The 72089-nt window shown below is 35.3% G+C and overlaps 1 protein-coding gene across 1 annotated transcript; it reads right to left on the bottom strand.

Annotated features, from left to right (window-relative positions):
• Positions 1–15036: 15036 nt before the first annotated feature.
• Positions 15037–52278, bottom strand: LOC149531267 (small RNA-binding protein 11, chloroplastic-like). The gene is made up of 4 exons (XM_089810852.1): positions 51771–52278; positions 15889–15957; positions 15665–15771; positions 15037–15578 (listed from the first exon to the last, which is right to left on the bottom strand). Exons 1-4 carry the CDS (start codon positions 51904–51906, stop codon positions 15432–15434), a joined length of 459 nt encoding a protein of 152 aa, XP_089666978.1. The 5' UTR covers positions 51907–52278; the 3' UTR covers positions 15037–15431.
• Between the last annotated feature and the right edge of the window lie 19811 nt (positions 52279–72089).

Raw genomic sequence — 72089 nt, 5'->3', positions numbered from 1 at the left:
GGAGGTTTTTTTGGTGATTACTTGAATGCATTAAATATGCTAATTGCTCAATTGAACTTTGTTGGTGATAAGATTGATGATCAGGATAAATACATGCTTATGTTATGTTCTCTACCAGACTCATGGGATCACCTTGTTATGGCTATTGGAAGCACAACAACCAATTTCAAATTGGAGGTTGTGGTTGGTTCATTGTTATCTAAACAGATACGAAGAAAATCTTCTGAAATGGCTAAGGAGGCCTTAATTGCTTGGGGTAGAAAAATGGAGAAAAGTAAGAAAAAGGACAAGAAGGGAAAATCCACATCTCCTAGAAGATCTAAATTTCTTGGTAAAAAGTCCAAGGCAAAACGTTGGACATGTGATAAACCTAGTCATCTTCGTAAAGAGTGCAATGATTTATCTTATTCTGACACAAAAAAATACTTCTCAAGATGATGTAGATTAATTTTTTGTAGCCTTGGTAACACATGCATTAGAAGATGTGGGGTGGATAGATTCAAGTGCTTCTTTCCACATGACATCCCACAAAGATTGGTTTTCAAAGTATGAAGAGTTTGATGGTGGAAAGGTGAATCTGGGTGATAAGTCTCACCTAAATATTGTTTGTCATGGTAGAGTCAAGATCAGATTCCTTGATGGTAGAGTGAAGGGGATTGATGGTGTACTACATATCCATGGTTTGGCAATAAACCTACCTTCAGTCAACAAGCTTGGTGATGTGGTTGTGCAGGTTGTCTCCTCAAATGATGGATGCAAGATGACAAGAGGCTCTATGGTGCTTGCTAAGAGTGTTAGGATGGGCACCTTGTATAGGCCAAATGCATGCATGATATAATGCAATAGCACTTACATGAAGTCCAAGAAAACGGCTTCAGATTCGTCATCCTCACCAATACATCAAGAAAAGAAGAAGACCATTGTTTCTACATATGATGGTCGTGCTTTATGGGTACCTAAGAGTGCTAATACTTTAGAGATGAAGCTCCATGGTGAGAAGAAAATGTTGTGGCACCAAAGACTTGGTCACATTGGTAAGAAGGGTCTTAAAGCCCTGAAAATAAGAGCCTTGTTGAAGGCCTTAATTACTGTGATATTGAGTTTGAATTTTGTGAACATTGTATTTATCATAAACAACACCATGTTTCCTTTTATTCTAAGACTCGGGTTATGGTATTCAACTGACTGGAGAGCTCTAATCTACACTTTTATTTCCAAGGACAAGAGATTGAGATCGCCTCTTCTTACACATATCTTGTTGTCAAGTTTTCGGGGCATCACTTCAGTATGAATCCAGTCATCTAGCCCAAAGTTAATAAGGGGATGTGCTCCCTTGCTATGCTAGAGAGACAATGCTTCAAACACCACTTCCAAGACATAGTGTCCAAGTTGTCCCTTATGGACTCCTTGGTTAGATTGACAGTGCTTTATGGTCCAGTGGTTTGGGGACCGTCTCTTCTCGAATTAGATTGTGCCTCTATTGAGTGTGTTCAGACTCTACTTCTTAGATGCATTATCAAATGCCATAGATTCACCCCCCATGACATTATTTTGGAAAAAGTTGAAGCTCATCCTTTTAGACTGGGTGCCATTTTTTATCTAGTTTTTTTTCTTCACTATTTCCATGGCTTCGCGGACTCAGTGGATGTTGTTACCGATATTATTACTTGGCCTATTGCTCTTGTTAGAAATAGATAATACTAAAGGGGGGGGGGGGGGGGTGGTGGTCAATATTCTACAACTTTTGCCCACAACTGAATATTGTTAATTACTTTATAACTTGTATATGAAAGTAAACCAACAGTGTTGAATAGTAAATATAATCATACACATAGAGAACTCATAACACCATTATTTGTTAACTAGGGAAACTCTAGACAAGGGAAAACCCCGGTGGGGATGGTGTCCACTAGACGATTCACTAAACAATAGGATTATGTTAAGGATATTGACCCTATTAGGAGTCTATGAAGTACATATAGTGTCTCAAGTCCTTGTTAGAGGACTAGGCCTTGTTAGAAGCCTCAAACCTGTTAAGAGTTTCTTCAACCCTGTTAGGAGTTGATGGATCAAATATAATGTATTCAAGAAGAGCCCACTTCCCTAACATGCAATTATACAATTTAGTTCTTCACAAGAATAGATATGCATACAATACTTTCTGTGTGTTGTATTTCGCACTTGCTCTGATCATACATGAAATGTAGTTCGCATATCATCGACATCACATCAATCAAAAATATTGCATAGATCATACATATGTCGCATAGCTCATCATATATCGTATCGCACACACTTATCTTCATAAGATAAGAGCTTTACTTATACCTCTCATATTCATAATTCACTGCTTAGTCAGCATTCATGCTTTCCCATGCTTGGCATAATATGAAATAACTTATGGAATAATATCCACATAGTCAGCTCATTATGACTTAGTAATTATTTTGTTACCAAAATGATTCCTCAAGTCATACAATCAAATTCTCTACTATGCTTTGTTCTACTCTGTTAAATACTTGTACTGGTATTTCAATCATATCTCGTGATGTATTGTTCATACACACCTGTACACTAGTATACATCATCATGACAATGTCATAGAGTTTTCCTCAACTGTGCATAGAATTTCTCACTGAATCATTCATACACATCACATCTTTTCTCTATGTTGTTGCAAATTGTCTAACACTTAGAAAATTTTCTATCTCTAAATGCATAAATGAAATGATGAATATATGTTGTCATAAATGACAACATTCAATACATCTATTTGATCATATTACCAACCATCTCCCCCTTTGGCATTGATGGTAACATTTGGAAAAATTGGCTAAGTTCCAAAATGGTTTCATACATGATCAAAAATAAATAAAAGTAACTATACAAAATAGCCTTCAAAACACAACAATTTTATTCATATTTTGATGGATCAATGCATTCCTTATATCTCCTTTACATTGATACATAAGTACATAAGTGTACTACCCCTTACATATGCAATACATACAATTTTCCTTCTACATATTACTCCCCTTTGACATCAATGGCAAAGGTGTCGAAAAATGTATCCAAAACTAGGTGATTAGTTGTTGATCATCTTGTCAATCTGGAAAAACAATTTGCATAAACAAGTTTTAGCTTGTCTACTTCCTTCTTCCAGTTTTCCTTTACTGAATTAGAAATACTAATTAGTGCACATAGTGCATAGGATGCCACTTCAACTGCGCTCAAGTCAATATATGCAAACTTGTCATAGGAAGTCTTTGTTGCAAGACATTACTCGAGTTGCCTTTGCAAAGTACTCAACTTAGTTGACAAAATTTCTCTAAGACTAAAGAATCTCTTTTCTTCTTTCTTGTTAGATTCCAAGCCTCTGATCACATTGTGGGTCATCTCTACTTCTATTCCATAGTCTTCAATTTTGGTCTCTGAGAGTAGTAACTTCGTAGTGAGTAATTCAAGTTCACTCAGCTTACCCTTAATTTGACTCTCAAAGTGAGTCAGGTATTTGTATGACAACATGCACTGTCTATACAATTTCTTCCCTTCATCAATGTGTTTTCTCAGTTCCTTGATGCTTCCATCAAGTGATTTCAAGTCATTTCTCACATTGGTGCATACTATATCAAACAATGATGCATCATGCTTCGCATGTGCTTGCGCTGAAGCAACTTCTGTTAGAGTTGTGAAATCTTCATCAAAGATCTTCACTAACTCCTTGGCCTTCACCCACAAGTCTAGATTAGCTACTATTGTACTAACTATCTTTTGCATCCTATCCAAGACTTCAGCCATTTTCTTCTCCAAAGACTTTACAAATTTGTTCATTTCAAACAACTTGCTCATGAGCTCATTAAACCTTTATGATCCTCATCATCATCTGATGGCACTGATACTACTACTGTTATGATTGGAGTTATTGTAGAAATAGGCGAAACTAATTTTAGTTTTGCCTTCTTCTTCTCTTCCTCAACATTCTTCTTCTCTTCCTCCAATCTTTCTGCTTCTTTCCTAGCATCTTCTTTAGCTTTCTTCATTAGCTTTCTTCATTAGCTTTCTTCCAATCTTCTTTAGCTTTCTTTAGCCTTCACCTACAAGTCTAGATTGGCTACTATTGTAGTAACTATCTTTTGCATCCTATCCAAGACTTCAGCCATTGTCTCCTCCAAAGACTTTACAGATTTGTTCATTTCAAACTACTTGCTCATGAGCTCATTAAACCTTTATGATCCTCATCATCATCTTATGGCACTAATACTACTACTGTTATGATTGGAGTTATTGTAGAAATAGGTGTAACTACTTTCAGTTTTGCCTTCTTCTTCTCTTCCTCAACATTCTTCTTCTCTTCCTCCAATCTTTCTGCTTCTTTCCTAGCATCTTCTTTAGCTTTCTTCCTTTCCTCTTCTTCTTTCTTCTTCTCCTCTTCTTCTTTCTTCTTCTGCTTGCTTTTTCTTATCCTCCTCTTTCTTTTTCTTATCCTTTTCTTATAGCCTCTTCATCTCTGCTAACCTCCCCATCTCTTTCTTCTTCTCTTTGTCATCTTCATCAAAGCTAGAGTAAGTTGTCATAATGCTAATATTGCCAACAATATTTGTTTCATATCTTGCAAAAGGATTCTCCTTTGTATCTATAGTTATGTGCATACTATTCACTTGCATGGATTTAGTACCCATAACAATATATAGTGGTGACAGTGTCTAATGTTGCTCTTCTGCTTCTCCCTCATCACTGGATGGTGTGTGTGCTTTCACATACAATGAGCTATCAGGCTTTGACTGTGTACTCATCTTAGGCACTATAGTCATGAATTTGACAATTTCCTCTTTTGTCTCCTTCCTAACATTCTCATACTTTCCTCCCATTAGAAGAATTGCTCTTCTTTTGTTCCTCGGCAAGGGCTCAATACCCTTCAAATTTTTATTTGAGTCCTCCTTAGAGTCAACTTCACAAAGTTTATTTATCATAGTGATCCTCAAATTCAAATCTTCTTCTAATACTCTCTTCTTCCTATTAATTAGCCTATTATATAGATCTTCAGATACCTTATTCTAAATGTTCTCAAACTTCATATTCCTCAAAATCATATTCCTTACAATGGCATTTTCTAACTGCCTTCTGTCTATATTACTATACAAATTATAATACTTATTTAACTATACAAAATTGCCATCATTAATTATTTGCATGTTTAGGTTCTCTACCTTTAGTTTCCATGTCTTCTTTCTAGTTGTTGTTTTGCCTTCTTTTGCATCTTGTAGTACTATTCTATCTCCAGCTTCATCCTCAAAACTGTCAGATTCATTGAATTACATTGATTTCCTTCTCTTGTCTGGTCCACTAGTGGTTTGTTTGACCCTTTTTTTTTAATGAAGGTGCAAGTTCTTGGTTCACCTTGACCAATCTCTCAAATTTCCTCTGCATTGTAGGTGCTTCCACCTCTTGTTGCCTCCTTGGTTGATCACTTCCTGTTCTCACAAGTTGCACTTGCGCAATTGTTGCATATGTTGTAATGGGGGCCTACATACATGGTTGTGCAATTCTCACACCTTTTGAAGGTCTTGCTATAGCAATAGGAGTTGTTGCTAACACTTTAGACTGTTTTCTTGCTCTCATTTACATCACAATACCTTTGACTTTATTGAATTCCTCTTTGGTCATGTCGGATTCCTTAAGGATGGAATCTATCACCTTTTCCACTTTTTTCTTGCTTTCCTTGTTGTGTAGTTCAAAATGAGATATTCTCATTTCTCCTCATAGGTTCCCCATCTAGGGCACTTTGTGTCCTTCTCAAATTGGAGTATCATCTATGCATACCCTTTTGTGAGCTCAATGCTCATCTCATATCCCATGGGTTCAATGAATTTAACCCTTGGTACCAGAGCTTCCATATAGGTGTTGTCTGTCTCCACCATGAAGCATATCTTATCCTTATATTTATCTACCATAGAGGGGGGTATTCTATACCTCTATTTCATCTCTTACTGGAAACTATTCATCATTTTGTCAATTTCATCATCTCTAACATTTTCCAACTTCGATTTGTAGCATTGAATTACCATATTCATTGTGCACTCATTGTTATCCCAATTCGTTACTCCGGGAAACTTCCTTATAGCATAGAAAAACAAATGAATCAGTAGGGACTCAAATCTAAAAAATACGCTCTTTATTTTCTTCACTTTGGCAATGTTGTCCAACAATTGCAATCTGATAATCTCACATAGATTAACTCTTCTCCCTTAAACTTCCATCACATAAGCCACATGTAAAAATCTAGCTGGTACTAAGTCAACCCTTGATCCATGGTTGAACTTGTACCCTAATATCTTTCTTAATAGCTTTACTCCTTTGTCTTGAATGAAGTCTACCTTCATGTTTCTTCCATCAAACCTAGTATTTAGATTCATCTCAACCATTTTTTTACATTCTTCTCATTAATAGGGTTACATCTATCATTACTCAATCTTGTGACCTTATGAATTAGGTCATTGTCAATAACTATCTACGCATCACCTATCCATAACAAATCATCATGTACCCTACCCAGAATAATTCGAGTCCAGTCATGAGTATCGAACTCCGTATAAAACCTATACTTCACTAAATTCAACTCACTTAGGTGTGCATACTCAAATTTCAAGGATACGTCACTGTTACACATGGTTTCCAAGTCTTTGTGAATATCTTCATCTCCTATGCTCTCAATCTTACAGTGGATATAACTTCAGATATCCTCAACAAGAAGCACATCTCTAGAACTTGCGAAAATGCGCCCAACGGGTCATCCAAAACTGATACAAATGGATACTTCTTGAATACATATTGTGGTCTATCACTCACATCATAGACGGTTTGACTGGCAATTGCAATTCTACTGTATTCACTAAAAAAACTTATCTTTAGCTCTGCAAAATACCTTAAAATCAGGTTCAGGGCTTCTGCAACTTTGTGCTTCACAAACTTCTCTTTGCACTTCAATTCGCTATCAAATCGCTCTTCAATTCGCTCAAGAGACATCGCATGAACAAATGGTACACGCAATCTTGCTTGTGATCCTTAAATCATTTCAAATCGCACTGCACATTAAATGTGTATCTACCACAAATTCAAATACTGTCTCTATTGACTAGTAAGCTTGTTTTCTGAATTCTTGCTCACTGAGATCATATATTGACTTGTGCACTTGACCATAGCTTTCTCTCTGTGTCCTTTACCTTCTGTTAACTGTGCAACTTCCAACTCTCTCTCAACATGAGTTCTGGTCAACTAATGCACTACCTCTTCTAATACTTCTTAATTCAGGTAGGATGAATCACAAACAATCTGTGACTTCAAAGTCTTATCAAGTGCATCGAGATACTATTCCTCCAAAACTATATAAGAGCTTTCTAGATCCTTAGTTGTCACAAATGCTTCTTTAAATTCATCAACATGTTCCTTAATTGTTTCCTTTTGACTATTTTCACTGCCATTATCGTTCCTTTTATCATTTCTATTGTTGTTCCTTCTATTATTAGGATTCATGTTAAAGTTCCTTCTATCCATTCTACAATATCTCATTGTGTGTCTAAAGTTATTACATAATTGACATACAGGTGCATTTCTTTTCTGATTAGTTCCATTCTAATTCTCAGGTGCTCTAAAATTCCTTGCAATGTGTCTAGGATTGTTATACTGGTAACACACAAACTGGTTCTTCTCTCCATTAGATTTTTGTCCATCATTGGATCTGTTCTGTGATCTTCCTCTTTCATTACCTGCAGGGTTAGTATTCCTAAACATTCTACTATTTGCATTATTACCATCAAACTTAGGTTTCTTACATTCTACTACTTTATGTCCATAACCATGACAATTATAAGAATAGAAATTAGCAATGGGTTTAAAAGACTTACCTGTGCAATCACTTTTCATATGTCCAACTTCATTAGATATGAAGCATCAATCTCTAAAATCATGTCTTATTTCCTTGGGTGGTTCATTTTTCTTAGGTTTATTAACTTGCTCTATTTTCTTAGGTTCATCAAGTTTCGTTAATAAATCAATTAATTATACTTCCTTTGATACTTCAGTAGATGTGCTTGATTCAACCTTACTCAAATCATATTCCTTAGGGGATTCAATAACTAGATCTGGTTCTCTTCTGATTTCAACTTTCTTAGTCGATTTCTCTCCAATTAGATATCCAAGTCATGTCTTATCATAAGAAGGTCTCTGGTGAAATATCTATCAATCTATCTTCTCACTACCGAAATAAAGTTTCTCTAACTATTGCTTAGCTTGTGTCAATTCTCATTTCATAACGATGATGTAATTTTCTCATTATGCATGCTCAATCTTGATAGTATCTAGTTTAGATGGAACTTGACTTAATTGGAATCGAAAGTCCACATTCTCAGTTTTCAGTTCAGGTTCATTCTTGCCACCATTTTTCTTAAGACTCGACTTAAGTTCATCAATTTTTAGTTCATGTTTCAAATCTCATTTTCTTTCTAGAGATTTCCTACTTCATTATTATCACTAGTCTGTGCAATTGATTCCTTGCTAGATTTCAAATCATCGATCTTGTCTTTTAGTTTACGAATGAAAACTTTTGCATCTTCATATATATCTTTTAGGTTATCTCTTTCTTCAGTAAGGTCAATCTGCTCAAGAGCTTCTTCAAGGTTTTTCTTCAATTGTTCCATATCTATAGGGATCTTACTCAAGATGTTAAACTTCTTCTCAATATTGTTAATCGGTATCCTACAAAGTTTTGCCCACAACTAAATATTATTAATTACTTTATAACTTGTATATGAAAGTAAACCAATAGTGTTGAATAGTACATATAACCATACATAGAGAACTCATAACACCATTATTTGTTAACTAGGGAAACCCTAGCCAAGGAAAAACCCTAGTAGGGATGATACCCACTGGATGATTTACTAAACAATACAATCTTGTTAAGGATATTGACCCTGTTAGGAGTCTATGAAGTACATATAGTGTCTCGAGTCCTTGTTAGAGGACTAGGCCTTGTTAGAAGCCTCAACCCTGATAGGAGTTGTTTCAACCCTGTTAGGAGTTGGTGGATCAAATACAATGTATGCAAGAAGAGCCCACTGCCCTAACATGCAATTATATAATTTAGTTCTTCACAAGAATAGATATACATACAATACTTTTTGTCTATTGTATTTCGCACTTGCTCTGATCATACATCAGATGTAGTTCACATATCATTGACTACACATCAATCACAAATATCTTATAGATCATACATATGTCGCATAGTTCATCATATATTGCACACACTTATCTTCGCAGGATAAGATCTTTACTTATACCTCTCATATTCATTTTTTATTGCTTAGTCGGCCTTCATGCTTTCACATGCTTGGCATAATATGAAATAACTTATGGAATAATATCCACATAGTCGACTCATCATGACTTAGTAATTATTTTGTTACCAAAATAATTCCTCAAGTCATACAATCCAATTCTCTGTTATGCTCTATTAAATACCCATACTGGTATTTCAATCATATCTCACACCGTACTATTTGTACACACCTGCGCACTAGTATACGTCATCATGACAATGTCATAGACCTTTCCTCAATTGTGCATAGGCTAATTCGCAATGGGTCGTATGTACACATCACAACTTCTCTCTGTGTTGTTGCAAACTATCTAACACTTAAGAGAATTTTCTATCTCTAAATGCATAAATGAAATGTTGAATATATGTTGCCATATATGACAACACTCAATACATCTATCTAACCATATTCTTCATTGTCGTTGTTGCCTCAGATCCCTCCCCTAGAGGTCGACATTGGTACGCTTAGGTGATCTCTTTGTTGAGCTCAATAGGGATTGATATTGACCACCTCCCTCCCTTCCAATTTTCATTGGATGCTCCTTCTCATCTTCTCCCGTCATCATAGGAGTTGAATGGGCATGTCAGGACAGATATTTATGGATAGTATATCACCATGACCTAGAGTAACCTAGTCGAGGGGTTACATCCTATGATGGCATTTTACACTGAGCACTTCTTGGTCATCACTAATGGGACTATTACACGACCTAACTACTTATCAAGACGTTGGTGTTTTCATGCCTTATGCATCTCCATTAGATCTTTTAGAGTTGGCTCCCACCGATTACAGATCTAGACTGATCATATGAGCAAAGAGGACTAGATTTGTCACTTATGCTCCTTGTCAGAGGCCGAGACAGAGACCCATTTCGCCTTTCATTGCACATCCTACTATGAGATTAGAGGGAGATTCTATTGTCTATTCAAAGAGTGTAGTTCCCTCATAGCTTTCTTCATGTATATAGATCAGAGATGCCTAGCACTCTATCTCAGGGAGGCGATACAATTCTGGGACTCCACTTTATAGTGCTTGGCCCCCCAAAAGGTCACGAATCAGCCCCTCATCACCACCTTCTTCTTCTCCCCCTTGTCTCTAACGAGGGGGGTGAAGCAGACCTCCAATGCCAGCAGTACCCCCATGGATGACCACTCTAGATCAGTGACACCCCGCACTAGGTTTAATACTACTATTCTTACTCTTCAGCAGTACCACTCCCACAACTCACAATGATAGACCAGATGTCCTTCATACCCAAATTCATCTCGTTCAGTGTTCGAGTTCTTTTAGTAGAGGAAGGATCCCTAGTTCTTGCATCCTTGTTGGCTCCTTTGTTGCTTTGTTTATTTTGTTATCACTTGCTCTTTCTCAGACACCGTTTAGTGTCTTGTAGTATGTTGCTTCTTTGTTTGTATGCTCTCAGTCCCTTAGATCCTTGGTGGTCTTTTGTTGGACATTAATATATTTATCTTATCTAGTTCTCATAATCTTCTGAGGTTTTGGATTATATTCATTCATGTGTTTGGTCCAGTTAATGTTCCTTCGATATCTAGATCTTTGGATTTTGTCTAATTCATAGATGACTATAATAGGAGGACATTTGTGTATTTCCTCATAAGTAAATATGAAGTTTTTAATCAGTTTAATGGATTTAAATTCTTGGTTAAAAATTAAAGTGGTAGAAAAATTAAGTGTTTGAGGACATCCCAGAGTCTTTGGCTATGAGGCATATGCTCATGTGCCAAGTGAGAAAAGATCAAAGTTGGAGAGCAAGGTACTTAAGTGTATCTTCATTGGCTACGGTGTTGGTGCCAAAGTTTACAAGCTTTGGGATCTAGTTGCAAAGAAGGTGCTCTATAGTAGAAGTGTGATATTTTGTGAGTTGAAACCTTCCATAGTTGCTTTGCAACCAGAGAAGAAAGAGGAGCAAAAAAAGGAAGTAGTTCATATTCATACTACCTCTAAGGAAGAATTATGAGCTCCTGATGGACTTGATAATGAGGAGAGCCTAAGGAGCTTTCAAACTTCTAAAGAAGTGCAAGAATCTAAATCTCAAACTTTGAGAAGGTCTACTCGTGATAGGCAGCGACCTAGTAGATATGATTATTCACCTGAGAGGTTTGGATATTCTTTGTTGGATTCTAATTGTATATTTGCTTTGATTGCTAACACTGATGAGCTTAGGACTATTAGAGAGGCTATGGGTATGAATGATGCAAATCCCTAGATGGAAGCCATGAATGGAGAGATGGCAGCATTGAAGAAGAATGTAACATGGGATTTGGTACCTTTGCCTAAAGGACTAAAACCTGTTAAATGTAAATGATGTTCAAGAAGGAATTGGGTCCGTATGGTAGTGTTGAGAAGTATAAGGCATGATTGGTCACGAAGGGGTGTTCACAAGTGGAGGGAATGGATTATGGAAAAATATTATCTCTTGTAGCGAAGTTGACATCCATTTGATTCTTGTTATCACTTACAACTGCTTATGATTTTGAAGTTCAGCTAATGGATGTGAAGACAATGTTCCTTCATAGTGATTTGAAGGAGGAAATTTATATATCACAACCACAGCATTTCATTGAGAAAGGTAAAGAAAATCTTGTTTGGAGTTAAAGAAATCGTTGTATGGTGTGAAGCAATCTCCTAAAATATAGTATCACAAGTTTGACACCTATGTGTTGTCCTTGGGATTTCTAAGATCTAAATCTGACCATTTTGTATATTATGTGTCTGAAAATGATCGATTTCTTATCATAGTCTTGTATGTGGATGACATGTTTATTGGGAATGGTAAAAGAATGATTTCAGAGTTGAAGTCTCAGTTAGCAGCACAGTTTGAAATGAGAGATCTAGGTCTAGCTAGATATATTATTGGGATTGAGATCTTAGAAATAGAGCTAGCAAAAAGCTTTAGATGAGCCAGAGGAAGTATGTTTAACTCTATGTTGGAGAAATTCAGCATGACAACCTAGAGGCAGTAGTTGTTCCAATATTACATGGAACAAAGCTTTCCAAGGAGGATTGTCCAAAATCTCCTAATGAGATGGAAAACATGACTTGAGTACCTTATGCAAGTGTTGTTAGTAGTTTGATCTATGTTATGGTTTGTACAAGGCCAAACTTTGCCCATGCAGTGGATGTCCTTGGTATATGGCTAATCCTGGAAGGGTGCATAGGGATGCAGTTAAGAGGGTGATCAAATATATGAGGGGCACATCTAAGCATTGCTTATGTCTTCATGGTAATCCTATTGTATCTCAAGATTTTGTTTGCATTCGTGGATATGTGGAATCAGATTGTGCACGTGACATTGACAGCAAAAGATCCACCAATGAATGCATTTTCATGATGTTTGGTGGTGCAATTAGTTGGATGAGCAAGTGGCAGGCTGTAGTTGCTTTGTCCACTATGGAAGTCGAGTACATGGCAACTACTCATGCTTCTAAAGAGGCCATTTGGCTTAAGAGATTGTGTTTTGATATTGGTTTTGATGCAGGTCATATTACTTTATGTCGTGACAACCATAATACTATTTGTTTAGCAAAGAATGCTACTATCCATGCCAGAACAAAGTACATTGATGTACAATATCATTTTATTTGTGATATGGTGGAAGATAGAAAGGTGAAGTTTGAAAAGGTTGCTTCTTTGGAGAATGTTGCGAATACATTTATAAAATTTGTAAGCACCAAGAACTTTAGATTGTGTGTTGGTTTTGTGAGCCTTGGGGCCTATGTTGTGATACAATATCTCCTATAAGGTCTTCGACAATTGGGAGATTGTTGGGATAAGGTGAATCAGTCTTATCATCATTTATTGTTTTATTTATTCCTTTGTAGAAAGTTGTTAAATGAAGATGAAATCTGCCACAAAGATGCACTCGGAGAAGAGGACAAAAAGTTTCCCTTTTTCTTTGTTTTATTCTATTTGCTTTGTTTTTAAGGCAAGAGTTATGCATAAAGGAAGTTTCTAAAATAATCTGTAGATGTGTTGAATGTTGACACTTCAGAAACTGCTTCCTTTTGTACAAAAACTCTAAGTACAAGGCATTATGGTAGAAAATTATGAGATAGAGAGAATTGTTTGAAAAGCGTTGTTATGTTGTCAGAATTATTTTGGATTTAGATATCCTAACTGATTACTCTTGGAGAGGTGTGACTCTGGAGATTGTATTGTAACTTTGTTGCCGCTAATACAATTGGGTCTGTCTTTGGAGTGGTGGGTTTTTTTCCTGAAAGGGTTTCCCACATATAACTGGTCTTACGTGTTTAATATGTGTTTAATCTATTTTCCGTATGTGTTTATTTAGCTTGCAATAGTCTAAGGTTTATAAAGAAATTTCAGCATCATCTCTCTTGTTAGATTTAGCATTTGGAAGCATTTCCGAACTTTGGCTACCTTTCAAAAAGGGGAAAACCACCTTGGCACAAAACAACTGATAGGAGTAAAGCACAAGGATTATTCACATGCCTTTGCTATCTTCATCTATTTCAAATGAATGATCGTGACCATTGTATTTGAATTCGCTCATTTCCCTCCTGAAAAAAATCTATAAAACCAATCCAAATCAAGTCATTTGCATAAGGTCATGCTAGTTTGAGATTGGAATTGCATTAGGAGACCATCACATATTTTGTTCATCATTTGTATACAATTTTATCATAGAATTCAATCATGTAGTTGCAGAGTTGCAGCATTTAGATTGAATTTTGTATCCCAATCCTTCTAGCTTTTCATCGATTAGGATCAACCTCATATCAAATTCCTCATTCATCCTATCAATTGTATCAAGTTTGCATAATTAGGTGCATGGATAATTGAATCTTCCATTTCACAATTGTCATTCAATTAGATTTATATGCAATTTGTGAATAATCAAACAATTTAATGGATCTTCATGACTAGGAAGCTATAGGATGCTTTTGAGTTGTTTTACTTGTGTATTTGATTTGATTGTGATATACTTCTTCATGACTAGGAAGCAGTAGGCCAGTTTTGAGGAGTTTTACTTGTGTATTTGATTTGATTTTGATAAACTAACTCCTTGATCTAATGTTCTATTGATTGTTGTGTTTAGACATGCATAAAATTCAGCACAACACACTTATTATCAATAAAAAAAAGGTTTAGGTGCAGGTGCAATGTTCTTTCTTTTTAGCAAAATTAGCTTTAGTGGCTGTTGAACATCAAAAGTAAAGGATCAAGGAATAACCATATAAACCCTTTGAATTTGTTATAATTCCAACAGAACTTGAGTAAAAGAAGCCAAGGGAAAAAACAATGAACAAGTAGATGTCAGAGTACACTGAGCTGATGGGATTTATTGGCGCATACAGCAAGTCAATGGCACAATTAGGGATACATGGCTCAGAAATTGAGTCAGAAGTAATTAATCAGGAAACTCCTGACATGATTAGGAATATTGTATGATAAATAATTATTTGTAACAATAAATGTAAGATGAACTTTTCAGAGTTTAGAAATGACATGTAACCAGATTCGGACACTGCAAATTCTGAAAAAATGTTGAATAGCCATGTATTGGCTACTATTATCGATGCCATGTATCAGAAAAGACGTAACCAAATTCTGAAACTGCATTCTGAAAAAATGTGAAATAGCCATGCAGTAGTTTGCATTATTGATGCCATCATGGTAGTTCAGATATAGTTTTTATTGAAAAATTGGACCATATATTACAACAAAATTTGAATAAGTATAAAAACGCCTGAACAGATAGTTCACTAACTTCCAGGTAAATTTTGACCTAATAACCTTAAGTTGTTTCACTTGGGTGTTTGTTCACAAATGGTGAAAATTTTATAGCTGCTTGTGTACAATAATAGTACCAGTCTGAATGTTTTCTACCAGAGGAAATGCAATGAAGACTTGAGCCCTTCTGGTTTTATAAGGAGTCTACCTTTCTTCCACATCTCCTATTCTTTTATATAACAAAACTGTTTTAATTTCATTGAACTGCAAAACCACGCAACATCTTCCTGGTAACTTTGGGAAATTCGTGGGAACATGTGAAATATTTGAATCCAAGAACTAATATTTTCCGAAGTCCTCCCCACCGAGGGATGTTTCATCTCTGTCAAAAAGGGGAGCTGTAATGCCCGGGAGATCTCTGCCAAGCTGAGATTTGGCCCATTTGGGTTTAGAAGCATCCACATAGATTATTCTCCCATGCAGAACCTGGACAAATTAACAGAATCTTTTAACATACAGATCAATATATGCTATCTACAGAACATTGCAAAAAAATAATGAGAGAAATGTACCTTGCCACACATTTCACTCTTTGCCTTCTCAGCATCTGCTTCAGAAGCATACCAAACAAATCCAAATCCTTTTGATCTTTGTGAACCTCTATCCATTATGATTTTCACTATAATGGCCAAGGATTTAAGAGAATGTACTAAGATATTAGTATATAGGTGAACATGCATCTCCATTACACACATTAACCTTTCATGGAAAAAAAAGGTGTGTACATACTACATACCATCAACTACTTCACCAAACTCCGAAAACTTCTTTCTCAAAGCATCCTCTGTTGTATAGAAGGAAAGTCCTGGGATAGAGTATATTTACAGTCAGGGTTTCAGTTTCACATTCTCTTTAGTTTAGAATATTTATACCTTAAAACATATTTGAATGGGAACAACTTGGGTTCTTAGCTGTCTGACTGAGATGTCCAAGAAATAAACAACCATACTTCTAATTAATAATAATCTTAGTTGCCGATTCATGACACGAATCCAATTCGGGCACGTGAATCAGATCCATGGATTCGGGATTTTTTTTTTTTTTTTTTCCCAATTATGATTCGTGGAGGATTCGTGCACACACACACACACACACACACACACACACACACACACACACACATATATATATATACTAAAAAATAAGAGAAATATACATAATTCTAAAACTAAATCATTTCATAGTATGCATCTATGAATCTAGTATACTTGATCAATGACATTGATAATTAATCTGTTTTCATGATTATAAAGAAAATCAACACATTCACATTGAATTACTGAAAGTGAAAGTTTGTAACATTCAAAATATAGATCATTAAACTTAAAGTTTGTAACATGATTTACTCATAAAAGAGTCAAGAGTCAAGACTAAAGTTTTTGATTTAATCATCAAATGGATTTTCAAGAAAATCCGCATCAGAGGGGTACTGATGAGCTGCAAGTGCTGCATCTGTATCAATAGAGGAACCCAAACCACCAGTAGTACTAGTAGAGGGGATTGTTAACTCATAATCCTCCTCCTCATCATCCACACCAATCAAAGTGGATCTAGCAAGATCCCGGATGGTCATATCTAAATCAAGAGTCTCGGGTGCTACATCCCAAAGCTTTTCGGGCCCCTTCTTGTGCTTAGGATCCTTTCGTGACAACAAGCACAAATTGTTGTGAATGAACGCAAGGCTTTCTGATTTTTTTGGAGCCAACTAGTTGCGTTTGACTGAGTGGATAAAGAAGTAAGTACTCCAATTCTGCTCAGCTGCAAAAGAGCTGGCAACCTAAAGAGAAATTAAAAATTATCAATACAACAATCAAGATAAATAAATGAAATAATAAATTCAAGGAATTGAGAGTGTTTATATTAAGCTTAATTTTACAAACTTACTTGGGATAGGACCTTTATGGCAAGAGGTTGGAGGTACGTGAAGGCTTGCCCATGAAGGTACCACCATTTGATGGCACCCATCTTGCTTCGGTCTGCTATGGCAATAGGGTGGAAATCCTCATCTGAGTTGAAGGCAGCAAAATCACTCCTCACAACTGCCCCAATCTCTGGATCTTGGAATATCTTAGCTAGTGCTCTCTTATACCCATCTGCAACATCTGCATCTCTAAATGGTGGCACTCTACCTGGAAGGCGAAGTACCTCTACACTATAGTAGCTAGGGATAACAAAAGACAATTGAACACTATCAAATATCCACAGGCAAGATTACGGATCCAGCCTGGATCCTCGAGGATCCACAACAGGGCCCAAATAAAGAAGCAAAAAAGTGGGCCCAACTTCATTTTTTAATGTTTTTTTTTTCCTAAACCCTAAAAATGACCCTCTAAATCACAATGCAAGTTCATTTACTCTCTATTTTGCTCTCTCATACTTGCTAGTTTGAAGTAAAGTGCTTGGATTCGAAGGAGATCGGTTGTGGAGCTCCAAATACCTTGCAAGAAGTGTTTAAGGTATGCATTTCAACCATATTCTTGAGTTCTTTCATAGATTATTGATTTTTTTTTATTTTTCCAAATCCTTACACCATCACCATCACCAACTTATTGTTGGGGTTTTTCGTTTCAGTCTTATGTTCAGATAGAGCATAGGGTTTCCAATGATTTGATGGCTGCTAGTGTTGTGTGGTCCCACGGATCTCCTTTGGATGTGCATGCAAGCCCAGTAGATTCCTTTTATGTGGGGGCAACCTCCAAACCAAATATAAAATTGGTTGTCTTGTGAGAAATCGTGATCATCCATTCCTAGTCATTCCTCTTGAATTTTTTATGGAGGACGTAGCTAATTGGAGCAACCATGCACTGACCTGTATTCTTGGGATTCACATTTCTTCATCAGCACTGGAAGCCTGAATTCATCGTTCATGACAGTTCGGGAGGATATGGTGATCACGCTAGCTGTGGCTTTTCATGGTTGTTTTCCTGCAAGTCTAACCAAACATGTGTTTTTGAGGGAGGACCATACCATCATGTGGGTTTGTTTATTAAACCCTAGCATTTGAAATTAAATTTAGCCAAGGAATTGCCCTTGAGGGTTCTTGTTTGGGTTCGTCTGTCACAGCATCCTTCAGAGTTTTGGTGGAAACATATTTTGCAACAGATTGCTGCTCTGCTTGGGAAGCTGGCTGCAATAGCAAGCAAACCCTTGATAAAAAGGTAATTACTTTTGCTCGCATTTGTGTTAAGATTGATTTATTGCCCAATTCTTTTGAAATCTGTTTAGGCTCTTCCATGTGGGTTCAACAATTAGATTATGAGTCTCTTCCTTTTCAGTGTCGGATATGTCATAACTTTTTAAGTATGGCCATCTTCAGTGTCAATGTCAGTATCCGCGGGTTAACAAGGGGGCTGCTGGCTTTGATGGTGGCTCTAATGGTTCTCCTCCCTCAGCTCCAGAGATGGATTAAGGTGGCAAAGGAAAAGCCTCCGTGAAAGCAGATGGACCTGATAAGGATGGTTTTATGCCTACTAAGCTCAAGCTAAGAGGAGGGGGCATAAGAGGTCCTAAAGAGATAGAACAAATGATGAAGGCTTTAACCAGTTTTAGGTGTTGGATAGTCTAGGCTTAGAGGGAAGGATTCCGGTGGATGTCTGTTCTGGGACAACTAGTATGGATACGGAGGTTAAGCAGCAGCAAGAGACTACTGTTATGAGTCAGGTTATTGTGCAACAGCAGGTATTGTCTCCTACTGGTTCTCAGTCAAGGGATTCAAGAGTCCTTGGAGATTTGCAGGATGATATTGTTTTGGCTGAACTAGCTAAAGAGGTGTAGGCATCTGGTAAAGGAAAAATGTCTTCTCCTGCTTTGGGTTTACAGCAGAGACCCCTCAAGCATGTTTCTTTTTGATACTCCCTCAAAAGGTTGTAGCAAAAAGGATCGGGAGAAGATTGAATTAGTTAGGGAATTATTGGTGGAATCTAGGTTTGTCAAGCTCATTAAGGCTCACTTCTCCCACTCTCTTCAATGATTATTCTCGCTTGGAATGTTAGGGGATTGAATAGCATCCCTTGACAAAAGGCTTTTCCTGAGTTGGTTGCAGTTCATTCTCCAACTATCTATTGTGTTCAGGAGACTACACTTTCAGTTAATTCCATGCTCCAGCATGCTTCTTGCATCAGTTCTCTGGGTTGTTCTAGAGGATTGGCTCTCTTTTGATGTCCAGGAGAGATTGTTCCCCTTTGGGATCTCTAGCCAATTAGCTCTTTCTATGGTTGCCTCCAGTTTGGAGTTTGGATAGATTATTTTGGTTACTAATGTGTATGCTCCGGTTGATTTTCATGGCAACTAAGGTATGTTAAAGCATGTGCTCTTTTCATTCCTTGGGTTTTAGTTGGTGATTTTAATTGTGTTAGGTTTGGAGGAGAAAAGGGAAGGGTTGGCTCAGTTAAGTCCTTCATCAGATCTCTTTCGTGAGAACATGGACCTCCTAAATTTAATTGATAACAAACCGGTTAATGAGATCTCCACTTGGATAATAGGTGTGGAGAAGATGTTATCTCTAAACAATTGGATAAATTTCTTGTTTCCTCTTTTTGCGTTGGGGGTTAACTTAAGTTCTACTTCTGAAATTCTTGATTGGAGGGACTCTGATCATTAGCCTATTAAGTTTTCAGCTACCTTTTGTTGTAGTTCCTAAAAATCCTCCTTTTTAAGTTACAACTGATGTAGCTTCAGGAACCACCCCTCCATGACTTAATACCCCAATGGCAGAGAGATGATGGTCTTGCCTATGACACTGCTATACATCTTTTTTCTAAGAAATTGCAATTTGTTAAATGGTAGCTTAAGAAATGGAATAGGTAATGCTTTGGTAAGCTTTATGCCATGAAGCAGAAGGTTCAAGCTCACCTTGATACTATCACTCATCAAATTTGGGATAGGCAATTCTTAGAGGATTTGGCAAGGCAGAATCCCAGGTTGTCAGAGAATTGGATAAGTGAGAACTTAGGGAGGAGAGTTTTAGGAAAGAGAAGACTCGGATTGACTGGCTTCAAGAAAGAGATAGGAATACTGCTTTTTTCAACAAATCAGTGCAAGCTTGTTGAAATAGGAGTTATATCTCTTCTTCATTTAATAACTATTTTGCAAGCTATATCTTGTGAGGCTACCCATAACTATTTTGCTCTCTTTTCTTGAGACTCACCTCCTACTGAGAACGAGGAGAATATGATCCTTTTTTGTATTCCCTCTCTAGTCAGCAATGTGATGAATGAGTCCCTTATACATCTGATATCTATGTCTCAATAGGAGGTTATTTTTCGGATGCATAAGGTAAAGCTCTAGGCATAAATGGATTTCCAATAGGATTTTTCAGGAGTTCTGGGATATTGTTAATTTGAATTTGCTAGAAGTGGTTCATGAATCTTATGGCACCAAACAACTGCTTAGGGTTTTGAATTCTACTTTCATTGTTCTTAGACCTAAAAAGGAGGGTGCTAATAGGTTGGATTGTTTTAAACCCATTGCTCTGTATAATGTGGTTTACAAGATTATTACTAGTTGATTGTTAAAAGGCTCAAACCCTAGCTTCCCATTTTGATTTCAGAAGAGAAAGGAGGTTTTGTGGCAAAAAGACAGATTCTTAATAGGATGCTAGTTGCCTCTAAGCCATTCCCTCTATTGCGGTTTTTAGAAAACTAGGTTCATCAAGCTGGATATGGTTAAAGCTTATGATAGAGTTAAGTGGCACTTTTTGCAGAACATTCTCATAGCTTTTGGTCTTAGTCTAGAATTCATTAGCTGGACTATGAGTAGTGTTACTTCTTCAGCTTTCTCTATCGATCTAAATAGGGAGCTTTTTGAGTTATCTGGAGCCTCCTTGGATCTTCGCCAAGGGGATCCTCTTTCCCCATAATTGTTTATTATTAAGGCACAAGGCCTTGGCAATTTTTCAAGTCTCAAATTTCTCAGACTTTGGTTCATGATTGGAGTTGGGTTAATGAGTTGCCTAAGCTTTCTCGTCTCTAGTTTGTGGATAATGTTGTTCTTATGGGGATTGGTCACCTTCATGAAGTTGAATCCTTTAGGCAGATCTTGGATACCTTCATGAAGTTGAATCCTTTAGGCAGATCTTGGATATTTATTTATCTACTTCAGGTCAAAAAGTAAATGAGCACAAATCCTTGATCCATTTTTTCAACACTCCTGAGCCTATTCAAAGGAGGACTGCTAACATCTTGAGGTTTCAAATTGGGTCTCTCCCCTTGCTTTGTCTGGGTTTTCCTCTCGTTGTTCGTAGGCAGCCTAGGTTATTCTGGAAAGACTTGCTTGATAAGTTGTGTCAAAAGGTAAACAACTAGACTCATTGGACTAGACTCGTCAGTGGCTTTCCATTGTTGCTAGGGTGATCATACTTCAATTGGTGATTCAGGCTCTTCCCATTTATAGAAATTATGTTCAAGCGAGTTGTGTGTATTTTCTTAAGGAATTCAATGTCCTCTTGTGCCAATTCATTTGGAATGGTATTTGCATATTTCAAAGTGGAGCCTAATTAAGTGGGTGTCTATGTGTTGGCCCAGGGGGTTTTGGTCTTCATTATGCTATCTAGAATGGGTAGGTTCTTGTAGCCAAATTATATTGGCATTGGTGTACCAATCAAAATCATCTTTGGGCTCGTATTCTCATGCATAAGCATTTCAAAGGAGTTTATATTTTGGATTGTTCCTAGTTATCATTTGGAGAGAAGAAGCTCTGTGATTTGGCATCTTCTAAAAATTGGGGCTCAACTGGTTAAGGGCGGTGTAATTTGGATCTACAATAAGGGCTCTAAAGCTCTGTTTTGGTTGGACTCTTGGAATGGTCATCCTCCTCTCTTATCCATCTATCCACACCTCCAAACCCCTTTGTGATAGTTTTTTAGTAGCACATTGGTAAAAGGTTGAGCAATATAAGATCACTTAGGATTTAGGTCTAGTTGCTAGATACAGATGGAAGGATTCCTCTAAATTGTCATTAGGTGGATTGGAGGTGGATTGGGGGCAAGACGCTCTTGCTTGGGGTAGGGACTCACTTGGTAAGTTCTCAATTTCAACAGGATACCTTGAGCTTGATAAATAGTTGTTTGGAGGTGAAGAGGTTCCCTCGTGAAAACAAGTGTGAAACAAAATTTCTTGGTCCAAATGCATTTTTTTCATGTAGCTACTAGTTCAAAATCTATTTCTTACTTAGGATAGTTGTGTAAATGGGGCTTCCAAGCTCCCTTGGTGTGTGTCATGTGCCATAATAGTAAGGAGTGTGTTTCTCATTATTTCTTTCAATGCTCCTTCTCCAAGGAGAGCTCGCATTTTTGGTGGGGTGTTTGGAATCAAGCTTGCAAACATGTCTCCATTTTGATTGAGATTTGGGCCTGCTGAGGTAGGACCCCTGTTAGGACTTCTTTTCTTTCAGTTGGTTGGGCTCCTAGACCCCCTTATATCACGCATAATTGGTTACAAAGGAATTGTCTGATTTTTCATGATGCTAGGATGGTTTCTCAACACTTGTGCAAAATTATTCATTCTCTCTGTGAGACTATCTTGGCAAAGTGTGACTTGGCTGAAGGTGTAGCTACTAAAGATGTTAGTATCTACAATTGTCTCACCTCTCCTCTTTGGGGAGGAGTTCCAATGTATGTTCAACAACTCATGAGAAATAAATGTTGACATCCTTTGTGTAAGATCAATCGAGAAGGTTGTTGGAGTCATCCTCAAGGCATTTTGGAAACTAACACTAGTGGTTATTCATGAGGGGAATCCTAGCCGTGTTGGCGTTGGTAGAGTTGGGCAAGATAGCTCCAGTGATGTTCATTTTTTCTATTTATAAAGGTCTACATAAAAATAATTTCATGGAGGCTCTTGCCATATTGTACGCTATGGAGTGTAGTTGTGTTCTTGGGTGGAAAAAGATTATTTGTGAATTTGTTTCTCAAATGGTGGTAATTTTGTTGAATAGGTAGTGGCTAGACGGTTTTAGTTGGCACTTATCTTTAGTTGTGTCATAACCCCAATTAACATATGATTAATATAAATATGCTCAAAATATATATTATTCAATTCATTTACCCTTATTTGTCAATGTTTTGAATGGGCGATATTACCCAAGAACAATATTGAATGTATTACTAACAATATCATCAAAATAACAATATCCGTTATTAATAAATGAATATCAACATAAATAAATCTAGACATCAATATAAATTAATAATATGAAGTTGATCACTACTTAAAAAATATTTAACACCACTTACTCTTAATTAATATTATTAAAGGTGGTGGTAACTACAAAAGGTTGCACCCCCTTGTGAATATGCCATGACCACATATAAAAGCGGAGACATTTTATAAGGGGATTAGAGAGGGAGGAAAAAAATTGGAGAGAACTGAAAAAGAAAGGAGAATTAAATCTCCATACGAAACCACTAAGGGGAGGATATCGAATAAGACGAAAAGGAGCTCATCCTGGTCAGAAAAAGACACTATGGACATGAATTTAGAAAGGATATCGAATCATTTGAAAATAAAACAATGGCATACATAAAAAGTGAAGACATTACTCATTCTAAGGGAAAAATAGGTAAGACACCAATGCAACATCTTTGAAGATATTAAGGTGCCACATGAGTGGGTTGACAAGGTAAGACAAGGTAATATTTGTCTCAAGCTAACCCTAATAGTGGGAAAATTATAGATTGTTAGACAAATTCTTCAATTGTGTAGTTCTTTGGAATTTGTTACAATTAGACAAATTCCTAGAGAGTGCAATGTTGTGGCAATTTGCTTGGCCAAATAGACCTCACATCAAAAGGAGAATTGGACTATTATGGATAGAAAACAAATACCTCTTTATTTATCTCATGTGTTGGATAACTTACAGGAAAATGACAAGGTTGTGCAATGCCTATTCTATTTTGGGTGGCCTACTTTGTATTTAATTTTGTGTTTGAATAAGTATTTACCTCTCTTTTAGTTTAAATTGTATTATCAACCCCCAACTTGCCAGCCATGAAATATTGTCATTAAGGGCTTCAGATTATAATAGATGCTTATTTAAGACTTGATTTGATACAACATTATTTACAATTGCTTGAGCTCATTGGCAACTGCGTTGAAAAAAAACGAGAGAGCCATGAGCTTTACTCACTTATCTTTTATTCTAAGGTTATAAAATATTTATGTATCTAATAACCTATTGTTCATAAGTTAGTGTGGAAGGGGATGGAACTTAAGGGGTGGTAAACAATGCCAAGGTATGATGAGAGATTGTTGAGTGGTCCACGTTTTTCTTTGGTGTGTCATCACCCTAGTTCAAAGAGGTGTCATTATCCAATCTATTTCTATTTGAATATAATCAATTTATAGATATTTGTTCTCCTATAATTTATGACACTTGACGTCAGAGTTGTAGCAAAGAATTACAATTTTTTTCTATTTGTTTTGGTTTCAAAAGACAATCTGGGTTATAACACCTATACTGTGAGAGTACCCTTTGGGAAAATGGAGCCTATTGAAATGCAAAATACTTGTTGCTTGACAAATCTAAGATAGAGGATATGTGCCATGAATCTACTGGAATAGTCATCTCAGTGGAATAGCCATTTCATCAATGTAACATAGGGATGTGTCCTCCCCTTGCCCCTCACAAACCCCCTCGACCCAAGTGGGGGACATCCCCGAGACAAGGGCTTGGCATCCCTATGCCCGTCCATCACTGCTTTCTCACTTCAAGTCATTGTCAAGATGTTGTTGGGATGCGGGCGGATGCACAGAAATCCCTAGGATTAAGGAGGACATGGGGAGATGCACAAAAGTCCAAAAATTCTAGTAATGAAGAGTTTGCCTAGAGGGATGATTACAGGCCACTCTTTCTTTTGTACATTTTGACATTTTGAAAATTGTTAAAATGTCAAAATGTGATCGGCTCCTAGTTGTAAGGTTTTGGCAATAAAGTTCACAGTTCAAAGTTTAAAAGGGTTGAGGAGTGGTTAAGCAATCAATTGGTCAAGTTGTGATCTAAACTGAAAATATTAAAATTAAAGTCCTTTGGGGTTGACTTGTAGTGGGTTGAGCCAAATATTAATATTTTGGCTGGTCAAACAGTCCAAAATATATTATAGAGGCCTATTTTATGCATTGCGGCCTTAAACTCCTTATTAGAATTGATTTTACATTTTTAGAACGTGGAAAATCCTAAGAAAAAATATTTTTCTTTAATAGATGCATCAAATCTAGACAAGGCATGAATTTCCCCATGTAAAATGCATAATTCCAAACAAGGCCTGAATTTGTCCACTTAAAATGATGAAAATCTAGACAAGGCATGAATTTCCTCGCTTGAAATGCATAAAATCTGGACCAAGCATGAATTTACTCAATTGAATGATAAAAATCCAGACCACTTAAAATGTCAAAAATCCAAACAAAGCATAAATTTCCCCACTTAAAATGATGAAAACCCGCACAAGGCACGAATTTTCCCACTTAAAATGATGAAAATATGGACAAGGCATAAGTTTTCCCACTCATAATGGTTAAAATTTGAACGCGGCATGAATTTCCCCATTTTGATGAGACATCTTCAATAAAATTTCTCTGTGTTGGGCTATTAATCCAAACATGGATCAATATTCCCCTCCTGGAAACCAAGAGCATGGAATAGAAGTTAAGAGTCCATATGTAGAATGATTCTCCCCTTGGATCTACACTTTGACGAATTTGTAGTCCCAAAGTCAGGAATATACAAACAAAGCATGAATTAATCCAAACATGGATTGATTTTTCCCTTGAGGATACGTAAGCATGAGTTAATCCAAACATGGATTGATTTTCCCTTGAGGATACGTAAGCACGACCAAAAAAATTCAAAAAAATTCGAAGTGTGGGATTAAACTTATCCCTATATGGGTCGATTTTCCTCACGTGGGTGAGTGAAGATAAATTTGTTCCTCACGTGGGTGAGTGAAGATAAATTTGGTTAAGTATAAATATTGTAATTTATGCCTACATGGTGTAAATTTCTCATTGGCCCAAATGTTGGTGCCTTGTTTTTATTGTTTATTTGGGGATGCCCTAATTGGGATTTGTCATGGATTAATTTAAACCACTAGTTTCAAATCGATCCTTATTTGGGGCTCCTAAATAAATGCCAATCCTATTATTTCTAAGGGAAGAATTATCGAAATCGTTTCTATGAAACTGCCAAATTGTTCTCAATTCATTGTTGGGCTTCAGAATGAATAGTTTGTATAATTTTGGAGTATTGCATGGTTTCTTCACTTCTTTACTTAGATTAGGATTCTTTTTCTTGTTGATTAGAAGTAGTGTTTAGTTGAGGGGGAGATATTTGGATGCATCATTGGTCAATTTGCTTAACCAACACTAGCTGCTTGTTGATTGTAAATTTTCTTTGCATGGTCAACTACCACAATCATAAGCTTAACTTCAATTATTGTTTGCACAATGGTATGCATCAATGATTAGTGTCAATGGAATGGTATTAGTTTGAACATCTCGCATTTACCTTAAGACATCGCACTAGCTTGGTTGATGTAGATGGCTAAACTAAGTTTAGTAGAGTCACAAAGACATTCACAATTTCTTGCATTCTGGGATTAGATAGACTCTCTAAACACTTATCCTCTACACTTTGATGGTTGGAAGAAGTTATAGTCAAGTATGGATATCCCTTCAATGAATAACGTAAGTTCGCTCATGCTACCAGCGAATCACATTATTATCATTGAGTATCCACAATAAGAAGGATACTTGGAGTCACCTTATTATCTTTTATTGCAATCTTTGAATAAATGGTGCATGTTCAAACAGGTGATTCGATATTTGGTGTCTCATTCCAAGAGAGAGTGTTCTATTTTGTATGTTGTAGTGTTATAAAACTCGCATCAGCAGGATGTGACTCTTCAATAGGGTTATAATTATGAAGGGCTCCTACTCGTCAAAAGGGTTGTAATTATGAAGGGTTCTGACTCTTTCAAAGAGAAGCAATCATGAAGGGTTTTGAATCTTTCCAAAAGGCGGGCATGATGAAGAGGTGTAACCTTTACCTCACATTGGAAGATATAAAGGGGAAGAAGGATCATATGGAATTGAGGAAAGGGAGTATACGAGATCTAGAGAAGATTGAGAGCAGAAGTATAAAGAGGGATCTAAAATAAGAATTGAGAAGTAAAAAAGAAAATAAACTATGTAGATCTAGAAGAAGACATACAGATGTTAAATGAGATACGTGCAGATTTAAAAAGAAACAGAGACTAGATTCAAAAAGTGAGAGATAGGTGAAGATTAGATAAGAAGTGAAAGGGGCAGCAGTTGTTGTCAAACAGATGTATCTCATCATAAACAAAAGGTGTCCCTTTCATAAGGGCATTAACAGATAAAGGGGTGTGACTCCCTACATTCAAACAAGGTATAAAAGAGAACATCCAATTAAAAAAAGAACACAATATCCTTCAGCAGATCAAATTCTCATGCGAGGGAAAGAACTATAATCAGATATGAACATAGGGAGTTAATATTATTCTATTTTAGGTTATATAGCAGTAATGAAAATTTAGTTTCTTGAAATAGGAATTCTCGACAAGACGGAGCTCTGCAACTGCATGGCCTCCTTGGATGCAGTGCAAGCTTCCTGGCCTCCTCTCCTTGCTCTATGTGGCGTACTTTCCTTTTTGTGCTTTGTCGTGGTGATCATTTTTTGTTTACTTTCTTTTTGTGCCTGCGTGTGGTTTGCATGAATAAGCTTTGTGTGTGTTTGCATAAGGTTTCTTTTTTATGATGTCGTCTTAGCCAAGTCCTCTTGGCTTCCAACCTGGCTCACCCGTGTCCAAGGATGGAGGCCCTTCTAATAATGGAGGGGTTTCTACAGAGATGGATTGTCCGAGTAATAATTGTCATGAAAACATGCAAAAGGGTAATGGGGTTTCTCGGCCGTCCTATAAAGATGTTTTGTCTGAGCAATCTAACCCCAAATGTCCACCTTCAATTACTTTTAATGGAGTTTTTAGAGAAGAAGTTGGCAAATGTCGAAGGCCCACAGCTTATGGAGGTAGATGTGAAGGAGGATCAGCCGAGGATGGAGTCCACAACAATGGTGGAATTGGTAAGTCTATCCCTAATGACTTTAGAACTTTGTCATTATCTCCTAATGAAGATATGGTTGTTGCTATTAGGAGGGAGCAGAAAAGGTTGAAGGACATTGTCATTTTCTTTGTTTGTGTTGATAAAGACTCTCTTCCATATCGCAAATTTTTTGACAACTGGATTGTTAAAATTTGTAGTAGGAAACTAGGAATTCAAGTTAGATTTTGTAGAATGATCCAAAAAGGGCTTTTTGTTGTTTTTCTTAAGACACATGGAATGTAGGAGAGAGTTTTGAAGAAAAATTACTCGAATGTTGGTAGGTCACTATTTAGGGCTTATCCATGGTCAGCTTCGAGTTAGTTTGAGCAAGTAGTTGATAATTCTCCTCCTAAATGGGTTGAGATTAAGAATTTGCAGCCTGAATTATGGCCGTTTATACCACAGATTGATCAGCCTTTAAGATCTGTTCTTTAGGTTGAGAATGCAAGATACACATTACCTCATCTAAATGCTAGAATACTGCATGCCCTAGTGCCCAATATTGAATTCCCAAATTTTATTTCAATGAATTTAGAAGAGGAAAGCTTTTTGCAGGAAATCTCTACTAGGGAACCTCGGTTCATGTTTTCACTGTAAAATGAATGGCCATATGAAGAAGGATTGTCCAACCCTTGCTAATTTGAAAGATCCTAGATTTAAGTCTTTGGCTAAAGCTAACCCTAAAAATGGTGATAAGCAGAATAAGTCTAAAAAAGATGTCAATATTGGTAATGATACAGAGGAGGTTATTAGAATTGATATTAATGTTGAATCTATTAATGTTTCTAAAGTTGTTTCAGTCAGTGAGGTAGGTTCCGAGGCTGCAAATGTTGGTAAAGTTTGCAGTTTGGATAACCCGTTGTTTGAATCTGATTTTGAGGTTGTGCCTACTCTGAGTCTTTCTACTTCCAGAGCACTAACTTCTTGTCAGCCGGTATCTCCTTCGATCATTAATAGTGGGAGTGTTGAGGTTTGTGTTATTTTCCCTAAATTGAATGCTCAACAATTAGCTCTTGCTATCATCAATGCCAAAGCTAAGGGTGTTAGGAAATGTGCTAGTGGATCCCTAAATGGGGGTAAGAGTCTAGCCGGAGCCCTAAATGTTGTGGTGGTCAAGAATGGCAGTAGTATCTTAAATGTTGTTATGGAGGAAGAACCATTTACAGATGTTATTAATAAGAATGCAAAAAAGAAGAGAAAAATAGTGGAAAGAAAGTCTATTTCCAATGAAATTAGAAAGAGTGGTAATGAAATGTCCAATTGTTTTAACAGATTGTATAATAATAAACCTAAATCTCTCCATCATAAATGATGCATTTACATAGTTGGAATGTGCGGGGTCTCGAGATGTCTGACAGGAAATACTTGGTTAAAAAGTGGTGTAACAATCTTAAACTTAGGATATTATCTGTTTACAGGAAATTAAGATTGTCAAGTTTCAAGCCCATAGCATATTGAAATTTATTTAGGAGCAATCTATTGGTTTTTACTCTAATCATCCCAGAGGAAAAGGTGGTTTAGCTATCAGGGTTGGCCCACACTGGGTTGAGAAGATTGTTGAGAATTGGTTCTCTCCATGTCACAAAGCTATGTGGGTGTTGCTTAAACAAGATGATAGGCTTATTGGGATCTATAATATCTATGCCCCCAATGAGTATAGAGAGTGTGTTGTATTTTGGAATGGTTAACCTTTAATCTACCTAAAGCTCACTGGATTTTTATTGGGGACTTTAACATGATAGAAAATAACGAAGATAAAAGTGGAGGCTCTACACATTGTTGGAAAGGTAATGAGTTCTTCTTCTGGTCTGGCTTTAAGAGCAAATAGAGAATTGCTGATCCTATAGCTTTGCAAAAGAAAAGATTCTTTGATATCCGATTCACTTGATGCAATAATCAGTATGGGAGGCAAAGAGTATATTGTCGGCTTAATAGGATTTATGTGGAGGCTTATGTGCTTGGTGTTGCCAATAAAGGTGGTCATAACCTTGTTAGTGTTATTCCTACATCTCTTTCTGATCATCATCTTATTCAGGCAGATATTTTGTTCATAGTGGGCTTGATAACAATAGGAAATCTAAAAATGCTTTTAAACTCGACACTCATTTATTAAACAATGAGGATGATGGGGCCATTCATATGGTGACTTATCTGTGTAAAATTTGTAATTTTGAGTTGAATCCTAGGGATAGGTGGAGCCATTTGGTGGACTCTTGGAGGAAAGTCTATCAAATTATTGGTAAGAAAAGAGCTAGAGACAAGAGGGAAGAAGAGAAGGCCCCTTGCAGAGTTCTTTGAATTCCATTGGAAGAGATCTTTCGAACAAGGGTTGTGATCCTAATTTAGAGGAGAAACTTATATGGACTAAAGCTCACCTTAGAAAGATTCAGCAGTATAGGATTAGAGGGCAGCAAATCCAAGCTAGGATGAATTGGATGAAGGAAGGGATAAAGGTTCTAAATATTTTTTTAATATCATCAGGGCTAAACATAAGAAGGAGATGATTGAGTCTATTAAATTCAACGGCAATCCAAATAATGATCCTAGTTGCATTAAGGAGGCTTTTTATAGTTTTTATAAAGATCTTTTTACTTCAGAATTCAATGATACTAAGAAGGAGGAGTTAGACAATTGTCTTAAGCTTATTCCAAAAAAGATTAGTAATAAGGATGGTATGGAACTGGATAGATTCATCACTTTAGAGGAGATTAAGGATACTATTCTTTCTCTAGCTAATGATAAGGCTCCTGGGGCAGATGGTATCCCTACCAAATTTTATAAGCATAATATTGAGTGGACTGGTTCTGAATTGATGGAGTTGTATGAGAGTGCCTTCCAGATTGGCTCACTTGGAGTTAACATTAATAAAGGGGTTGTTAAACTGTTACCAAAAGGTGGGGGTAAAACAGAGATTAAGAATTGGAGACCTATAACCTTATTAAATCTATCATACAAAATTATTGTTGAAATCTTGGCTAGGAGGATTGGGGGCCTCCTTAATGAGTTTATTTCTCCTACACAAACTGGTTTTATTAAAGGACGGTTTACCTTGGAAAATCTCATCACTAGCTGGGAAGAAATGCACTGGGCTAAACATGATGGGCAGGATGCAGCAATGGTGCTGTTAGATTTTGAAAAGACTTATGACAGAGTAGAGTGACTTTTTGTAACTTTTTGTAATGGGGATGCTGCAAGCTTTTGGATTCCCTCCTGGTTTTTGTAAATGGATTAGAATTCTACTTAATGATTCTTCTACAGTTATAGATGTTAATGGAGAATTGACTGATAAGATTATTCTTCAAAGATCTATACGACAGCGATGTCCAATTGCTCCCTTGTTGTTTGTAATTGCTGTTGATGCACTATTTTATATTCTCAGAGCTTCTCAATTAGGGCCTCCTGTCAGGGGTATTACTTTGCCCAATCAAGAGGTTTTGCTTAATGCCCAATTTGCTGATGATACTACCCTGTTCATAGGATTGGATGAAGTCAATTGATAATATGTTCCATAGATTACAGATTATTTGCTTCATTTCTGGGGCCAAAGTGGCTCCCCACAAATCATCCATTATTGGATGGTTGGTGTCACCTCCAGCTTGGGTGGGGAATAAGGGATGGCAATGGATTGTGCCTAATGAAATTGTTAGGTATCTTGGTATCCCATTTTCCATCAAACCTTCTACTAAGGATATGTGGATGTGGCTCCTTTTTAGAGTGGAGAAGAAATATTTGAAGTGGCAAACACATTTATTATCTCTGGCAGGTCAAGTCCAAGTGGTGCAGAAAGAGTTATCTGCTTATCACATATATTTCTCTTCAGCTTGGTTATTTTCCAAATATCAGAGCAGCAGTCTAGAAAGAATTATGAGGGAGTTTCTGTGGTCCGATGGCTTAGGGAGTAAAAAAAGACAGTGTTAAATGGAAGTGGTGTTGTTTACCCAAAAACAAGGGTAATTTGGGGATAATTAATTTGAAAGATCAAGGTATGGCATTGGCTTCTAAGTGGATCATTCAAACTCTAAATGGGGATGAACCATGGAAGGTTTTAATTAGGAATAATATTTCTAGATCTGCTATAGAAAAAGGGAAAAGTTGGCAAAATGTTCAGATTTGTGACAAAGTGTTTGGGAATTTTGAATTAGCAGTATCTAAAGTTTTTCATTCTTTGTGGAGGGCTTGGGCTCAGGTTAGGAAACTTATTCCATTCAGGGATGTAGTTGGTGGCCCTCCTAAGTACTCTGTTTCGGATAGATCTATTTGGTGGGGTGTTGAAGTTAATGGTAAACCTCTTGCATTGACACGGAGTTGCTCTGCAAAAAAACTGGAACAGATATGGCATTTCTACCATTGGTGATATTTTGGTTAACAATAGGTTAGGGTTATGGAATGAGATTGCTGGCAAGTTCAACATTCCTAATTCTCAAAAGAAGACTTATTCCATCATCGTTAAAGCTTTAGGAAATGTTTTTCCTAGACATATTATGAATTAAAATAAGTTTGTGCAGAATATCAAATGGAAAGATCGCAATCATTTCTTTAATGTTTCATCTAGGCATATTTACAGAATGCTTAAAGAGGATTGTTCTATTTTTGACAGGGTCAACCTTGGCTGGCGGCTGGGGGTTTCGGCTGATAGATGGCCTTTTCTTTTTTCTTTTTTTTGGCATTCTCGATGTGAGACTAAGAAATCCTGCTTTAGGTGGTTATTGTTGCTGAAGAAACTTGTTGTGGGTAAAACTTTGCCTAATGGTCAAGGTTGTCCTATTTTGTATGGTGTCTGTTCGGTCCATAAGACCTTTGAACATCTTTTTTTTGAATGTGCCTTTGCTAGGGGTATCTGAGCTATTTTCTTTGGGTCACCCATTGTTTGGAATAGTAGGCCAAGTCTTTCTTGGAGTGAAGTGCTTGCTGGTTTTGTATATGATTTTGATTTGAAAATGAATAGTTTTTGGTCTATCTTTACTTGTGAAGTTCTTTGGTTTCTTTGGAAGGAGAGATATGCAGAGATTTTTCAGAAGAGGAGACAACTTACTGAGTTTGGTTGTAAACACATACACTTTCATATTATGTCACAGATTGCTGCTTCTTTGGAAATCTCAAGGACAGGTTTATGATGCTGATGCCGAAGGGACAAATCCTAATTCACAAAGATGATACTGTGTCTTGTCAATATCTTGAGATACACAAGGATATGCTCAAGCAGAGGGAGATGGATATTTTGAACCAGTTTATCAAAGATCTTAATATTGGTGACGGAGCTAAAGATGGAAGCTACACTTCTCATGATCATGTTGCAAATGGATAGAGTGGTTAGCCCAGAAGTTGGGTTATTTTTTGATGTTCGGATGATTGGCCAAGCTTGGTTCTCCGTTGTTTTTTGTATTAACCATATTATAAAACTTGGTTCTAATAGTAAGTGGTGTAAGCAAGTAAAAGGTCTTGCAAGATTGTAATGAAGCTATTTCATTCCTAGTTTCTGTATAGGGCATAAAAATATATCCCCTGATGAGAATAATTTGAAAATATTTAGTAAAATGCTCAGTGTGTTAAAAGACCTATGATGTAACCATGTTGATTGAAATATGTTAATACAAAATAATGAAAATTTAATCTATGTGATTTTTTAATGCATCCTAGTTTGTTGTTAATACATATTAAGGCATGAACTTAATCTAACAATAGTTTGTGACAAGGGAATGGGAGAGAGTTTATATTTAAGGGAGAACCGATAAATGCACCCTATTGCAAATGCAGTTAAGAAAGAACAGCTACCGAGGCACCCTATTGCACTGTGATTGAGGGAGAGTTGATACAAGCACCCTATTACTATGGCAATTAAGGGAAAACTGCTGAGAGCACCCTATTGCAATGACAATTAAGAGAGAATTGCTAAGAGCACCCTATTATGGCTATCAAGGGAGAATTGCTAAGGATCTGATGTCCCCAATTTTAATGCAATAATTCAATTTAATTAATTAATTAATTAATTGGTTCCTAAAATCAAACTATATAATAAAGGGCTTTTAATTAATTATTTTAATTTATTAATATGTAGCCTAAATTAATAAAGTAATAAAATGATTAATATCGTCAGCCTATTGTAAATCTCTAGATGCGTCTTGGAGGCCTTTATAAGGAGATGGTCAGGCATTGTAATTCGTCATTAGGTGGATTTGATTTCTCTTGTATTTTCGAAGGTTGAACGCTAAGGAACTTGTTCGAAGCTTTGGAGGTCAAAGAACCTCCCTATTCTGCCTATTGCAGTTTCAGTGGTTCAGTGCCAGCCTATTCTGTCATTAAAAATATCATACGGGTATTTCACTTGTGTGTGAGATCTGTCAATCATCGTTGATTGGCTACAACTCTATATCCACTTGGATCTTGTCCGATACCTATGTAACATTGAACTATTGAATCTCGGTATATTATTTGTGTTGCCGAACTTGGGGGTAACCAACTGTTTATGAAAATCTGGAAACTTTGATGTTCGTGTGTGCGAGTTCACTTATCCGATTGCAGCAATACCTTATTCTTGTCCCATCTTGTGATCTAAAGCCACATTCACTGAGATCAAGGAATTAGATTCAGCTCATGTGATTTGGACTAAATTGGAAATAGTGTTTAAAGGGGACAAATACACAAAGCAGGCAAAGTTGCAAAACTGGAAAGCAAGGTTAGAGAGTGCAAGAATGCAGAAGGATGAACCTATTAGATCTTTTGTTCCGAGGATAACAAAGATTGTTACTGGTATAAGGAATACTAGTGGAAACATAATTGAAAATGAGATTGTGCAAAAGATTTTGAGATCTTTGACACCAGCTTATAACACCAAGATCATAGCTATTGAGGAAGTGATACCTCTCATCAAGGGATTCAACAAGGAGACATTGATTGGTAAGTTGCAAGCTTCTGAAAATTCTAGATTAAAAGATGTTTTACCTAATCTTCTTTGAAGCTGTAACAACAGGTTTTTCTACAAACTAATTTCATCAGTTATCTATCGGATTTAAACTTCATATTCTTAAGACATGGAAATCAAGAAAAACTGTTTGAAAACTTGAGAGTTAAAACATTGCTCTTTTATTCTAACAAGTTTAACAATGTCAATTTAATTAATATAATTAACTGAAAATAAATCTAAATTAATTATAAATAACTGAAAATGAAAATAAACATCTAACTAGATTTTCAGATAATATTTTTCCTTTAAGTAAAATAAACTTACAATTTTGAAATGAAAATTACTATACTTTCAAGTGAGAAGAAACTTACTTTTTAGTTGAAAATATTTCTAATTGGTTGTCCAAGCTCCGACTTTGGTGAGAGGAGAAGCATTATCATAGGCTTAACCTCCCAACCGTGGACCTTTTTACTTATCCCCACAAGTTCTAAGTTAATAGAACAGCCCTCCCTACCCCGAGGTTGGGCACGAGACGTTCATTGATCCAACCATCAGAGTATTCAGGTGGGTTGAGGTCCCAACAGCTATTCAGAAGAATAACTGAAGCATCAGGACAACAACACGATCAATTTGCTGTGGCAAGTATGTCTTTTTATCATCCTGGCCAAGGATTTCATGATGTGGGTTTTTAACCCGATCTCCACCACTCAAGCTTGACACCTAACTTTGAAAGTGGATTTTGCATGAGCTAAAGTTATTAGATTATTTGAAATTGCTTGGTTACTGATTCTTTTTATTCTTGTTTTCTTTAACAGGTTCATCTACACCTCCTCACCATTATCAGGCCATCAGGCCGGTGTATCTTTGGTGCCTGAACCATTAATTTCAACATGCATGTACTCACAAGATTTTGGCTTTGCAGCCTATGGGTTTCTTCTATATTTGGGATTTGGATCATTAATCTATAAATTAGAAGATTACTTTTCAGGAAAAGTCTACAGAGTTTTTAATGTGTATAAATGGTGATGGAATAATCTTATTTTCAAGAGATTCTACATTATGGCAATTAGTTAATTCTGATAAGTTTATATTAAACTAGTACATCATTCAAAGTTGGCTATTTCTTATGACTCTTACAGTTTATGAATTGGACATAAGTACAGATACAAGTATATATGTATATATATATGTGTGTGTGTGTGTGTGTGTGTGTGTGTGTGTGTGTGTGTGTGTGTGTGTGTATTTCAACTTGTTTTGTTAATGACTGGAGAACATATTGATTATCTTCCGACCCAGCTTAATAAAATAAGGAAAATGTATAAATGTTTTCTTACGTGACTCAATGCTTACAGAGTCATGGACATGATTACTTGCTTCCAAACAACTAGTATTTCATGGATAAGTTTAAGGAAATACAACTTAACTTACAAGTTCACAAGATAGAAAGAAAATAAGCAAAATTCTTGAAAGAAATCAATATCTCCTTACGTGACTTTCTGCCCTGCAGATAAGTTATTAATACTGGCTCAACGCCTCTTGCTGCTTCCACAGGAACAGTGATTTATGAGACAAGGAAGTATTGCTCAGGTAACAAGGCGGATAAACTTCCTCAGATGTATGAATTCAGGTTGTAGAGTCATAAGAGTTCTGAGACTATGGCAGAGTAAGGAATAGGTGGATATCTTTTGGTGTGTGTCCCGAAAAACGACAAGGCAATCATATTTAAAGATATTGAAATGGCTTTACAGCTTCTGCCGTTACAAGACTCATATGCGTTTTGAATTCCATCAATTGGAAAGATGAAGCATTGGAACAAAGGTGAAGATGAAAAGTTTTATTAATATTATTTAATGTTATACTATAGTCTTGGTTAGATTATAATTAAGTATTTACAAGGTGACATTATTGTATTATAAATCCTAATATAATAGTGCCACTTTACAAATATTTATTTGTGATTTTAATCAAGAGAGTGATATAATATTAAATGATATTATTATTTAATTAAAAATAAATAAAGGTAAGAATTTTGTTTTATTTTAATAATTATATTTTTTTTTTAATTTTTAGCTCATGCAATTTTCCACTTAGAAATTTATTGTCAAGCCCTAACAATCTTGCCATGGCGACTTTTTAGATCAAACCTGATATTCCTGATAACTAGATCATATGATTATCCCATTTTCGGATGACCTCGTTTCGTAATGCTTCCCCTCTTTCTCCGGTCTTTATCCTATAAACATTTTCAACAATATTCTTGCCAAAATATCAATTCAAGATTCATAATTTGTTAAGCAAAATCATCAAATGATCGCTAGGAAATCTCATTACATAACGGTTAAAATTAACTAATTCCATTTCAAATGAACAAAACATCTAGATTTAACTGACTAGTTTCATTTAATAATCAAATTGGCTATAATTAACTAATTCAATTTCACATGAACATGATCAAATTGATGCAACGGCTAAAATTAACTGATTCAATTTCACATGAACATGAAAACTAAATAACGACTAGAACTAACATGATATAACAACGGCTATAAACAGCTTAAAATTTTAGGGTAAAATTTGGGATGTAACAAAAGCCTACTTTTCACTAAGATAAGAGGATGCTAGCAAAGAGTGTGAGTACTAGTAGAGCTTGTGGAAATCTTGGTAAGTATGCTAAGGATTGGGCAGAATAGAGGAAGAAGAAAGGAAGCTTGAAGAGCTTGAGACATTGGTTGCAAAGAGAGAATTCAGAGGAAAAGGTAACAGTGAAGGAAATCTGTCTTTAGAATGTTTTCATGTAAAAAGATTGGTCATTTTGCATCTAGATGTCCAACTAGAATGCCTAAGTACAAGTCTAAGCCTTACAAGTGTAAATATCCTAAAGAATGTTATTATTCTAGTGAAGGAGTATCAGATAATGAATCAAAAGACAGTGATAATGATGAAATTGGTTTTGTTGCTAGTAAAGATGAAAGTCTTGTGAAAGTGAAAAAGCATTAGTTTCACATGTTGAAAAGAAATTTGAATGGATCATAGATAGTAGAAGCTCAAATCATATGACAAGTGATAGAGACAAGTTTGTACAGTTGAACAAGCATGATGGTGGAGTTGTTAGACTTGGTGATAACACTCCTTATTTTATTAAAGGTAAAGATTCTATTACTCTTGATGGAAAAGCTAACACTGATGATGTCTTATTTATTGATGGATTGAAGCACACTTGTTGAGTGTTGGTCAGCTTGTGCATAACGGATATCATTTGCAATTCAAGGGTGGAAGTTGTACAATCAGACATTAGTCAAGAAATATGATCACATCCGGTACAAACACGAGAGGTAATGTATTTCAGTTAAATCCTTTTAAAGTAAGTTGTTTTGTTGCAAAGATCGATGACAATTGGTTGTGGCATGAGAGGTTTAGTCATGTAAACTTTGATAATATGGTAAGGACCAGTATTCAAATGCAATCAGAGATTTACCTAAGATAGTGAAGCCCACTATCATGATGTGCAAGGACTGTGATGGGTAAATAGACCAAAAGTAGTTTTCGGAGCAAGACACATTCAGCTAAAGAAAGATTGGATTTGGTGAATACAGATTTGTGTAGTCCTACTAAAAACAAGAACATACTATGGTGAGAGATATTTTATTCTTTTTGCTGATGATTACTCTAGGATGATGTGGGTTGCATATCTCAAATAGAAATCAGGGGTCTTTGATAAGTTCATGATTTATAAAGAAAAAGTAAAGAATGAATTAGATTTGAAGATCAAATGTTTAAGGTCAAATAGAGGTGGAGAATTCGGAACAGATAGATTCAATGCCTATTTTAAAGAGCGCAATATTTTCAAAAAAACATCATCTCCTAAGACTCCACAACATAATGGAGTAGCAGAAAGAAGAAATAGAACAATACTTGATAATGCAAGGACTATGATGCTTGAAGGTAAGGTACTTCATGTTCATTGGAGAGAAGCAGTTACCACAACAGTTTATACTTTAAACGGAGTTCAAATAAGACATGTTGTAGGTAAAACTTCATATGAACTTTGGTTTGGTCATGTACCATCAGTTAAGTACTTCGAAACTTTTGGTAGCAAGCGTTATATCAAAATAAATGATGTGATAGGAAAGTTTGATCCTAGAAGTGGTGAAGGCATATTCATTGGATATTCAACTAAGAGTAAAGCATATAGATGTTATAATCTAAGATTGAGGAAGATGACTAAAAGTGCTAATGTGAAGATTGATGAAATATTTCAGATACAGGAAAGAACATTTGACTATGATTCAGATAATGAAGCAAATCAGAAATCTACAAGTCAGAATCTCAATCAGAATCAAAATTAAGAGCAAGAGCAATTCTTTGAGATTGATAATGGGATAGGGGTGGGTATTGAAGAGCTGAGAGAAGCACCGTATGTTACTTTCAATCATTCAAATGATCAGATTATTGATAATGCTAGTAGAGGTGTGATAACTAGAGAAAGAATGAGGAATGAACTATGTTTGATTTCACAAGTTGATCCTAAAAAACTGATGAAGCATATAGAGATGAGTCATGTGTTAAAGCAGTGCAAGAATAATTAGAACATATTGAGAAGGACAATACACAAAAATTGGTTTCTAGACCTAAAGATAAAGATGTTCTAGGAACCTAGATCCAATGAGTGTTAAGTGTTCCATTTATTCTCATGAGAGATGGATTCATGTTGAATCACTACTCATGAAACATGGGTCATCGAGTTTGACTCAAAAATCACACAGTTAAATCCTGATATTCACATCACAATTTGACTAGCTGTGGAAATCATCTCCTACTTATCAACTAAGTACATATTTAGAAATAAAATGAATGAGCAAGGTGAAGTAGTGAGAAATAAAGCAAGGTTAGTTTGTAAAAGTTATTCACAACATGGAGGTATAGATTTTGAGGAGACAGTTTCTCATGTGGCCAGAATTGAAGCAGTAAGATTATTTTTGACTTATGCAGCTAATAAGGACTTCAAGGATTATCAGATAGATGTGATGTCTGCATTTCTTAATGGGGAACTTGAAGAAGAAGTATACATTGAGCAACCTATTGAATTTCCTTTGACAGGTCAAGAAGACATGGTTTGCAAGTTGAAGAAAACATCGTATGACTTGAAACAAGCTTCAACAGCTTGGTATGCGAGATTGGACGGGTATCTTTTACATTTTAGCTTCAGCAAAGGTAGAGCAGATAGCTATTTGTATTTGAGAACTAATCCTCAAGGTATATTAATTGTTTAAGTCTTCGTTGATGATATTATCGTTAGTGGCAATGATGAAATGAGTAACAAGTTTTCTAAAGAGATGAAGAGTGAATTTGAAATGTCTATGATAGGAGAGGTGAAATTCTTTCTTGGATTGCAAATAACTCATAACAAGGATTAAGTTTATCACAAACTAGAAGAATTGCATATTACTCATTATAAGGATTGAGTTTATCACAAACTAAGTATCTTAAGGACTTGTTGGTAGAGTTTGGAATGGAGAATTGTAAACTAGCAGGTACTCCTATGGTGACGAGTTGTAAGTTGACTTATGTTGATGATTCACCTGATACATTTCAAACTAGAAACAAATCTATGATAGGCGGATTGCAATATCTAATGCACACAAGACCAGACATATCTAATGCAGTTGGAATTGTTGCAAAATTTCAAGCAGAACCTAATGAAACACACTTAGTAGCTGTAAAAAGAATTTTCAGATATTTGGAGGGAACTTTGGATTCTGGATAAATGGTAAGACAGATCTAAGGATTTCACATTGTATGCTTACACTGATGCAGATGGGTCAGTTAATCTTGATAACAGAAAGAGTACTAGTGGAGGAGCCTTCTTGCTTGGTGGGAGATTGGTTTCTTTGTTGAGCAAGAAGCAAGAATGTATATCTATGTTGCTACTACAAATAATTGTACATAGTTGATATGGATAAAGCAAATATTGAAGAATACTGATATGAAATTTGATGAACCTATTGTTATACATTGTGATAATACAAGCACTATCAATATGTCTAAGAATTCAATGTTACATTCAAAGACTAAGCATATATCAATCAAGTATCATTTCTTGAAAAAGAAAGTGGCAGAGAAAGAAGTGAGATTGAAATTTGTATGCTATAGAGAGCAGATTACAAATATATTTACCAAGCCTTTGAGGAAAGGACACCTTTGAGTATCTCAGAGGTATGCTTAGGGTGATGGCATCATCTTGCGAACATTAATTGATGTAGGAATGCATCAATCCAAAAGTTATCAGAGCCTATGCATACACTTGGATGCGATGTTTGGTGTTGTTCCTCGGGATGAGAAATTGAAATGTGCAAAGCTATGCTTGAGAGCTCTTTTCAACCAGTTTTATTTTTCAATATTTGGTGGCACTTGATTTGCCCTTTAGTAGTAGGTTTTTCTGCTTGGATCAAAGGAGTTGCAGAGATCTATATCACAAGGGGAGAGATAGATTTAGAGAATTTGACATTATTTTGGCACTCTTTGCCATTGATGTCAAAGGGGGAGAGATCATGTTAAAAACCTCCATCTAAGAGGAAGTATTTCCTAATGGGGAAGAAGTATGTCTAAGGGGGAGCTTTGTTGAGAATATTCAGAAAGTTGTATTGAGATGCTACTTTGAGATTGATGGATTTTTACCCGTATGTTGCCATCAATGCCAAAAGGTGAGATTGTTAGGAATAGGGGAGATTGTTGAGATTGTTGAAATGGAATTGTTGCCAGATGAGGTATTGACATTCAAGTTTTGTCATTGATGTTAACATATGTTAAAGATTTTTAGAGAGGAGCTAGACATACTCAGATTTTGTGTGTTACAAGTTGTTGATTGGAACAATACGAAGTGTACAGCATTCCTGAGTATGTGAGCTTGGATATGTGTTGCACAATGAGTGTAGACCTTATATGTAAGGTTGCAGCCCTTTGTCTGATGGTTTGAGTAAGTTATAGTTGTTTTGGTAAAGATTAGTTAAAAGTCAATGCCAGAAAAATATGCCTGGAGTTGTATTTTAGATATAGCATGTTGGCGAGCTAGACTTAAGGTTTGTGAGCATAATACATGTTAGAAGACTTGGAATAGTGTGTGCTTTGAGATGTGTGGGTCATTTTGTTCATGCTAGATTGATCGCTAGCATGTGGCTTATGGATTATTATTTTGGAAGTCGATGGGATAATGTAGCGTGTTAATTGATGTCCAAGCACTAACTAAAGATCATGGTGTGTTATTTAATTGTTGTAATTCTTATATAATTGAAAAAAGTTTCATGTGCATCTTACCATGGGTCTATTTATTTATTTGTGCATTGAGGAAGTCCTAACAGGCCAACCATATTACTTGGTTGTAACTTGTATAAAGCAAAGTAATTTCGTCAATAGTAGTGCATGGAATGATTGTTGTATGTGTGAGCCTTGATGTTGGATATTAGAACTGAGCTAAAGGATTATCAAATGCTTTGGTAAGAGGTATGAGCAAAATTTCTTATCATTCCTAAGTGTGCTTTATTGGAATTGTTAAGACAAGAGTGTCGTCATCAGTCATTTGGATTTGTAAATCCGTGAAGGTGGCTTTAACCTTCACATCTCAAACAATGAGTCTTCTAACAAGGTTAGAACCTTTTAATAGGGATTCAATCCTTTACCAGGGACTTGTCCTTTAACAAGTATAGATGTACTAAATTTATTGTATCGACTCCTAACAGGGTCAAGTCCCCTAAAAGGGACATTTTCATATTTGTGCATGATCTTGTGCGTATCATACCCACTGGGGTTTTTCCATTAGTAGATTTTTCCTGGAAAAAAAAAACATGTGTTATATTGTTGGCTTTTATTGTGTTATGCATTGTTATATTTGTTGTTGGTGATTTGTTTAAGAAATTTGAAGTTTATTATTATTGTACACAATTGATTCACCCAGCGCCACCACCCCCCTCCCCCTCCTCCTCCCTCCCTCTCTCAACTTTGTAGTGTGGATAGTGATTACTAACAATGGAGTCTGCAATTAAAGGAGAACTACTAAGTACACCCTATTGCAATGGCAATTAAAGGAGAAAAGTTATGAGGGCACCCTACTAAATTGTTATTGAGGGAGAATCGCTAAGGGCGCCCTAATGCAATGGCAATCAAAGCAGAACTGTTAAGTGCGCACTGTTTTCGTGTAAATTAAGCCTACAACTTCAACAATTTGATGCATGCATGAAACATAGATTCAACTTAGTGTCAGCTTAGACATATTAGTTAATGACAAATGTCAAAGCCCACTGAGATTAGTAACAATTTTGTCTTTAGAAAAAAAATCAACTGATGTAAATTATAGAAATGTTACACAGCATTTCCTGGATGGCAAGGGACACATTTCCAAGATGTTTCCTAGAGGGCTAAAAATAAGGGACATGTCCTATGTAACATAGTTTGAGTCGTAGTGATGGGATGCTTTTTATATTTTAGAATAACAGTCATTTTTTATAAGGGCATTTATGTATGAGTTTGGGATGAAAAAGATCATGTATCTGGGGCATAGAATTAGTGCCCAAGGTGTTTAAGTAGATGAGAATATACATGCAATCAAATATTGGTACCCTCTTGAGGCTGAAACTATTGATATTTTATATGGAGCCTAAACGGACTCAAAGGTTAATTTTTCCCTACTTCATTCGGTGCGGTTCTCCCCCAAATTGTTCTACGGGGGTTTGAGGGCAGTACCCCTTTGACTTTATTATTGTAAAAAGCGTTGGCTGCTATTTTTCTATTGGACGGCTTATTCTAGCCCTAATTTTGTAAGTGGCAAAAATACTACATAAAATGGCTTAGGGTTAGGGATTTGTGTAATGTACGATTGAGTAGCTTCTTGCAGTGGTATTGAGCTGTAAGGTATCGCATATTGTAATCACTGGATAATAAGAATATTTGACTCGCTGTTTGGTGGACGTAACCTAAGGATTGGGTGAATCACGTTAAATCTGTGTCTTGTGTTCTCTTCTATGTGCTTTATTATTTTCTGATATTGGTTATATTTTGCATGTGATTATTATTTCTGTCTCGTTAATCCTAACAATTGAAAGGCTTCTTTGACTACAAGAGCTTCATTAAAATATTCTTATAAATGGTTGTAGTTATACTATTGAAAATTTTGAGCTAAATAAACAATTTGGATTCCGGTTCATGTTTGGATTTGGTAGTTCGGTATGTGCCTTTGGTCAAAAAAATTCTGAGGGTTGGGTTCATTCTGATTTGTCAATACAGAAACATATAAAAATAGAAAACATATACATATGCGCAGCAGTAATTAAGTCCAAAATATAACAACATACTAACAGTCAAATAACACAAAAAGATAGTAGATACACCACCATATTAATAGTCATATATTAGTTATTGTAAGGATCTATAAAGACGGATTTTGTAAGTATGCTTGGCTTAAACTTGATGTAAAACTTCTCTGATTATAATGTTAGTGTAGTTTTTTATTTTTCCTATTTTGCTAGGTTTTTCCTACACTTTTAATAATCTCACTTAGGTTAATAAAGCATGTCTTATTAGGTGAACGGTTGTGAGGTGTCACCTTCCTACATGTGAGCATCCATAGCTATCTTGGGAAGATACTTAGCTATCTTTAGTCCGATAGATGGTTGCTCCTCATTGGTTGGTGTTGCCACCTCCTCCCTCTTCCTAGCCTATATAAGCATGCTACTTGGCTTGTATTTGCATCTCTTATTTTTTGCATCCTCTTAATGCTATTTTGCTTCCAGCATTTGCATTACTCTCTTGGAGACTAACTCTATGATGCTATTTTGATTTTGTATCATTTGCATTCATAGTTTAGATATTTATTCTTTGCACTAGTTTTCTGAGTTATTAATCTTATCAGATTCTAACATGGTATCAGAGTTTTTCTATGTGCAAGAGTAGATTTTAGTTTCCTTATTTGAGAGATTCGAGGGGGGCTAATAAACTTTATTGTAGTTTTTTGAAAAACGAAGTATGCTCTTCTCTTGCATCTTTGGATGATCCTAAGAATTAGAAAAGTTTTGACAAAAACGGTTTTCCTCTGGGGTTTCAATCTGAAATCTGACAACCAACTTGCATATTTGGAGTTTTTAATCAATATTGCAGGTTCCAGCATGCCATTGATGGACTTAGGAAGCTAATTCAGCATTTGCATGTCATATTTTGGTTGTTGGGGTCGTTTTTTGATTTTTAGAGCCGTTTTTTACTGTTAAAGGCGTCTAATTTACACTACAACAGCATCTTCTGTACATCAACAAGAAAAACGCTTTCTGGGTTTTGTTCGTAGCCCCGAAAAACCATCTGGGTATCTTTCAGATTTTGCATGCAAACTGTATATTTTGCAGAATCGAGCATGAAAGGCTACAGCCATACCCCTCTCCGTTGGCAGTCGCAGATTTGAATGCAGTTTTCAAATGTCTCGTTCTTGCTCATACAGACTCCGATTTTGATGATTCTTGTTATGAACTTGGCTATTTTTTTGTGCTCTATCCACTAGTGGAGTTGTTTTTTGATTTTCATGCATGAATTCTTCAGAAATTGCAGATTCTCAGCCGTGACTGTGCACAGTTCTCGTTTTGGAAACTTCAGAGGATCATAACTTTCTCATACGACCTCGTATCGAGGAGATTCTTTTTTAGAAAGTGCATGATTTTTCGAGTAGATCGCAGTGGCGCTATTTTTTTCTTTGATTATTGTGCCCAAATTTCACTTTTAGCATATGCTCTTCTTGAGGGTTTGTAATGCATTGAAATCAAGACCACTAAGTATTTCTTTCTAGTGGTAGTTGTAAACGCACTAAAATAAAGTGTCAAATCATATTTCTTTGGGGGGGTTCTTTGATTGAGTAAAAAGGGGGGGGCATTGTCGTGGCTGGGTTCTCTTCTTTTTAGCATTTCTTCTCTGCATTTCTTCATCATGGATCAAACAAATATGTCCATCCTAACTCCATACAATTACTTTGAGTGGAAATCACGCATGACAATTCACTTAAAGAAAGCTAGATTAAATAGGATAACTATGGGACTTGAAACTGACCCTGCTAAAGATGAAGATAAGCCTAAGTGGTTTAACAAATGTGATGAAGCATTTGGAACATTGTGTTTGTCTGTTTCTCCTGACTTGCTATTTCACATTGAGTCTTTGGATACACCAAATGAAGTATGGACAAAACTAGAAACACTATTTGGCACACAAGATTCAATGAGGGGTCATATGTTGGAAAATGAATTAATTAGTTTGAGTCCAGGCAATTTCAACACAATCCAAGATTTCTTCACCAAATTGAAATCACTAAGGCTGCAGTTAAAACAATGTGGAATTGAAAAGAAAGATGAACAACTGATTCTTAGTATTCTCTCTAAGCTAACTTCAGAATATTCTCTGTTTGTCTCTACCTTCTATGCTACTAAGGGTGCACTTGGTACTCAATTCACCATGCCATCTTTAGATGATTTGGCTGTCAATCTCACTCGAGAACAGGACAAGCTAATCCAGATGGGCATTCTTAAGTCCTCTAAGTCACATGCCTTGGCTGCCAACCAAGGCACAAAAGAACAACAAGGACAAAGTAGTAACAACAATAGTAAGGACAAGAAACAAAAGAATAGCGAGGAGAAGAAGGATCAGATGCTGGTTTCTTCAAAAGCAACTATTGATACACCATCTTCCAAGAGTGATAAGCCTAAGAAAGAAAAGGTCAAATGTGCCTATTGTAAAAGACCTGGTCATGATGAACATAAATGTTTGCAGAAACAACTTGATCACTTAACATACATTCTTGAGAAGAATAATATCAGTGTTCCTGAGTCTATCAAACAAAGTTCTAATGAAGGGTCTAACAAAGAAAAAGAAAATAGGAAGGGGAAAGGAAAGGGCAAGGCCCTTTTTGCAGTTGCTTCCTCACCATCCACTTGGGTTCTTGATTCGGGTGCTTCACACCACATGGCTTCATCTAAGGAAGAACTTGCATCCTTGGAGCCGTGTACTATGCCTTCTATTTTGATGGGTAATAACACTCTTGTTGAGGTGTGTGGGAGAGGGTCTGTTGATGTGGGGGATGGCACATTCCATGATGTTCCTTATGTACCCTCATTGTAAACTGATCTCCTATCGGTACACCAGAGCACTCACACAGGTTTAGGCAAGCGGGTTGAGTTCACTCCTGATTCAGTGGAGATACGTGAGTTGCACAATGATTCTACAGTTGCAATTGGGAGAGCAAATCATCAGTCACGACTCTATATGTTTTCTCACTTTGTTTCTGATCCTCCTTTGAATGTTTTGCTCACTCACTTTAATGATGTGAGTAGATTATGGCATGAGCGGTTTGGCCATCTTAACTTTCACTACTTGCATCAGCTTAACCAGCAAAGCATTGTCACAGGGTTGCCTTCTACTTTGACATTGGAGTCACTTGGAATACATGATAGATCTTCGAATGGGTCAGATTCACTTGAGCAATCTTCTACCTCCACTTTTGATGCAAAGAGTGATTCAGAGGACTCACCTCCTTCCTCTCCTAGTCACCATTCACAGGTTGATGATTCTCCTCTAGATTCTCCATCTTTTGGTCCAGTTGGGCTAGACAGACCTTGCAGTTTGCAGGTGATTGGGTTGGGGATCCATCAAACACCAAGCAGACTCGTTCACAATTCCAGGATGCTCTACATATCTTCATTGCTACTGCCTCAAATCCACAGTCCTTTCATTAGGCTTCTGGTATTTCTGAGTGGGATATAGCTATGCAGGAAGAGTATAGTTCCTTGATGAGGAACCACACTTGGGATCTTGTCCCTTTTTCTAAAGGAAGAAAAATTGTTCGATGTAAGTGGATCTACCGGACAAAATTTGCAAGCTTTGCTGGGGGTATGGGATGCTTCATCTTTTGGGGGGGCCGCTTCCTCTCACTTGGAGTCCTAATTTTCTTTGAGGAGTTTCTTTTCTCTCTTTTGGGGGAATTTTATATACATGGGTACCTCATCAGGCTTGACTTGCCGGGACCCATTTCTACATCCACCTAAGCTTCGCTTATGGGGGGCTTGTTAGTGTAGTTTTTTATTTTTCCTATTTTGCTAGGTTTTTCCTACACTTTTAATAATCTCGCTTAGGTTAATAAAGCATGTCTTATTAGGTGAATGGTTGTGAGGTGTCACCTTCCTACATGTGAGCATCCATAGCTATCTTGGGAAGATACTTTGCTATCTTTAGTCCGATAGATGGTTGCTCCTCATTGGTTGGTGTTGCCACCTCCTCCCTCTTCCTAGCCTATATAAGCATGCTACCTGGCTTGTATTTGCATCTCTTATTTTTTGCATCCTCTTAATGCTATTTTGCTTCCAGCATTTGCATTACTCTCTTGGAGACTAACTCTATGATGCTATTTGATTTTGTATCATTGCATTCATAGTTTAGATATTTATTCTTTGCACTAGTTTTCTGGGTTATTAATCTTATCAGATTCTAACATATAATAGAAGGGAGCTGCCCCTAGAAGCCTTTTAATTATCGGAAAAGAAAAATACTCAAATGATAGTCAACCTTGAAAGTATGATATATATTAAACTTTAAAGTTAAAAGATAATAATGTCATGTGTCAGCAATCACCATCATTGACAATTCATCAAATATCATATGGGCCAACAAAAATATTGTCACTATCATCCATATAAGATGACTACATTCATGTAGGTTGTTTAACTTGGGTTTACTTCTTTTTTTTACTTAGGTTTACTTGAGATGATGATCATTTGTGATTATGAGCTCTATAGGCTGCAGTCTGGATAAACCATAGTTTGCAAGTTCTCCGAGTTGCCAAGTTGTATGAGTACTCAAAAGTTTAATTCCAACGTTTTTATATATGTTAAAAAATGTAGGTAAAAATGTTGATACAAGTAACACGCTGGTTAAGATGCATTTTCACATGTTGTTAATGCTATAAACTATGCCTTTTCTTGATTGAGATGTCAGTTTCTAATTTACTACATTTTTTAATTGGGTTTTACATTAAAAAATGTTTCATTAAGAGATTTTAATTTTTAGTACTTTGGAGTTTTTGCAGAGTTTTTGTAGAGTATATGCGGAGTTTTTGTCAAGTTGAAAATCTTGTGCTTGCCAAGACTCAAGTCTGAGTCTACAAAATATGGGATTAGAGTCATTAGACTATGAAACACATTTCATAGGTAACAATTCCATGACAATTATATCCATGGCTCTTCATAGAACAATGTGATTAATTGGATACTTTTCATAGAACACTATGATCTCTCTTTTCATACTACTATCATTTGAAGTTTACTATCATTCTCATGATTGCTTCCATGCTCTATCTTAATTGGTGCTGTGTCAGAAGATCTTGATGCATATTGAGACTTCTTTTTTGAGTTAATAGGACCCTGAAGAATGTCAAGAATTTGAATAAGGCTGACAGTGTCCTTGAAGTAATGGACTGGCCCTAAGGTTTTAACATGGTTTTAACCCTTGCTCACTATTATCTACAGATCACTACACTTTCACACTCAATAAGAGTGCTGAAGGCAGTCAATTGATACTCCTACAGACACAATCCACAGTCCTTAGCAATTATAAATAAGATTCATGTACTGTTATACATTTATTCTTGATGAATTATCAATTATTTATGGAACGTTTTCATGCTGAGATAATTCTGTACCATTGAGGATTTATTTTTGGGCACAGTCATACAAGTTAGGGTACAATTGAGCACTAAGCAGCATTCTGAATCATTTTACAAGCATTTTTGGATGGCTGTACATTTACATGTTTGTGGAGAAAGCAGCATTTGCTGTCACTGCGATTTGGCACCTGCAGTAAGCAGGGTACTAGACAACATTTATCGCTGTTCCAGCTGCCAAAACATTTGCAGGCTTGTTGTCAACATACAGCTTCCTAACTGCCACTATACAATCCTTAACCTATTCTGTATAGCCACATTTACTTTTAATTAGAAGGTTGGAACCTGAGTCTCATTTGTGCATTTATTCTTGCTGAATAATCAGTTATTTTTGGAGTGTATTCATGCTGAGATGATTCGGTACCATTGAGGATTTATTTTTGGGCACAGTCATACAAGTTAGTGTGCAATTGAGCACTAACCAGCATTCTGAACCACTTTACTAGCATTTTGGGATGGCTGTGCAACATTAATTTGACCGATTTGTGGAAAGAGCAGCAATTGCTGTCACTAGGGTTTGATGCCGACAGTGAGGAGGGTGTTAGACAACATTAATCACTGTTCCGGCCACCAAAGCATTCATTGCAGACTTGCTGCCACTGTACAATCCTTACCCTACGCCATATAGCTACATTTACTTTTAATCAGAAGGCTGCAGCCTGAGTCTCAAGGTTCAATTTAATGCTCCCAACTGAGTTCAGATCTGAAAATGATGGTTTCAAAATCTTTGCCTCCCAAGGAATTTCAAAATCTTCAACCTTGAATCATGGTTTCTGCTTAAATGTTCAAATTTCTTCTGGGATCGATTGTGTGAACATTTTTAGCACCAAATTTCTTCTGCTTATTTCATCATTTGCAATCTACTTAGGATCTAGATAAATCTTGTCAAGATCAATTGGTTGGTTTTCCTCAATGATACCTGATTTCTATCCTATCAAAATTCAATTTGAAAAATAGAAGAAAACAATAATTACAATTACATGTATTTGAGCTCCAGCTCTGATCTTTCTTAAGCTTCAAGCACAGTTTTTGATGAAAAAACACCAAGCCAATTATCTTTTTTTGCATCGAAAAAAACAGTTATGTCTCTTGGAATGTGTGTGTTCAAACACACCAAGACAGCACATAAGATAATAAATTGAATGGCTTAAGTCAAAATGAGCCTCACCATTTATCATTTTTTGCGGTTTCTTTGCCTTTAATTTTCCATCATTGTGCTCAAAAACACAAATACTTACAAAATTATATCATCTACAATCTAGTCAAAGGTTAGCACCTTCAATGTGCATGTCTACAATATAGAGAGACTATCAGAGGTTTCTATACTATAACTAGTTTAAAGGTCTCCCCACCTTGCAGAATACCCATAACTGAGAGAGTGGATAAAACGCTTGTGCTAACCTTGTTCTTGAATCCTTGTAAGTTTTTATCCACAATCTAATAATTCAACTTGACATCTTGATGTTGGGTTATGGAATGCGATCCAAAACATGTCAAAAAGCTTTTTACAAATCCTTCCATTGTTTCACCAGATAAACATACTTTAATAGATCCAACACACTTCTTTGACCTAGAGGACTTCAATATCATCTCATAGATCAGATATTCACATATGTACCCATTTTTGCCAGTTGAAATAAACATCCATCTATTTTTAGAATTTGAATTGACTAACATATCAAAAAATTCAACAGAAATTAATTTCAGCAATTAAAAGCAATTAGACACTAGTCGTAGGCTAACATAAATATAAAAGTGCTAACAATTTACCAAACCATACGTATTGGTACTAAGTTCTGTGTCATCAAATAGAGAACGATTCATGTAAATTGCTAATTTGAATAGCGTATTAATTGGGGGATTCTTAACCATACCTCCAACGAAGAGTTTTGTTGTTATTCCTCTTGCAAAGATTGGAAAGTGAGAATAGAGGGTGTTATCCTTTGCCATCAATACACGCCATGCTGCTCTGTTTTTCAGATAACGTCCAATCCCTGCTAGCATAGCCATCTTACACCCTAAACACCAGGATAGTAGTCGGCATTACCCTTCTGCTTCCCGCTCCATAAATTCGTTGTCGTTGGAGTATGTATTCAAACTCCTACTTGACGTGCATATTTTTACAGGTCATTTTCAGGGTTTCATATGAAATGAAGTACTTCAGCAAGCTGTTTGGTTCGAAAATGAGCTCGTGCAGAGCTGTTATAATGTTTTTATTATTTTAATTTTAAATTTAATTAATTAGAGGAAGTAGAGTTTCGATGAATTTAAGATTTCCACCTGATTAAGGTTTACAAGTTAGGATTATCGATGTACTACAAGCAAGATCATAGTGATAACGCGGGTGTAAACATTGGTAGGGGTAAGGACCCCAAAAGAGATAAGCTTCATAAAGACATAGGAATAATACTTAATGAGGAAGAGAGAGGCTAAAGAATTCAAACAAGTCAAAAGATAGAGGAAAATGATTTCGGAGGAAGGGATCAATTAGATAATGACATAGATATCGAAGAGGAATCAATATGTCCATCAAGCGCTTCAGATGAGGAACCTAATAGGCAAGCTAGAGTGGAGGAAGAGGTCAGGGTCATTTATGAGCATTTATACGAGTTTGTAGTCAAAGAACTCATGAATGAATTTATCAAGAACCATTAAGACAGAAGGAATTGTTGATCAAGGAAATTCTAGAAGGGGATGATCCGATGGAAAAAAAAGGAAGTGGAACAATTGCTAGTAGATCTAGAAGATCAGGAACTAAATGATCAAGAATAGTTGGGGATATTCCTGACTCGGCCAAGTAAGAATAACCTTGATTGTACAAAAATAATTTAAAAGAGGGGAAGAAAATCCCTACAAGAACTAACAATGGGGGATGGATGTGTTCATGATCAATCCAAATTAATCGATATCTTTAATGCAGGGAAGAAAAAAATCCTTCCCAAGTTGTCATGAATGTCCTAACTTGGAATGTTAGGGTTTTAAATGCCCTAATAAGTAGTAGGTTTTAAAATGTTGCATATTAAAAAGAAAAGAAGTGCTCATTTTATTACAAGATACAAAGTTAGATAGGAATGATCTAGAGGGTTTTAAAAAGAAGCTAGGATCTAGGGAGATATGGGGATCTCTGGCTAAGGGAGCCTCAAGAGGTTTGGCTTTTATATAGGACCCAAAGTTTCTGACTATAACATGTTTTGAAGATCATGGAAATTGGAGGTGTGGCTTAGTAAGAAGCTCCCAAACGAAGGTGAGCTTCAAGATTTTTAATGTATATGGACATATTCAAAATATGGAGAATATCAGAGTCTAGAAGGAGATTGAAGAAAAACTAATTGTTTATAAAGGAGAGATTTCAATCATAGAAGGGGAAGACATCAAAAAAGTGAGGTGTTATTCAGAAACTCCCTAAAGTAACCAAAGATTTTAACAAATGGATTAAAAGAAATGGCCAACTAGAGATTGTCACTTCCACATATAGCTACACTTGGAATAATAGGAGAAAAGGATTCAACTTTATTTCAGAGAAATTGGACTAATTTCTTTTAAATGGGGATATGGCAGAACTACCCTTTACTCTAGAATCAAAAGTAAAACCCATCTCATGTTCAGATTACTATCCAATTGAATTATGAATTATTAAGGATAAAAAGCCAGACAATTGTCCTTTCAATTTTGAATAAATGTGGTTTAAGGATGAGAGCTTTCTAAAGATGATAGAAAAATGGTAGAACAAAATTGTGTTATCTAGGTCTAAACTTTTTTGAGTGGTTAACAAACTAAAAATTATCAAGCAAAGGCTTAAGGTATGGAATTCTGAACACTTGGGAACATCTTTGAAAATAAGGAAGTATTGGAAGAAGAGAGAGAGTATAAACAAGGAGGTTATAGAGAAAGGGATAGATTTAGCCTTATATGAATGAAAGAAGTGCCTAATGAAGGATTACGAAGCCATCTTAACCAAAGAGGAACTACTTACCTTATATGAATGAAAGAAGTGCCTAATGAAGGATTACGAAGCCATCTTAACCAAAAAGGAGCTACTTTGGAGACAAAAATCAATAGAAACATGGCTAGATGCAATGGATAGAAACACAAAACTCTTTTGCAACAATACAAACTAGAGTAGAATAGCTAATATAATCACTTCCATTCAAAATAAGGATGGGGTAAAACTAGAGGACCCAAATGACATTGCAAAAGAGGCAGTAAATTACTTTGAAGAAATCTTCAATAATAGTGGTAACCAGAATCTAGAGGCTCAAGAAAGCATCATTAAGAACACCCCAAAGCTTATATCCAAAGAATAAAATAAAGCATTGTTGGAAAAATTTACCTTTGAGGAAGTAAGTGTGGCCCTCAAGCAAATGAATCTAAATAATTCTCCATAGTCAGATGGGTTTATAGCATGCTTCTTTTGAAAATGTTGGGACTTCATAGGGATGGAGGTAAGTGAGGCTTTAGAAGAGGTACAAAATTCGAAAAAAATCCTCAAGGAGGTGAATAATATATTTATTGCCCTTATTCCAAAAGGGAGAAATTAGATACCTTTAATGACTATCGTCCCCTAGCTCTTTGTAATACTCTCTATAAATTATTTTCAAAGACTATGGGGATGAGAATCTAGAAACTTCTCCCAAATCTAATTAGCGAGGATCAAATAGGGTTTGTACAAGGTAGATCTATAAGATTTACATCCAACATGCCCAATTGTAAGGCCTTTCAGGTTACGACCAAATACATCAACAATTACAATAACAATTTTGCAAGACCTCACAAGACCTAACCTCTAGCTAGCCCAAATCCACAATTTGAGAGAAAACTTGAAGAAGAATCTAAAATATTGTAATGATTTAGAATAACTAGTAGGAGGGTTGAATCGGTTATCCTCAAGTCCAGATGTACCAGTTCAACTTTCACTAACTTCAAATGAATTAATCAAACTCATAAAACAACTTTTTCTATGTAGCATATCATCAACAATTTAACTTTTCATGTCATTTCTTAAGTCTTTGTTTCCCATATGTGTTGATTGCCAACTAATAAACTACTGTAAAAATATAGCATGTATAACAATAACATCCACACATGTAAATAACACTTTGATACCAAGATTTAATGTGGAAACCCGATTTGGAAAACCCACCAAGTAACATGCTACCATTTTTTCACTCTTTTGAAGTGAGCTCGGTTAAGAGCCAATCATGTTAAAGGTTATACAACACACTATTAAATGTGACCCTGTTAAAGGATTTAATCACACTATTAGGAGTGGCCTTGTTAGAAGACTTTGATCATTCCATTAGAATGTCACCTTGATTAAAGGATTTACAAAATGATCATTAGGTCAACCTTGATTAAAAGATTTTGACTAATACAATGGTTAGAATGTAGAATTAGGTTTGATCTATAAAGTACAACTCACTTTGCAAGTTCAAAATCTTCATTCACTCATCTGTTGGTTTACTGACTAGCCTCCATTGACATCTCCATCACTAACCTACTTGACATCTCCTCAAGCAATCACTCTTCACCAAACTCTTTGCACTTCTCTTCTACAACTTCTCCTTAAGATCGCCAATCAACAACAAACCAACCATAGAAAATGTCTCTTATGCCTCCTTAAATAGGTAACTTTGATATTTTATCGCTTAAACATCATTGTTCATCTTAGGGTTAGGTCAGATTCATTGAATCCTTCCATCATTTCACTCTCCTTCTTCTTTGAGAAACTTTTGATCAAATCCTTGCCTTTGATTACTTAACAAACTCTCCTCATGCATTAAATACGACATCTCATCAATCCTTATCTTCCACGCACTTTAACTAATTCAAAATTCCAACTATGTTGATCTCAAATTTGATTTTGACTCAAATGGTAGCTTATGTTGTCACTTGGCACTCATGGTGTTCTTCTGCTCAATCATCATTATGTAGCTCGACATACACTATACTATCTTGCTCAATATCAATAGGCTGGCTTGACCATTACTACACTTGGTCACTACTAACACTTCTTCATACACTTTCTCGGCAATAACTAATGCTCAAATTGAACTGTTTTGATTGGCTTCTACTTAAGTTCCTTAATCTTTTGCATCAGCTCCTTCATTTACTAACCAATACTGATACTCGGTCAAGATTATCCTTTTGACTTATTTCATCTCTAAACTTCATCCAACTATCTTCTTTATTTCATGTATTGATTGAACAACACATTATCTTGTCAAGGACTAACTTATCAAGCGCCCATTGTATTTCCATGATACTTAAATACTCATTACTCATCAACACCAATAACTCACCTTCTATCTCTTCTTTTCAAATCATCATCATCAATCAAATGATATGGCACTCTACGTTGTTAGTAAATGTCTCTCCAATAGGTTTGGCATCAATGACAACATAAAAATTGCTCCAATTGTAGTTTCTAACATAATTAGATATTTGATCTAGCATTTTATGTTCATGCTTTCCTTTCATGTTTATTGATGCAATTGAGTGACCATTTCCTCAATATGCATAATGAAGTACTCCCTAATGTGGAATTAGATACATTTTAGTCATGCATTGGTGTTGACTTAGCTTGCATATTGTTTCTTATGTTTTCATCAATAAATCACCCAATCATCGTCTAGTCTTAACCAAACTCATCTCTGACTCTCTAGTATGAGACATTTTGGTCTCAAACTTCACTAAAAAAAACTCTTTTTGGCAAATCGTCATATATACAAATTGACATTTGCACAAATTGATATATGTGTTTGAGGTCTTCTATCTTTAACCTCACTGGACTAGGTTTTTTCCAAACTTCTAGTTTACCAATCAATTTCTGCACAAATCATTGTTTGTGTCGATCAATCATCATCTATTTCTTGACTAATCAATTTTTGGGCCCAATATTGAATTGTTCTTGATTTTTGTGTTGTAGGCCTTATTTGTGAACTTCTGGGTTGGCTTTTTGAGGGTCCTTGAGGTATGAGCCTTCTTATTACTTGTATGATTGTTTAATTAGATGTTGATTTTAAAAGGTAAATGAACTCAAGAATGCTTAACCATCATGGGAGTTTGTACCTTGAATTTAATAATAATAACTATTTGGATTGAATGAGTTGGTAGTGACTTGGGAATCTTTGGAAGTGTAGTAAGGATTTTAGTTGTGTTTTAGAACATGTGAATATATGTTATGTTCCTTATATTATGTTTATGCTTGTTTCACTTAGGTTCTATAATGTGATTGCAATATAACATAACAAAACAAAAATCCAATACATGATTCATTCTTGTTTCCAAGGGTTCTTTGGTGGGGCATTGACACACCCAAGGGTCACATGAAAGGATGCATCTTAATATGCAAATATCTATGATGAAATTGGCATAAAATCTCCAAGGAATAATACACATACAAAGTGAAACAAAAAGGCAAATTACCAATAAAGGTGAACCAAAAAGTAAGAAAACAATTATCCTTAAACAAGCCAAAAACTAAATATTGGTTGATGTTGATAATAACATTAATTTGGGAGTATGATATTTTCCTAGAAATTTTATAAGAGGGATAGAACTTTTCTTGATAATTGCATGATAATTTGTTTAAAACTAAGATAGTTTTTCGTAGTAAAGTTGGAAACAAAAACTATGGATACTTTTGGATGTGTTAAGATACTTGGATGTTATTAAATAGTTTTTTTATTTGCTACATATTTAAATTTTTAAGATCTTTGGATTTTAGATTAGCTAAATACATTGGATTTGGAATATTTAGATTGGATTGGGTTTGGATTATTTTAGATTGATTAGATTTTATGTGTTAAATAATACTTTTGAGATCTTTAGCATGTTAGGATTTTCTTCGATGGTCCAATTTTGGATTGAATTTTTTTTACTATGCTATGTTTGAGATATTTGTAAACAAGACCTAGGAATATTTATGGATGTGTATTAAGATACATGGATATTTTTAAAGGCTTGTTTTTTTCTAATTTGCTTGCTATAGTCCAAGGGGTTTAGCTTAGTTGGTTGAAGCAGTGAGTTCTCATTGTGGACACCCTAGTTCAAATCCCAAGGACTTCTTTGTGGAATTCTAAGTTGTGACTCTTGGTCTTCCAATTATTATTTCTAGTGTGATTAGTTGAAAGGAGCTTGAATAAGTTGTAATTGTTGCTCTTAAGGAGCACCCGATGTGTAAATGATCTTAATATAAATTTGCTTGCTACATATTTAAAATTTGTAGGATCTTCATATTTAAGATTGACTACATGGATAGGATTTGGATTAGTTTGGATTGGCTAGATGTTATCCATTGCAGTAATAAATTTGAGAGCTTTAGTAGTTTGATCATTAGAATCATAAGAGACAATGCCACCATTTCTATAATTATCTCTGATGAGATAGATTTTTCTCACCATTATGGTGATAAATTCAACTTTTAATTTATGCTCAAGTAACTAACTTACAAAGATACTTGGTTCTTTGTGATCCTTAGAATATATTGAACTTTTATAGTTCTACATTCATGAGTTTTAAGGGGTAAGTATGTCACCAATTTCCTTAGCATCATATGATGTCATCATTAGGGGATGCTTATCCTTAGGAAGTGAATGAAATGAGATCACAAAATGACTCTTGACCACTTGTCATGTGTCTAGATGCACCAAATCAACATACTATTTGCAGTGGAGGCCTTTGTTCCGAAAACATGTAATAAATTTGCCTCATTGAAATAAATTTTAAACCAACATTTTCGCGTTGCTTATCATATTCTTTTTGGCAAATATTTTTTTTTCCTTATTGTCCACCTAAGGAAGTTTTTTTTGAATTCATATAGATAGATTCATTATTATTTTTTCCTCAATAAAAGGCATTTTCCATATTTTAAAATTTAAATAGTTTTACATTTTTAACCTCATTCAAAGTGCAAGCATAAATGAAAAAGAATGAGGAAGAAAACCCTTGGTACAACCTAGGACATTGCGTCCTGATATTTAAAAGTTCATATGGACCCCAACTTTATTGGGAAATTTCAAGAAGGCATACCTTCTCTATACATATGATTCCCTCTAATGGGGTGCAAAGTTTTAAAATATAATTTTGTACAACCCTATGTTACTAATGTTTTTATAAGGCATTCTTTTTGTTACATAGAAATGAGAGATACATTGTATGTATTTACTCTTTGTTTTCTTTATTTTCATGCTCACTGATCTAGTCATTAGATCTGTAGTGAAATCAAAACCTTTCTGCTAAGATCCTTGTTAGTGTGTCTCAAAATAAAATAAAATATAAATAAATTTAACAACATATTGAATTTTGACTATAGTGTATAAGAAACTTTTTCTCAAGTACCTCCTTTTCAATTATAATTCACTGAATGGAAAAACATTTCCTATGAACACCACGTGCATCTTTCTAGGTGATTTTTCTTATAAACTTAATATATAAAAATTTCCAAACCTCCATAGCTTCTAATATAATGATTGTATTTATATGTTTGTATAGACATGGCTACATCTGCCCAATATTATTAGAAATTAGTCCATGTTTATCATAATTTTAATTCTCGTCTTATTATGCTAATTAATCATAGTAATGTAGATTAAATGTAAATTCCTTACTACTTGAATTGAAGAAGAAATTTGTGATTAGTGATCTATAGAAATCAAATGCTAAACAAATGAATCTATGTTTAGCCAATCAAATAATGTTTCAAAATATCGAATCATAATGTATCAATTGAGCTATGATGGGTTAGGGTGAGGCCTCACAAAATAATTTTGAATCTAATTCTAGTCAATTTAATATTATCAAACTAAATTGTTTAAATGTGTATAGACATAATCATTAAGGTATCATAAATAACATCATCATCATAAGGTAGAACATCACATAGTATCAATAGTATAAATCAATGTTTAAACAGTCAAATAATGTATCAAGTTTTGAATCATAGGCTATCAAAACATGAACATATCAATTGATATTGATTTATGTTAAAATACCCAAACTATAAAACCTTAATTTGTTTCCATCACCATTATAATTTAAGTCCATTAATTTTCTAACATCTAGGTATGTAGGCGTATCCTAGAGAATGCATGCAATACTTATGATTTAAACCATAATTTTGAACAACCAAATAACTCATTGCAAAGCAGAAGTATAACCTCTTATACATAATACCCTAATAATCTTAATACACCATATTGTACTTTTAATATTTAATATTAAGTTACCCTAAGTGCTCTTCTAGTAAGGTGATGATCTTTATCTTTGAATTCCTAATGATTCTTAAGAGGGTAAGTATTAAATTATATTATCATAACAACCATCAAACTAATATACATAAGATAGGCCAAATTTATCATAATTCCCTCAACATGGTTTCTAGCAATAACCATAACAATTTCCCATACCATCACCTTGTCATGCTCCTATATCCATTCAATTCTCCTATACAGGGATTTAAAAGATAAATTCATATTTAAATAAGTACTTTCAAGGAGGGGTCTTACAAAACACAGGTTAATCATGTGGGAGGTAGTCACTTTTGAGTTCCACCATTCTTGGATAATTTTCTTAAGATTGGGGTGTGAGAACCACATATTTTCAAATCTGAAGGGGGTCACAACTCTTTTTCCCATTTTCCATTCTAATAGCAAGGTGTTGTGGTATGATCATGTTTGGGTTTGAGGTGTGACAAGAAACTTATCTAGATTGTTGTAGTTGGAGGAAAGGGTAAATATGTCTAGTCTAATGTGTATCAACCAATTCCCTTTCCTTCTTTTAGTCCAAGTAAATTTAGATCCTAGAAGACTTAAGTCAATAAGGCCTCGATCCAACATAAACTCCCCAAGATCCATCATACTGTCTATGTAGTCTTCATTCCCACCTAACTTCTCTAAGGGGTAAAGAGAGGAGTTAAAATCCCCCACAACCATCCATTTAATGTTATTGTTGTTTCCTATTTGATTCACAAAAGAGGTCTAGAACTATTTCCTTTAAATTTTATTATTAGGAGCATATATATTGACCAGATTCCAAGGTCACCCAAACATAATATCATGACAATTTAAAATAATGGAGTTAGGAGAAGAGTAGATTAAGGTACCCAATATCTTATTTTTGTTCTACAATATTGCTAACCCTCTTGAGACCCCTTGCGATTCCATAGAAATCCAATCTATCATAGGCCAAACCTGACCAACCATTCAATCAAAACCTTCCTTTTGCATCTTAGTTTCTTGGATTAAAATCACATCTACTTTGGTTTCTTAAAGTGCACACTTTAGAATGTGATTCTTTACAGTGCTATTTGAGCCTCTTATATTCCACGAAAAAGACTTTCATTAATAAAAAGAATAAAAATAAAAATAAACTAGACCAAAAATACATTAGGAGACTAGGAAGAAGTTTCCTGATCTTTCTTTCCCCCTTTAACTTCGTGGAACCCTTTTTGTACTCTTTATCTTTCCTTTCACTATTACTACTTTTGAGGGAGGAGGAAATACTAAAGGACCTTTAGAAGCTTGTAGGTTTCTTTGGAGGTTCAAATTATTCTTCTTCTTTTTTATTTGTCCACAATATTCTAGTGGCATTCCTCAATAAATTCCTCATTGTCATCTATCTATTTTACTAAAGAGGAGGTAGAGAGAATTTTCAGTGTGTTTAGCCATTCCCTAGATCTAAAAGTACCAACATCTTCTAGGTTAGTTAGGGAGAATGGGGGAGTAGGGACCACTAATATACTTGATAGAGCAACAAGAGAATGGATGCAAGCTAAAGAAGGAGAGTCTAGAAGAGAATAAGATTGATTAATCAAGGGTTTCTCAACCACCTCATTTAGAATCATCTACTATAGAGGGTTAAGAAAGGGAGAAGAAGGAAGAGACATACCCTGAACCTATGATGAGATAGCCTCCAAGCCTTAATGAGTCACTTGAGGAGGGCCCACAAGGGGGATAGGAGTAGGGGGGAGCTTTTGGTAGACAAGATCTAGGAGGAAGGGTAGGAGATGCACAGGTGCCCAAACCTTTTGCATTAGGTACAATACATTTCAACATTCTTGAACTCCAAGGTTTGAACAAAGGTTCCCAACTTAGAATCTAGGGATACCAAGGAAGGCAGAATGTTGTTGACTTTAAAACTCATACAAATCATAGAATACAGAAGCCTTGATTTCAACATTTTGATTCTATCAATTGAGAGGAGGTATCCAAAAGATTCTACAATCCCTTCAAAAACTTAAAGTTCCAAAACTCCAAGAGGAGACTTGGTAGCCAAACCCAATTTGGGGATTCAACACCATGGTCAACGGTTAGGTCTAGTTTAGGTTTCCATTTATAGACTACTAAAGGTTTTTTAGCATTTGTCCCTAGGAACCAGGGTTAATTGTTTAGAAAAAAAATAATATCTTTCAAGTTACAGAAAGAGAATAGGAACATACCATTAGCCTTTACACTAATCTTGACACTACCTTTCAAAGACTAGGTTAAAGAAGCCCACTTTCTTAACATTTCAATAGAAAGCCTATAGAGGAGAAAGCAACCAATCAGGGTGAGCTCCATTTCTTTTGTCATTTCATCAAGGATCACATCAGGGATCTTAACCACACCTCCTTTTACCAAACAAGATCTATCAAGAGATAGAGAAGGAAGGGGGAAAACACTCGCACTTGCCACCTTTGCAACAAAGGACTCTCCCAACTTAAGGGAGGTCTCTATATATTTTGTAGTAGAAAGTGCTATTTTTCCATTAATACATCTAGAGGGAATGGAGAAGCATGCAGGACAAGGCAAATCTAGGGAAGAGGTGGAGAAGGAGTTAGGAGTAGAGAGGGGGGGGGAGAGAGGAAAGGAGTGGATGAGGGTTGGGTAGGGAGGAACCCTTCAGTAGAGAAACCAAACCAGGCATGAGGCGGGGTAGTCAAGAAAAATACGAAGGTCAAAGGCCAAGGAGAAGTGTAGCATAGATCTAAATGATTAGTTTATTTTTCTCTTATTATATTTTATTATTTATATATTATATATCTATTGATCTAATCCAATTCTAGTAAAATTTAAGTTAAATTGCACATTATGAAGATTAAATGTGGTTATACTTCAAATATTCTACTATTTATTTATTTTGTCCATTTATTTAACAATTTTAACACTCATTTTTAACAAAATATATAGATGCATGTTTCAACCGCACAAGAAAAGATACTTCATAAGAGAGATAAAAATCAAGCATATTACAATCAACATAAGGAGGATTTTTTGCTAGACAATGTATCCAAAGACTAAATCAAAAGTTGTTTGTTGGAAATCAAACACCACTTCCAACAATACAAACCACAATACCACAAAATCATAAATGAGGTTTTATACAAAGTCAACCAACTATAGAAGACAATATTGTTGACTCTGCAATAAGAAGCCTTAGTGTTAATGATTTAAAAAGGCAAAAACATAATGGGCAAGTAATAAGCTCAACAAATACAAATAGTTTCCAAATTTCATGAGTTCACAAGAACAAACACTATAAACTTTTATGCCAACTACTATTTTCACAACATATTTCTTAGAATCAATGAAAAGGTTAAGAGAACACATTGATGCATTATCAAAAGTACAAAGGTGTATGATTTGTAATGAAAACTACACAAGCATGTCCATATGAAAAAATATTGTTGAAACCATATGTTCTAGAAGTTTTTCAGAAAAAGGGGTTCATTGATTCTCCACCGAAAATTACTTAGTGTTACAAACTAAAGTCCACCAAGATAACTAATAAGGGGTCGTGAATCAGTTATCATTTCAATATAACTTTTATCAACCTTATTAAACTTTAAACACGTGAACAATATAATCAACAACAATAAAAAAATATGTATAAACAATAACACAAGATATGTTAACTAAAGAAACCTTTGATCAAAGGGAAAACCCTAGTGGGGATGGTACCCACAAAATGATGTACTAATATATAAGTTCCTTGTAAGAGGAAAGACTTTGTTAGTAGTGAATGAATTACATTTAGTACAAATCAATTCGTAGTTGGAGATTTTGAATCCTTGTTAGGAGATTCCAACCTTATTAGGAGATTCCAACCCTGTTAGGAGTTGTGTTGACTCTGTTAGGAGTTGTAGAAGGAAGAAGGACTCACTATCCAAATAGCTTTAGGAGCAAGATCACCAAACTCACTCTCCAACTATCCTCTATATTACTCCTTACAAAATAATAGAAATGAAATTCATCTTTGCAACTCAAACTCTTTCTTTGTCCTCTTATTGTGCTAGTGCCACGCTAATATCTTTTAGATCTTAATACTAGATCTTCAAATTTTCATCGCATTGATCCCTTTGATCGCTTACTAACATTTATCAACTTTGCATATCCAACACTTGTTCATTTACACTTGCATATTTTCATACTTCATCATAAGTAAAATAAATTTCATTTATACCATGTCCTCAAAATAATTCTTCGAGTCAACCTTGAGGCTTTCCCAATTAATTATAATAGGACCTCATTAAGATAATACAATTCATTACATCTTTTCAAAATTACAAAACACCATCAACTCAGAATAATTATATTTTTCCATACGTGCAATATTAGACCTCGTGCACTCATTGATGTCATCATCAAGTTTTCTAATACAATTGTTTACTTTTTTCATCACAATTCTATCTCTGTTAAGAGATACAATCCAAACACCAAAACCCACTTCTTAGGAACTCTGTCTGCACAATGTCTTCTATAAATCACAAATAAATTTCACATGTCTTTGAATTTTTGCACGCACACTTTTCCACAACATCAGGAAATATTGTAGAACATATCCTCAGCTACGCTTGACCTCATCATTAATACACAGGCCATACGACCATGTTCTTTGTCTGCTACTCTGCCAGTCTTTACAAAAACAATGCTATGCTGCCATCAATGATAACCATAGTCATGAATGCAATATGTCAATCATACTAACAATCTCCCCAACTGTCGTAGCAATGCTTAGGATACTCCCCAAAAATATACCATCAACATTCATGCTAACAATCTCCCCTTTGACATTGATGGCAACATAGATGAAAAAACTTCTAAGTTCCAAGAATACCAAATCCAACTCTATTGCTACTAATGCTCTCATTTTTTCAAATCCTCTTCATAAATAAAATATAAAACAATTTTACTTTCTCATGCTTACATGGATGGCATCAATTGTTTTCACTTCTCCCCCATTGATATAATTCAATGTGATTATACATCTCCCCATGCATTCTTTCCCCTATATCCATCTCCCACATACTATCAAAAGTTGTTTTTCATGCAATCTCTCCCCCATTGGCATCAATGAAAAAGGAATCATTATGTCAATCAACTGCTCAAAGTCTTCAACCAGCTTAAGTGTCCAAAGACATTGTTTCATCTCAACCACCAAAAGCCCTTAGTGACTCTGCTCAACCAAAAATGCTCCCCCATAAATGAAGCATCAATATTCAGTCCAGATAAACAATAGTGCTTTGTATCACTGGATGGATGCAATCTTTGCATCATTTACTCTGAAGTAGGAAGGGGCATAACCCAAAGCATACCAGCTCACAAATACTCAAATGTATCCTTAGGCAAAGACTTCATAAAAATATCTACAATCTACTCCTTTGTATTAACATATTCTATTCTAACTTCTTTCTCTATAACCTTCTCTCTTATAACATAATACTTAATAGATATATGCTTAGTCATATAATGTAACATAAGATTCTTAGACATACTTACTGTACTTGTGTTATAAAAATGTATGATAAGAGGTTCTAAAAACTCTATCCCAATATTCATCAGCATTTGTTTCATCCACATGATTTGATTGCAATTATTTGCTACTACTACATACTATGCTTCTAATGTACTTGGTGAAATGCAATCTTGTTTCTTACCCAACCAAGAAACTAATCTTCCTCCAAGGAAAAATACTCATCCACTTGTACTCTTTTTGTCATCAATATTGCCTACCCAATTCACATCAGTATATGCACATAAAGTCATTTGATCTGTCATAGCATAACCCAAAACTAGGTTTACCCTTTAAATATCTGAATATTCTTTTTACTATTGCATAGTGTGATTCCTTAGGTTTTGCTTGATTTCTTGCTACAATACCAACTGCATTTGCTATATCTAGTCTTGTGTGATGGAGATATTGTGAACCTCCAATCATTGATATGTACTTCTTTTGCTTAACTATAAGTGTCTCATCTTTGCTAGATAACTTGTGACCAGTTATCATAGGTGTACCAATAGGTTTACAAATTTTAAAGCCAAATCTCTTATAGCAAGTCTTTCAAATACTTAGTCTATGATAGAAAAATATCATCATCGTTCCACATAATTTGTAACCTAAGAAATATTTCATCTCAATTTCATTGTTCATTTCATCAACAAATTTATCACTTTCTTCATCATTAACTCTAAATATTATGGCATCTATAAATATCACAATAATAAACAAGTCATTCTCAATTTCTTTCAAATATAAGTTATTATCTACAGTACCTTTAGAAAATCTCAATTTTTCCAAATACTTGTGCAACCTCACATACCAGGTTCTAGGTGCTTTCTTTAGTCCATACAATACTTTCTTCAATGTGCATACCATGTCTCCTTCTGTCGAAGGAAATCCATTAGATTGCTTAATTTAGACTTCTTCTTCAAGTTCTCCATTAAAAAATGTTGACTTCACATCCATCTAATACACTTTGAATTTATTACTTAATGCATAAGCCAAGAACATCCTTACTGCTTCAATTCTAGCAACAGGTGCAAATGTCTCTTCATTGTCTATACCTTCTTGCTATGTATACCCTTTACATACTAGTCTTGCTTTGTTTGTCACAACCTCACTGTGTTCATTCATCTTGTTTCTAAAAACCCATGTAGTTCTTATAAAATTCTTATCTTTAGGTCTAGGTCCCAACTCCCATGTCTCATTCTTCACAATATGATCTAGTTCTTCCTTCATTGCTTGAATCTAGTGACCATCCTTGCATGTTTCATCTGTACTCTTTGGTTCAACTTGAGAAATCAAACATAATTCTTCATAAACTCTATTTCTTGTCATAACTCCTCTATCTTTTCTTCCAATAATCTGATTAGCACGGTGATTGTTTGTCAAATTCTTGTTAGGTGTTACTATCTCAATTCTTACTTCTTCTCTAGGTTTAGATCTTGGTTCTTCTATATGTTCAACAACTTAAATGTCATTCTACAAATCATTGTTGTCTTAAAGAAAGTCTCAACATTTTCTTGAATAGGCTTAGGATTAGCTTCTTCATCAGAATTATAATCATCAATAATAGTTACTAAAGTTGTCTCTTCCATTACTTCCTCTTTCTCAACCAATCCAAGCTCATCATCTTCATCATCACTATCATCCAAGAATTCTTGAGACAACATTCTCATCATCAAAAGGACAATACTTAGGCATCCTTGATTTGTAAGGCTTTCTTGCCTTCTTTACTCTCTTAGGACATTTGGATGAAAAATGACCAAATTCTTTACATATCCAACAAACAAAAAAATTCATACCTTAATATCACTTCTCATCTTCCTCTCTCCAATTGTAATAGTTAACTCCATCAAACTTAGGACTTTCTTTTTGAAATGACCCATAATTGATGTCCTTAAGTTGTTAAGCTTATCCTATAAGGACCTGATGCTCTGATACCAATTGTTAGAAAGTAAAGTCCACCAAGATAACTAGGGGGGGAAGGGGGATGAGGGGGTGAATTAGTTATCGTATCAATATAACTTTTATCTATCTTATTAAACTTTAAACATGTAAATAATATAATCAACAACCATAAGAAGATACACATATACAATAACACTGGATATGTTAACTAGGGAAACCCTTGATTAGAGAGGGAAAACCTTGGTCAGGAAGATACCCACAAAATGATGTACTAATATATAAGTTCCTTGTAAGATGATGGACTCTTTTAGGAGCCAAAAAAATTTTGTGATGTGAATCCTAATCAGACATAGGTTTATTTGGGGGTAGCATCCCAAGATAGGTTCAAGGGGGGTTTGGGGGTAGTGTCCCAAGACAGGTTCAAGGGGCAGCACCCCAGGTGTGCTCCTTGTCATGGTACAAGGTGGGGTCGAGGGGCAACAACCCTATAGGGATTTTTAGGGGTACTACCCCCAAAGCCAAAAATGACCCTACTATTGTAAAGGGCACCAACCTCTATTTTTTTATTAGACAACTTATTCTAGCCCTAATTTTGTAAGCAATAAAAGCTTGTAGAAAATGGATTGTGGTTAGGGATTTCATAATGTAATGGTGATATTATACCTTCTTTTTGAAGTATTGAGTTGTAAGGGATTGCAGATTGTAATCATTGGATAATAGTAATATTGAACTTGGTATTGGTGGATGTAGCCTAAGGATTGAGTGAACCATGTTAAAGCTTTGTGCCTTATGTTCTCTTCTGTGCAATCTATTATTTTCTAATATTGGTTATATTTGCATGTAAATTTTATTTATGTCTAAGGTTAATCCTAACATGAATTACATTCAGTACATATAAGTGCCTATTAGGAAACTTTTAAGCCTTGTTAAGAGATCCCAACCCTGTTAGGAGTTTTACAAGGCAGAAGGACCCATTGTCCAAGCAACTTCAGGGGCAAGACCACCGAACTCACTATCCAATCGGCCTCTACATTATTCCTTTTAGAATAATAGAAATGAAATTGATCCTCACAACTCAAACCCTTGCTCAGTCCTCTTACTACGCTAATACCAAACCAAATACCTTACATATTTCAATAACAGATCTTCAAATTTGCATCACACTAACCCGTTGATCAGTTACTCACATTTATCAAATTCGTATATCTAATACTTGTTTGCTTACAATTGCATATATTCACACTTCATCACAAGGAAAATAGCCTTCCTTTATACCATTTCCTCAAAATGATTTTTTGAGTTAGCCTTAAGGCTTTCCCAATTATTTATAATAGGACCTCATTAAGATAATACAATTCATTACTTCCTTTCATAATTAAAAAACACTATCAACTTACAGTAATTACAATTTTTCATACGTGCAACCTAAGACCTTGTGCACTCATTGATGTCATCAACAGGTTGTCTACTGTCACTATCTAACTTTTCTCATCACCATTCTATCCCTATTAAGATGTACAATCCAAACACCAGAAACCACTTTTCAAGTACTCTGTATGCACATTGTCTTTTGTAAATCACAAATAATTTTCACATGTCTTTGACTTTTTGCATGTGCAATTTTTTGTCATCAAGACATACTATAGAACATATCCTCAACCACACTTGACCTCATCATCAATACATATTTTGTAAAAACCTCAGTTTATGTTTGCTACTTGTCTTTATAGAAACAATACTATGCTTACATCAATGACAAAAAAAAGTCATTAATGCAACATATCAATCATGCTAACAATCTACCCAATTTTTCTATCAATGCTTAGGATACTGCCCCAAAGGAACACCATCAACATTCATGCTAACAATCTCCCCCTTTTCCATTGATTGCAACATCTATGAAAAACATCTAAGTTTGAAGAATACCAGATCCAACTTTGTTGCTATTGTTGCTCTTATCTTTTCAAATTTTCTTCATCAATAAAATCTTAAATAACTATGCTTCCTCATGCTTACATGGATGGAATAAATTGTTTACACTTCTCCCTCATTGATGTATCAATATGATTATACATCTCCCTGTGCATTCTCTCTCCTATACACATCTCCCACATACTATGAGAAGATGTTTTTCATGCAATCTCTCCACCATTAACATCAATGAAAATGACATCATTATGTCAATCAACTACTCCGTGTCTTCAACCAGCTCAAGTTTCCAAAGACATTGTATCATACCAGCTACAAAGAGTCCTTAGTGACTTTCTTCAACCACAAATACTCCCCCATACAAGAAGCATCAACATTGAATCTAGATAAATAATAATGCTTTATATCACTGGACTAATGCAATCTCGACATCATCTACTCTGAAGTAGGGAGGGGCATAACCCCAAGCACACCTCACAAATACTCAAATGTATCCTTAGGAAAAGGCTTCATAAAAAATATGCAATCTAATCCTTTGTATTAACGTATTATAATCTGACTTCTTTCTTTGAAACTTTCTCCCTTAGTATATGATACTTAATTGATATATTCTTAGTTTTAGAATGTAACAAAGGATTCTTAGAAATACTTATTGTACTTGTGTTATCACAATGTATGATAACAAGTTCTATAAACTCTATCACAATATCCTTCAACATATCTTTCATCCACATGATTTGATTGCAATTGTTTGTCGATGCTACATATTATGCTTTTTAAGTGCTTTGTGAAATAAAATCTTGTTTCTTGCTCAACCAAGAAACCAATCTTCCTCCAAGGAAAAATGCTCCACCACTTATACTCTTTATGTCATCCATATTTCCTTCCCAATCTGCATCAGTATAAGCACATAGATTAAATTCATTTGATATGTCATAACATAACCCAAAATCAAGTGTGCCCTTCAAATATTTGAATATTCCTTTTACTAGTGCATAGTGCTATTCCTTAGGGTCTGCTTGAAATCTTGCTGCAATACCATGCCTGCTATATTTTTTCTTGAGTGAGTTATATTACAAACCTCCAATCATTGATATGTACTTCTCCTGCTCAATTGTAAGTGTCTCATCTTTTCTAAATAACTTGTGACCAACTATCATAGGTGTACCAATAGGTTTACAACCTTCCAAGCCAAATCTCTTCAACTTGTCTTTCAAATACTTAGTCTATGACAGGAAAATATCAGCATTGTTTTGCACAATCTATTAACCTTAGAAATATTTCATCTCACTAATTACTCTCATCTCAAATTAATTATTCATTTCATTAGAAAATTTATCACTTTCTTCATCATTACCTCCAAATATTATGTCATCCTAAAATATCACAATAATCAACAAACCATTCTCAAATTCTTTCAAATATAAGTTACTATCTGCAGTACCTTAGCAAATCCCAATTTTGTCAAATACTTGTCCAACCTAGCATACCAGGTTCTAGGCACTTTCTTTAGTCCTTACAATTCTTTCTTCAACTTGCATATCATGTCTCCTTCTTTCATTAAAGGAAATCCATTCAGAAATGTTGACTTCACATCCATCTGATACACTTTGAATTTCTTACCTGGTACATAAGCCAAGAACATCCTTACTATTTTAATTGGTGCAAATGTCTCTTCATTGTCTATAGCTACTTATTATGAATGTCCTTTACATACCAACCTTTCTTTATTTCTCACAACCTCACCTTTTTCATTCATCTTGTTTCTAAAAACCCACTTAGTTCCTATAACATTCTTATCTTTAGGTCTAGGGACCAATTGTCATATCTCATTCTTCACAATATGAACTAGTTCTTCCTTTATTGCTTGAATCCAATGATCATCCTTGCATGCTTCATTTGTACTCTTTGGTTCAACTTGAGAAATCAAACATAATTCTTCATGAACCCTATTTCTTGTCATAACTCCTATGTCTTTTCTTCCAAAAATATTATTAGGGTGATTTTTTTTCAAATTCTTGTTAGGTGTTACTGTCTCAATTCTTACATCTTCTCTAGATTTAGATCTTGGTTATTCTCTATGTTCAACAACTTAAATGTCATCTTGCAAATTATTTTTAGTCTCAAAGAAATTTTCAACATTTTCTTGAATAGGTTTAGGATTAGCTTCTTCATCAGAATTATAATCATCAATAATAGTTACTAAAGTTGTCTCTTCTATTACTTCATCTTTATCAACCAATCCAAACTTATCATCTTCATCATAATTATCGTTCAAGAACTCTTCTAATCTTGCAAAAAAAAATTCATCATCAAAAGGAAAATCCTTATGCATTATTGACTTGTAAGGTTTTCTTGTTTTCTTTACACTCTTAGGACAGTTGGATGAAAAATGATTAAATTCTTTACATATCCAACAAATAAAAATTTCCATACCTTCATCTAGCTTGTCATCTTCCTCTTTCCAACTGTCATAATTAACTCCATAAACTTAGGACTTTGTTTTCTGAAATGACCCTCCACTGATCTCCTTAATATGTTAAGCTTTTCCTTCAAGGACCTGATGCTCTTATACCAATTGTTAGAAATTAAATTCC

The sequence above is a fragment of the Cupressus sempervirens genome, chromosome 11 (genome assembly GCF_028749045.1).
Source record: "Cupressus sempervirens isolate cs-2001-9-10 chromosome 11, ASM2874904v1, whole genome shotgun sequence".
Taxonomy (NCBI): Eukaryota; Viridiplantae; Streptophyta; class Pinopsida; order Cupressales; family Cupressaceae; genus Cupressus; species Cupressus sempervirens.
This window is presented reverse-complemented; position numbering and strand designations above follow the sequence as displayed.

Excerpts from the sequence above, each read along its gene's own strand:
- LOC149531267 (XM_089810852.1), bottom strand. The coding sequence starts at position 51,906 with ATGGCTATGCTAGCAGGGATTGGACGTTATCTGAAAAACAGAGCAGCA. Across the intron at positions 15,772-15,888 it reads GTTTGGTGAAGTAGTTGATG|TGAAAATCATAATGGATAGA; the intron begins GTATGTAGTATG and ends TGGCCATTATAG. Across the intron at positions 15,579-15,664 it reads AGAGTGAAATGTGTGGCAAG|GTTCTGCATGGGAGAATAAT; the intron begins GTACATTTCTCT and ends TAATTTGTCCAG.